General features: G+C 44.4%; 2 protein-coding genes and 1 long non-coding RNA gene across 7 annotated transcripts in view; 2 read left to right on the forward strand and 1 right to left on the reverse strand.

Annotated features, from left to right (window-relative positions):
- Positions 1-8,959: 8,959 nt before the first annotated feature.
- LOC129844762 (methyltransferase-like protein 22) lies at positions 8,960-36,239 on the forward strand. Its single transcript, XM_055912857.1, has 6 exons — positions 8,960-9,065; positions 9,779-9,832; positions 10,159-10,239; positions 11,709-11,811; positions 15,455-15,623; positions 34,285-36,239. Exons 1-6 carry the CDS (start codon positions 9,017-9,019, stop codon positions 34,315-34,317), a joined length of 489 nt encoding a protein of 162 aa, XP_055768832.1. The 5' UTR covers positions 8,960-9,016; the 3' UTR covers positions 34,318-36,239.
- Positions 12,221-14,180, reverse strand: LOC129844763 (uncharacterized). Of its 4 annotated transcripts, none has more exons than XR_008758000.1 (5): positions 14,096-14,180; positions 13,329-14,056; positions 13,108-13,263; positions 12,328-12,873; positions 12,226-12,249 (listed from the first exon to the last, which is right to left on the reverse strand). It is a non-coding gene; the product is annotated as an uncharacterized LOC129844763 (long non-coding RNA). The 4 variants fall into 4 exon arrangements; XR_008758001.1 differs by having other exon boundaries at positions 12,328-12,678; positions 12,718-12,873; positions 13,329-14,118; XR_008758002.1 differs by having other exon boundaries at positions 12,221-12,288; positions 12,393-12,873; positions 13,329-14,118.
- Positions 36,240-56,323: 20,084 nt separating the features above from the next.
- Positions 56,324-72,089, forward strand: part of LOC129844756 (4-aminobutyrate aminotransferase, mitochondrial-like) — a 65,003-nt gene continuing 49,237 nt past the window's right edge. The window contains exon 1 of one of the 2 annotated variants that reach the window (XM_055912848.1): positions 56,324-56,843. The gene's annotated coding sequence lies outside the window, so the exon portion shown is untranslated. Of the gene's footprint in view, positions 56,844-57,467; positions 57,492-72,089 lie in introns of those variants that run through there. The other variant, XM_055912849.1, reaches the window with a different exon arrangement.

The following is a 72,089-nucleotide window of genomic DNA, read 5'->3' on the forward strand; positions in this document are numbered from 1 at the left end:
TCTACGGCTGGCCATGCTTTCCACCTGGCTACCCCTACCCCGGACAACAGCACTGCCCTCCCCTCTGCTACTCGCCCAAGCCTTCCCCATTTCTCTTTCTCCCAAATACAGTCAGCTGATGTTCTTAATGAGCTGCAAAATCTGGACCCTTACAAATCAGCCGGGCTAGATAATCTGGACCCTTTCTTTCTAAAACTATCTGCTGAAATTGTTGCCACCCCTATTACTAGCCTCTTCAACCTCTCTTTCGTGTCGTCTGAGATCCCCAAAGATTGGAAAGCAGCTGCGGTTATCCCCCTCTTCAAAGGGGGGGGACACCCTTGACCCTAACTGCTACAGACCTATATCTATCCTACCCTGCCTTTCTAAGGTCTTCGAAAGCCAAGTCAACAAACAGATTACCGACCATTTCGAATCACACCACACCTTCTCCGCTATGCAATCTGGTTTCAGAGCTGGTCATGGGTGCACCTCAGCCACGCTCAAGGTCATAAACGATATCGTAACCGCCATCGATAGGAAACAATACTGTGCAGCCGTATTCATTGACCTGGCCAAGGCTTTTGACTCTGTCAATCACCACATCCTCATTGGCAGACTCGACAGCCTTGGTTTCTCTAATGATTGCCTCGCCTGGTTCACCAACTACTTCTCTGATAGAGTTCAGTGTGTCAAATCGGAGGGTCTGTTGTCCGGGCCTCTGGCAGTCTCTATGGGGGTGCCACAGGGTTCAATTCTTGGACCGACTCTCTTCTCTGTTTACATCAATGATGTCACTCTTGCTGCTGGTGATTCTCTGATCCACCTCTACGCAGACGACACTATTCTGTATACTTCTGGCCCTTCTTTTGACACTGTGTTAACAACCCTCCAGGCGAGCTTCAATGCCATACAACTCTCCTTCCGTGGCCTCCAACTGCTCTTAAATACAAGTAAAACCAAATGCATGCTCTTCAACCGATCGCTGCCTGCTCCTGCCCGCCTGTCCAACATCACTACTTTGGACGGCTCTGACTTAGAATATGTGGACAACTACAAATACCTAGGTGTCTGGTTAGACTGTAAACTCTCCTTCCAGACCCACATCAAACATCTCCAATCCAAAGTCAAATCTAGAATTGGCTTCCTATTCCGCAACAAAGCATCCTTTACTCATGCTGCCAAACATACCCTTGTAAAACTGACCATCCTACCAATCCTCGACTTCGGTGATGTCATTTACAAAATAGCCTCCAAAACCCTACTCAATAAATTGGATGCAGTCTATCACAGTGCCATCCGTTTTGTCACCAAAGCCCCATATACTACCCACCACTGCGACCTGTACACTCTCGTTGGCTGGCCCTCGCTTCATACTCGTCGCCAAACCCACTGGTTCCAGGTCATCTACAAGACCCTGCTAGGTAAAGTCCCCCCTTATCTCAGCTCGCTGGTCACCATAGCAGCACCTACCTGTAGCACGCGCTCCAGCAGGTATATCTCTCTAGTCACCCCCAAAACCAATTCTTCCTTTGGACGCCTCTCCTTCCAGTTCTCTGCTGCCAATGACTGGAACGAACTACAAAAATCTCTGAAACTGGAAACACCTATCTCCCTCACTAGCTTTAAGCACCAGCTGTCAGAGCAGCTCATAGATTACTGCACCTGTACATAACCCATCTACAATTTAGCCCAAACAACTACCTCTTTACCTACTGTATTTATTTATTAATTTATTTTGCTCCTTTGCACCCCATTATTTCTGTCTCTACTTTGCACTTTCTTCCAATGCAAACCAACCATTCCAGTGTTTTTTAGTTTTTATTTTACTTGCTGTGTTGTACTCACTTCGCCTCCATGGCCTTTTTATATTTTATTTATTTATACATATATCTGTTTGCCTTCACCTCCCTTATCTCACCTCACTTGCTCACATTGTATATAGACTTATTTTTTTTCACTGTATTATTGACTATATGTTTGTTTTTACTCCATGTGTAACTATGTGTTGTTGTATGTGTCGAACTGCTTTGCTTTATCTTGGCCAGGTCGCAATTGTAAATGAGAACGTGTTCTCAATTTGCCTACCTGGTTAAATAAAGGTTAAATAAAAATAAATAAATAAAAAATAACAGGCCCATTACACCTTCTCATAACAGGCCCATTACACCTTCTCATAACAGGCTAATATCACCTTCTCATAACAGGCTAATATCACCTTCTCATAACAGGCTAATATCACCTTCTCATAACAGGCCCATTACACCTTCTCATAACAGGCCCATTACACCTTCTCATAACAGGCTAATATCACCTTCTCATAACAGGCCCATTACACCTTCTCATAACAGGCCCATTACACCTTCTCATAACAGGCCCATTACACCTTCTCATAACAGGCTAATATCACCTTCTCATAACAGGCCCATTACACCTTCTCATAACAGGCCCATTACACCTTCTCATAACAGGCTAATATCACCTTCTCATAACAGGCTAATTACACCTTCTCATAACAGGCTAATTTCACCTTCTCATAACAGGCTAATATCACCTTCTCATAACAGGCTAATATCACCTTCTCATAACAGGCCCATTACACCTTCTCATAACAGGCCCATTACACCTTCTCATAACAGGCCCATTACACCTTCTCATAACAGGCCCATTACACCTTCTCATAACAGGCCCATTACACCTTCTCATAACAGGCCCATTACACCTTCTCATAACAGGCCCATTACACCTTCTCATAACAGGCCCATTACACCTTCTCATAACAGGCCCATTACACCTTCTCATAACAGGCTAATATCACCTTCTCATAACAGGCTAATTACACCTTCTCATAACAGGCTAATTACACCTTCTCATAACAGGCTAATTTCACCTTCTCATACAGGCTAATATCACCTTCTCATAACAGGCTAATATCACCTTCTCATAACAGGCCCATTACACCTTCTCATAACAGGCTAATTACACCTTCTCATAACAGGCCCATTACACCTTCTCATAACAGGCCCATTACACCTTCTCATAACAGGCTAATATCACCTTCTCATAACAGGCTAATATCACCTTCTCATAACAGGCTAATTACACCTTCTCATAATAAAGCTGCTGGGATTCCTCTCAATCATAGTAATGGCACACACACGTACTCACTCACTCATAGGTTGGCTAACTAAGGATGTTGGGCTCTGATAAACAGAGATGTAATGTTATCTAACTAAGGATGTTGGACTCTGATAAACACAGAGATGTAATGTTAGTTAGCTAAGGATGTTGGGCTCTGATAAACACAGAGATGTAATGTTATCTAACTAAGGATGTTGGGCTCTGATAAACACAGAGATGTAATGTTAGCTAGCTAGCTAAGGATGTTGGGCTCTGATAAACACAGAGATGTAATGTTAGCTAACTAAGGATGTTGGGCTCTGATAAACACAGAGATGTAATGTTAGTTAACTAAGGATGTTGGGCTCTGATAAACAGAGATGTAATGTTAGCTAACTAAGGATGTTGGGCTCTGATAAACACAGAGATGTAATGTTAGCTAGCTAAGGATGTTGGGCTCTGATAAACACAGAGATGTAATGTTGGCTAGCTAAGGATGTTGGGCTCTGATAAACACAGAGATGTAATGTTAGCTAGCTAAGGATGTTGGGCTTTGATAAACACAGAGATGTAATGTTAGCTAACTAAGGATGTTGGGCTCTGATAAACACTGTGATGTAATGTTAGCTAGCTAGCTAAGGATGTTGGACTCTGATAAACACAGAGATGTAATGTTAGCTAGCTAAGGATGTTGGGCTCTGATAAACAGAGATGTAATGTTAGCTAGCTAAGGATGTTGGGCTCTGATAAACACAGAGATGTAATGTTAGCTAACTAAGGATGTTGGGCTCTGATAAACACAGAGATGTAATGTTAGCTAGCTAAGGATGTTGGGCTCTGATAAACACAGAGATATAATGTTAGCTAGCTAGCTAAGGATGTTGGGCTCTGATAAACAGAGATGTAATGTTAGCTAGCTAAGGATGTTGGGCTCTGATAAACAGAGATGTAATGTTAGCTAGCGAAGGATGTTGGGCTCTGATAAACAGAGATGTAATGTTAGCTAGCTAAGGATGTTGGGCTCTGCACTGATAAACAGCATGTAGCTCGTCACTTATGTAGGATAGTGTGACAGCTTGCTGATGAATTTGTAGACATGTTCCCAGCAGTCAGTCCGTACTTCAGCCTGTTTCCAAAGCACCAATCACTACGTTGTAACGTTGGGTCAGGTAAAAGCGCAGCAGCAGACTAGTTAATGTTCTGACTCAAGGCAGAGCTGTTCGCTGCTGTCGCCTTTCTCTGCCGTTTCTCCAATTTAACGACGATGACGTGCGGAGTGCTTTATATCTGTGCTAAATAGTTTCCCCTACTAACGTGACAGCGTTGTTAGGTATTTGTTTAATTAGATTGTTTCCCGTCGTGATGATCTGGACCTGTTAGTGGTAGTTTTGTGACGGGTGCACATTTAATTTAGATTTTTAAACATCGTTTTTCTGTTAGGGATTTTTTTATTTTAAACGTTATAAGGTTTAAGTGTTCACACTCCTAGTTACAGGAGCCCTGACCCTACCAACAAACTGGCTCAGAATATACAGTCACATTAATCTTATCCAGGTAATATCACACATTATGTTTAAATGTATAGCTCCGACAATGAAAGGAACAGATGGATTAAATGTAGTGACTAGCAGCAATCACATTCAGAAAAGATTCATTCAAAGCTCTTAAAAGGATGGTTCAGTGGATTATGATGATTTAACATGCCTCTAAACCCACATCTGTAGATTATGGTGATTTAACATGCCTCTAAACCCACATCTGTAGATAATGGGGATTTAACATGCCTCTAAACCCACATCTGTAGATAATGGTGACCAGGATAGTAATTTAACATGCCTCTAAACCCACATCTGTAGATAATGGTGACCAGGATAATGATTTAACATGCCTCTAAACCCACATCTGTAGATAATGGTGACCAGGATAGTGATTTAACATGCCTCTAAACCCACATCTGTAGATAATGGTGATTTAACATGCCTCTAAACCCACATCTGTAGATAATGGTGACCAGGATAGTGATTTAACATGCCTCTAAACCCACATCTGTAGATAATGGTGATTTAACATGCCTCTAAACCCACATCTGTAGATAATGGTGATTTAACATGCCTCTAAACCCACATCTGTAGATAATGGTGACCAGGATAGTGATTTAACATGCCCCTAAACCCACATCTGTAGAATATGGTGATTTAACATGCCTCTAAACCCACATCTGTAGATAATGGTGATTTAACATGCCTCTAAACCCACATCTGTAGATAATGGTGATTTAACATGCCTCTAAACCCACATCTGTTGATAATGGTGATTTAACATGCCTCTAAACCCACATCTGTTGATAATGGTGACTTAACATGCCTCTAAACACACATCTGTAGATAATGGTGACCAGGATAGTGATTTAACATGCCTCTAAACCCACATCTGTAGATAATGGTGATTTAACATGCCTCTAAACCCACATCTGTAGATAATGGTGACCAGGATAGTGATTTAACATGCCTCTAAACACACATCTGTAGATAATGGTGATTTAACATGCCTCTAAACCCACATCTGTAGATAATGGTGACCAGGATAATGATTTAACATGCCTCTAAACCCACATCTGTAGATAATGGTGATTTAACATGCCTCTAAACACACATCTGTAGATAATGGTGATTTAACATGCCTCTAAACCCACATCTGTAGATAATGGTGATTTAACATGCCTCTAAACCCACATCTGTAGATAATGGTGATTTAACATGCCTCTAAACCCACATTTGTAGATAATGGTGACCAGGATAATGATTTAACATGCCTCTAAACCCACATCTGTAGATAATGGTGATTTAACATGCCTCTAAACACACATCTGTAGATAATGGTGACCAGGATAGTGATTTAACATGCCTCTAAACACACATCTGTAGATAATGGTGACCAGGATAATGATCTGACTGGAATGGTGCTGTATGTTTCTATCGGTCAACGCTGTATGATTTTATAAAGACCAACATGTTACACTATAGTAATGTTTTATAAAGACCACCAGAGACCATTTAAAACACTCACATAGGAGTGTTTAATCAACTATCGCTTCACTACACAGATTTCACAGTTACAACTGTGTTGAGAGGAGGCGCCACATACAGAACCGGTCTCCAACCCCTTGGCAGTTTCAAACCCCTTTATTCCTACCTCTTACTATTATATAGTGCAATCAAGACATTCAACTGAGGAAAAGCCACTCTCCCATCTGATTCGGGCTTGTTGCAGGTGTGTGGGAGTAATGTGTTGAAAGGGAAAAAGCATACTGCTCTTGCCAGTATCACGTCAGTTCTTTCAGCTTAATGAACTGAGTGCAGGTCGGTGTTTCTTCTGTAAAGGCCCAGTGCAGCCCACTTTGTGGTTTTCCTGGGTCTTGTACACAGTGCCTTTGGAAAGTACTCAGACCCCATCGACTTTTTACACATTTTGTTACGTTACAGCCTTTCTCTAAAATTTATTAAATACAAAATAATCCTCAGCAATCTAGATACAATACGTCCTGATGACAATGCGAAAACATGTTTGCACATTTATTTAAAAAAATAAACAGAAATACCTTATTTACAAAAGTTCTCAGACCCTTTGCTATGAGACTCGAAATTGAGTTTCGGTGCATCCTGTTTCCATTGATCATCCTTGAGATGTTTCTACAACTTGATTGGAGTACAGCTGTGGTAAATTAATTTGATTGGACATGATTTGGAAAGACACACACCAGTCTATATAAGGTCCTACAGTTGACAGTGCATGTCAGAGCAAAAACCAAGCCATGAGGTTGATGGAATTGTCGGCGGAGCTCCACGACAGGATTGTGTCGAGGCACAGATCCGGGGAAGGGTACAAAAACATTTCTGCGGTGTTAAAGGTCCCCAAGAACACAGTGGCTTCCATCATTCTTAAATGGAAGAAATTTGGAACCACCAAGACTTTTCCTAGAGCTGGACACCTTGCCAAACTGGTCAATCGGGGGAGAAGGGCCTTGGTCCAGGGAGGTGACCAACAACCCGAGGGTCACTCTGACAGAGCTCTAGAATTCCTCTGTGGAGATTTGAGAACTTTCCAGAAGGACAACTATTTCTGCAGCACACAATCAGGCCTTTATGGAGGATTGGCCAGACGGAAGCCACTCCTCAGTAAAAGGCACATGACAGCCCGCTTGGAGTTTGCCAAAAGGCACCTAAAGACTCTCAGACCATGAGAAACAAGATTCTCTGGTCTGATGAAACCAAGATTGAACTCTTTGGCCTTAACGCCAAGCATCACGTCTGGAGGAAACCTGGCACCATCCCTACATTGAAGCATGGTGGTGGCAGCATCATGCTGTGGGGATGTTTTTCACTGGTAGGGACTGGGAAACTAGTCAGGATTGAGGGAAAGATGAACGGCGCAAAGTACAGAGATCCTTGATGAAAACCTGCTCCAGAGCGCTCGGGACCTCAGACTGGGACGAAGGTTCATCTTCCAACAGGACAACGACCCTAAGCACACAGCCAAGACAACACAGGAGTGGCTTCGGGATAAGTTTCTGAATGTCCTTGAGTGGTCCGGCCAGAGCCCGGACTTGAACCCGATCGAACATCTCTGGAGAGACCTGAAAATAGCTGTGCAGCAACCCTCCCCATTCAACCTGACAGAGCTTGAGAGGATCTGCAGAGAAGAATGGGAGAAACTCCCCAAATACAGGTGTGCCAAGCTTGTAGCGTCATAACCAAGAAGACTCAAGGTTGTAATCGCTGCCAAAGGTGCTTCAACAAGTTACTGAGTAAAGGGTCTGAATACTTATGTAAATATGATATCTCTGTTTTTTTAAATGAGCAAAAATAAATAAATAACCTGTCATTATAGGGTATTGTGTGTAGATTGATGAGGGGGGGAAATTATTTAATACATTTTACAATAAAGCTGTAGCGTAACAAAATGTGGAAAAAGTCCAGGGGTCTGAATACTTTCCGAAGGCGCTGTATATTACAACACTATAAGGTTGGAATAATACTGTGAAATTGGGAAAATTATGATCATGTCCTTTTAGTATAAGAGCTGTTTGAAAAGACCGCCTGAAATGTCAGCCTGTTTTGGTGGGGTGGAGTTTTGTTCTGCCTGGTGTCATCACCTATTAGTTACTAGACCAATAAGAAAAAGTGTTCCAAACCTCTCTCCCAATAACAGCTAGTTAAAAAAAACAACAAAAAAAACGTTATCATTGAAACCAATCACAGTAAGGTACTTAAATGTTACCCAGAAATGATTTGATATTGAGATAAAAATGGCTGCATTTGACCTTTAAAGTGATAATTGTTGCACTTGTATTAAAGTGCTCTTCCGGAGAGGGAAAGAACATTTCAAAGGGCAAGATAATTCCAAGCTACTCTGCCTGTCTGTCTGTCTGTCTGTCTGTTTGTCTGTCTGCCTGCCTGTTTCTGCCTGCCTGCCTGTTTGTCTGTCTGCCTGCCTGCCTGCCTGTCTGTCTGCCTGTCTGTCTGTCTGTCTGTCTGCGTAGACCAGGAAGCATCATATTAAATAGACTGTTCTTCTGAATCTAGTCAGGGAATGAAAATGCCATTACTTCTAAGGTCAGAGTGAGTAATAGTACTACTGCCAATCATCTCTGATACAGAAACCATTCTACATGGTAGTCACCATGCTTCACTGAACCAAGCTCAGAGTCATTTTAATAATTGACGAGCTGGTAGCAAGCTGTTCTTAAATGAATGTATCTTATTTGTCATGTTTTGTTCTATTTCCAATGTTGTGTTTAAGAATGTTGGACGCCCAATGTCTCTGTAATGTTTCTAAGTTTAAAGGTACATAAATGCTGTGTCAAATCCCAATATCTGTGTAACGTTGTGTTGCAGACGTTGGGGAGGATCTACTGAGCATGTGTCAGAAGAACGTGATGTTAAACAGACACCTGATGGAACCTGCAGGTGAGCCAACATTCAACAGTTAGACAATGTGTAGTTAGAGAACATTTAGTTAGAGAACGTTACTTAAACAACGTTTAGCACAGGGCTGCAGGCAAACGTGTGACCAGCTGGCATTTTCAATCAGGTCGGGCAGCGCCTCACCACTTTTGATTTAGTTTAATTAAAAATATTTATGCAAAGCGTTAAGATGAAGTACAAAGTCATGTTTTTTTAGACTGATTTTGCCTCATGATTTGTCAACTGGGGAGTGCTGCGGGAGCATGGGAGTGGGGAGGTGACAGTATTATAGTGTTGTCTCTTTAACAGGTGGGGAGGTGACAGTATTATAGTGGTGTCTCTTTAACAGGTGGGGAGGTGACAGTATTATAGTGGTGTCTCTTTAACAGGTGGGGAGGTGACAGTATTATAGTGGTGTCTCTTTAACAGGTGGGGAAGTGACAGTATTATAGTGGTGTCTCTTTAACAGGTGGGGAGGTGACAGTATTATAGTGTTGTCTCTTTAACAGGTGGGGAGGTGACAGTATTATAGTGGTGTCTCTTTAACAGGTGGGGAGGTGACAGTATTATAGTGGTGTCTCTTTAACAGGTGGGGAGGTGACAGTATTATAGTGGTGTCTCTTTAACAGGTGGGGAGGTGACAGTATTATAGTGGTGTCTCTTTAACAGGTGGGGAGGTGACAGTATTGAATATTATAGTGTTGTCTCTTTAACAGGTGGGGAGGTGCGAGTTCGTCTACTGGACTGGCTCAGACACGATCTCTGCACAGGTGGGCAGGCTACACACACACACACACGCATAGAGAAACACACACACATTGAGAAACACACACACACACACATTGAGAAACACACACACACACACACACACACACACATAGAGAAACACACACACACACACACACATAGAGAAACACACACACACACACATAGAGAAACACACACACACATAGAGAAACACAGGTGATGTTACACCATGGCCACATAGAGAAACACAGGTGATGTTAAACCATGGTCACATAGAGAAACACAGGTGATGTTACACCATGGTCTCTGCTGATCTCTCCTCTCTCTCCATTCATCTCTTGTTTCTCAGACGCTGATGCAGAGTTTGGATGGACAGAGGATGAAGTGGCAGATCTCCATGACAACACAACAATTATCATTGCGGCTGACGGTAAGACATTTGTGATCAGGTGTTTATCCGGTGGGATCAGGTGTTTATCTGGTGGGATCAGGTGTTAACCGGTGGGATCAGGTTTTAACCGGTGGGATCAGGTTTTAACCGGTGGGATCAGGTGTTAACCGGTGGGATCAGGTGTTAACCGGTGGGATCAGGTGTTAACCGGTGGGATCAGGTGTTAACCGGTGGGATCAGGTGTTAACCGGTGGGATCAGGTGTTAACCGGTGGGATCAGGTGTTAACCGGTGGGATCAGGTGTTGTCCGGTGGGATCAGGTGTTGTCCGGTGGGATCGGGTGTTAACCGGTGGGATCGGGTGTTGTCCGGTGGGATCGGGTGTTGTCCGGTGGGATCGGGTGTTAACCGGTGGGATCAGGTGTTAACCGGTGGGATCAGGTGTTAACCGGTGGGATCAGGTGTTAACCGGTGGGATCAGGTGTTAACCGGTGGGATCAGGTGGGATCAGGTGTTAACCGGTGGGATCAGGTGTTAACCGGTGGGATCAGGTGTTAACCGGTGGGATCAGGTGTTAACCGGTGGGATCAGGTGTTAACCGGTGGGATCAGGTGTTAACCGGTGGGATCAGGTGTTAACCGGTGGGATCAGGTGTTAACCGGTGGGATCAGGTGGGATCAGGTGTGATCAGGTGTTAACCGGTGGGATCAGGTGTTAACCGGTGGGATCAGGTGTTAACCGGTGGGATCAGGTGTTAACCGGTGGGATCAGGTGTTAACCGGTGGGATCAGGTGTTAACCGGTGGGATCAGGTGTTAACCGGTGGGATCAGGTGTTAACCGGTGGGATCAGGTGGGATCAGGTGTTAACCGGTGGGATCAGGTGTTAACCGGTGGGATCAGGTGTTAACCGGTGGGATCAGGTGTTAACCGGTGGGATCAGGTGTTAACCGGTGGGATCAGGTGTTAACCGGTGGGATCAAGTGTTAACCGGTGGGATCAGGTGTTATCCGGTGGGATCAGGTGTTAACCGGTGGGATCAGGTGTTAACCGGTGGGATCAGGTGTTAACCGGTGGGATCAGGTGTTAACCGGTGGGATCAGGTGTTAACCGGTGGGATCAGGTGTTAACCGGTGGGATCAAGTGTTAACCGGTGGGATCAGGTGTTAACCGGTGGGATCAGGTGTTAACCGGTGGGATCCTGTGGGATCAAGTGTTAACCGGTGGGATCAGGTGTTAACCGGTGGGATCAGGTGTCCTGTGGGATAATAATAATATTAATGATCTCTGCTAATTCACTAGCACTCAGAGCAGACTACAGGTACAGAACACAGATAGTATGGTGCTGAATGATCTCTGTGGAATATTAATGATCTCTGCTAATTCACTAGTACTCAGAGCAGACTACAGGTACAGAACACAGATAGTATGGTGCTGAATGATCTCTGTGGAATATTAATGATCTCTGTGGAATATTAATGGTAATAAACTGTATTTTTCATTTGTTCCAGTGTGCTACGATGACGATCTGACAGACGCGCTGTTCCGAACTCTGTACAGAATCTGTAACAACCTCCGTCTCCCCTGTACTACATACCTGTCTATAGAGAAGAGGTAACATACCTGTACTACATACCTGTCTATAGAGAAGAGGTAACATACCTGTACTACATACCTGTCTATAGAGAAGAGGTAACATACCTGTACTACATACCTGTCTATTGAGAAGAGGTAACATACCTGTCTATAGAGAAGAGGTAACATACCTGTACTACATACCTGTCTATAGAGAAGAGGTAACATACCTGTACTACATACCTGTCTATAGAGAAGAGGTAACATACCTGCACTACATACCTGTCTATAGAGAAGAGGTAACATACCTGTCTATAGAGAAGAGGTAACATACCTGTACTACATACCTGTCTATAGAGAAGAGGTAACATACCTGCACTACATACCTGTCTATAGAGAAGAGGTAACATACCTGTCTATAGAGAAGAGGTAACATACCTGTCTATAGAGAAGAGGTAACATACCTGTACTACATACCTGTCTATAGAGAAGAGGTAACATACCTGTACTACATACCTGTCTATAGAGAAGCGGTAACATACCTGTATTACATACCTGTCTATAGAGAAGAGGTAACATACCTGTACTACATACCTGTCTATAGAGAAGAGGTAACATACCTGTCTATAGAGAAGAGGTAACATACCTGTCTATAGAGAAGAGGTAACATACCTGTACTACATACCTGTCTATAGAGAAGAGGTAACATACCTGTACTACATACCTGTCTATAGAGAAGAGGTAACATACCTGTACTACATACCTGTCTATAGAGAAGAGGTAACATACCTGTACTACATACCTGTCTATAGAGAAGAGGTAACATACCTGTACTACATACCTGTCTATAGAGAAGAGGTAACATACCTGTACTACATACCTGTCTATAGAGAAGAGGTAACATACCTGTCTATAGAGAAGAGGTAACATACCTGTACTACATACCTGTCTATAGAGAAGAGGTAACATACCTGTCTATAGAGAAGAGGTAACATACCTGTACTACATACCTGTCTATAGAGAAGAGGTAACATACCTGTACTACATACCTGTCTATAGAGAAGAGGTAACATACCTGTCTATAGAGAAGAGGTAACATACCTGTACTACATACCTGTCTATAGAGAAGAGGTAACATACCTGTACTACATACCTGTCTATAGAGAAGAGGTAACATACCTGTACTACATACCTGTCTATAGAGAAGAGGTAACATACCTGTACTACATACCTGTCTATAGAGAAGAGGTAACATACCTGTACTACATACCTGTCTATAGAGAAGAGGTAACATACCTGTACTACATACCTGTCTATAGAGAAGCGGTAACATACCTGTCTATAGAGAAGAGGTAACATACCTGTCTATAGAGAAGAGGTAACATACCTGTACTACATACCTGTCTATAGAGAAGAGGTAACATACCTGTACTACATACCTGTCTATAGAGAAGAGGTAACATACCTGTCTATAGAGAAGAGGTAACATACCTGTCTATAGAGAAGAGGTAACATACCTGTACTACATACCTGTCTATAGAGAAGAGGCAACATACCTGTACTACATACCTGTCTATAGAGAAGAGGTAACATACCTGTACTACATACCTGTCTATAGAGAAGAGGTAACATACCTGCACTACATACCTGTCTATAGAGAAGAGGTAACATACCTGTACTACATACCTGTCTATAGAGAAGAGGTAACATACCTGTACTACATACCTGTCTATAGAGAAGAGGTAACATACCTGTCTATAGAGAAGAGGTAACATACCTGTCTATAGAGAAGAGGTAACATACCTGTACTACATACCTGTCTATAGAGAAGAGGTAACATACCTGTACTACATACCTGTCTATAGAGAAGAGGTAACATACCTGTACTACATACCTGTCTATAGAGAAGAGGTAACATACCTGTACTACATACCTGTCTATAGAGAAGAGGTAACATACCTGTACTACATACCTGTCTATAGAGAAGAGGTAACATACCTGTACTACATACCTGTCTATAGAGAAGAGGTAACATACCTGTCTATAGAGAAGAGGTAACATACCTGTACTACATACCTGTCTATAGAGAAGAGGTAACATACCTGTACTACATACCTGTCTATAGAGAAGAGGTAACATACCTGTCTATAGAGAAGAGGTAACATACCTGTACTACATACCTGTCTATAGAGAAGAGGTAACATACCTGTACTACATACCTGTCTATAGAGAAGAGGTAACATACCTGTACTACATACCTGTCTATAGAGAAGAGGTAACATACCTGTCTATAGAGAAGAGGTAACATACCTGTACTACATACCTGTCTATAGAGAAGAGGTAACATACCTGTCTATAGAGAAGAGGTAACATACCTGTACTACATACCTGTCTATAGAGAAGAGGTAACATACCTGTCTATAGAGAAGAGGTAACATACCTGTACTACATACCTGTCTATAGAGAAGAGGTAACATACCTGTCTATAGAGAAGAGGTAACATACCTGTACTACATACCTGTCTATAGAGAAGAGGTAACATACAGTGCCTTTAGTAAGAATTCAGATCCCTTGACTTTTTCCACATTTTGTTACATTACAGCCTTATTCTAAAATTGATTTCATAAAATGTTTTCCTCATCAATCTACACACAGTTACCAATAATGACAAAGCAAAAACTGGTTAGGCGATTACAGCCTTGAGTCTTCTTGGGTAGGACGCTACAAGCTTGGCACACCTGTATTTGGGGAGTTTCTCCCATTCTTCTCTGCAGATCCTCTCAAGCTCTGTCAGGTTGGATGGGGAGGGTTGCTGTACAGCTATTTTCAGGTCTCTCCAGAGATGTTCGATCGGGTTCAAGTCTGGGCTCTGGCTGGGTCATTCAAGGACATTCAGAGACTTGTCTATAGACCGTGCTTAGGGTCGTTGTCCTGTTGGACCTTGGCCCCAGTCTGAGGTCCCGAACGCTCCGGAGCAGGTTTTCATCAAGGATCTCTGTACTTTGCTCCGTTCATCTTTCCCTCGATCCTGACTAGTCTCCCAATCCCTCCTGCTAAAAAACATCTGCACATCAGGATACTGCCACCACCATGCTTCACCGTAGGGATGTTGCCAGGTTTCCTCCAGACGTGATGCTTGGCATTCAGGCCAAAGAGTTCAATCTTGGCTTCTTCAGACCAGAGAATCTTGTTTCTCATGGTCTGAGAGTCTTTAGGTGCCTCTTGGAAAACTCCAAGCTGGCTGTAATGTGCCTTTTACTGAGGAGTGGCTTCTGTCTGGCTGCCACCCTATCATAAAGGCCTGATTGGTGGAGTGCTGCAGAGATGGTTGTCCTTCTGGAAGTTTCTCCCATCTCCACAGAGGAACTCCGGAGCTCTGTTAGAGTGACCCTCGGGTTCTTGTATATATAGATTTATGCTAAATGTAAAAAATGAATCCAGCTCATGTGCCACATCTTGTATTTACAGTCTTTGTGTGTAATTGTGTGTGTGTGTGTGTGTGTGTGTGTGTGTGTGTGTGTGTGTGTGTGTGTGTGTGTGTGTGTGTGTGTGTGTGTGTGTGTGTGTGTGTGTGTGTGTGTGTGTGTGTGTGTGTGTGTGTGTGTGTGTGTGTGTGTGTGTGTGTGTGTGTGTGTGTGTGTGTGTGTGTGTGTGTGTGTGTGTCTGTGTGTGTGTTCCCCAGGCTGAACTTCACTCTGAGACACATGGACATATCATGCGAGGCCTACAACCATTTCCGCCACTGTCTGTGTGAGATGCAGGAGCTAAGGGACGGACGGACATGCTTCACAGTGGAGCAGGTCGCACCCTCTTTCCCACAGTGCCTGCTGTATGAGCGCATAGAGCAACTGGTGAGAGACACACACACAGTTTCACATACACACTTTACTGAACCTAGAAAACCCTACCCAACAGTATGTTTCTGGTACTATATCCTAAACCCAACAGTATGTTTCTAGTACTATATCCTAAACCCAACAGAATGTTTCTAGTACTATATCCTAAACCCAACAGAATGTTTCTAGTACTATATCCTAAACCCAACAGAATGTTTCTAGTACTATATCCTAAACCCAACAGAATGTTTCTAGTACTATATCCTAAACCCAACAGAATGTTTCTAGTACTATATCCTAAACCCAACAGAATGTTTCTAGTACTATATCCTAAACCCAGCAGTATGTTTCTGGTACTATATCCTAAACCCAACAGAATGTTTCTAGTACTATATCCTAAACCCAACAGAATGTTTCTAGTACTATATCCTAAACCCAACAGAATGTTTCTAGTACTATATCCTAAACCCAACAGAATGTTTCTAGTACTATATCCTAAACCCAACAGAATGTTTCTAGTACTATATCCTAAACCCAACAGTATGTTTCTGGTACTATATCCTAAACCCAACAGAATGTTTCTAGTACTATATCCTAAACCCAACAGAATGTTTCTAGTACTATATCCTAAACCCAACAGTATGTTTCTAGTACTATATCCTAAACCCAACAGAATGTTTCTAGTACTATATCCTAAACCCAACAGTATGTTTCTAGTACTATATCCTAAACCCAACAGTATGTTTCTAGTACTATATCCTAAACCCAACAGAATGTTTCTAGTACTATATCCTAAACCCAACAGAATGTTTCTAGTACTATATCCTAAACCCAACAGAATGTTTCTAGTACTATATCCTAAACCCAACAGAATGTTTCTAGTACTATATCCTAAACCCAACAGAATGTTTCTAGTACTATATCCTAAACCCAGCAGTATGTTTCTGGTACTATATCCTAAACCCAACAGAATGTTTCTAGTACTATATCCTAAACCCAACAGAATGTTTCTAGTACTATATCCTAAACCCAACAGAATGTTTCTAGTACTATATCCTAAACCCAACAGAATGTTTCTAATACTATATCCTAAACCCAACAGAATGTTTCTAGTACTATATCCTAAACCCAACAGAATGTTTCTAGTACTATATCCTAAACCCAACACAATGTTTCTAGTACTATATCCTAAACCCAACAGTATGTTTCTGGTACTATATCCTAAACCCAACAGAATGTTTCTAGTACTATATCCTAAACCCAACAGAATGTTTCTAGTACTATATCCTAAACCCAACAGTATGTTTCTAGTACTATATCCTAAACCCAACAGAATGTTTCTAGTACTATATCCTAAACCCAACAGTATGTTTCTAGTACTATATCCTAAACCCAACAGTATGTTTCTAGTACTATATCCTAAACCCAACAGAATGTTTCTAGTACTATATCCTAAACCCAACAGAATGTTTCTAGTACTATATCCTAAACCCAACAGAATGTTTCTGGTACTATATCCTAAACCCAACAGAATGTTTCTAGTACTATATCCTAAACCCAACAGTATGTTTCTAGTACTATATCCTAAACCCAACAGTATGTTTCTAGTACTATATCCTAAACCCAACAGTATGTTTCTAGTACTATATCCTAAACCCAACAGTATGTTTCTAGTACTATATCCTAAACCCAACAGAATGTTTCTAGTACTATATCCTAAACCTAACAGTATGTTTCTAGTACTATATCCTAAACCCAACAGAATGTTTCTAGTACTATATCCTAAACCCAACAGAATGTTTCTGGTACAGAGCTAAACCCAACAGAATGTTTCTGGTACTATATCCTAAACCCAACAGTATGTTTCTAGTACTATATCCTAAACCCAACAGAATGTTTCTAGTACTATATCCTAAACCCAACAGTATGTTTCTAGTACTATATCCTAAACCCAACAGAATGTTTCTAGTACTATATCCTAAACCCAACAGAATGTTTCTGGTACAGAGCTAAACCCAACAGAATGTTTCTGGTACTATATCCTAAACCCAACAGAATGTTTCTAGTACTATATCCTAAACCCAACAGAATGTTTCTAGTACTATATCCTAAACCCAACAGAATGTTTCTAGTACTATATCCTAAACACAACAGAATGTTTCTAGTACTATATCCTAAACCCAACAGAATGTTTCTAGTACTATATCCTAAACCCAACAGAATGTTTCTAGTACTATATCCTAAACCCAACAGAATGTTTCTAGTACTATATCCTAAACCCAACAGAATGTTTCTAGTACTATATCCTAAACCCAACAGAATGTTTCTAGTACTATATCCTAAACCCAACAGAATGTTTCTAGTACTATATCCTAAACCCAACAGAATGTTTCTAGTACTATATCCTAAACCCAACAGAATGTTTCTAGTACTATATCCTAAACCCAACAGAATGTTTCTAGTACTATATCCTAAACCCAACAGAATGTTTCTAGTACTATATCCTAAACCCAACAGAATGTTTCTAGTACTATATCCTAAACCCAACAGAATGTTTCTAGTACTATATCCTAAACCCAACAGAATGTTTCTGGTACTATATCCTAAACCCAACAGAATGTTTCTAGTACTATATCCTAAACCCAACAGAATGTTTCTAGTACTATATCCTAAACCCAACAGAATGTTTCTAGTACTATATCCTAAACCCAACAGAATGTTTCTGGTACTATATCCTAAACCCAACAGAATGTTTCTAGTACTATATCCTAAACCCAACAGAATGTTTCTGGTACAGAGCTAAACCCAACAGAATGTTTCTAGTACTATATCCTAAACCCAACAGTATGTTTCTAGTACTATATCCTAAACCCAACAGAATGTTTCTAGTACTATATCCTAAACCCAACAGAATGTTTCTAGTACTATATCCTAAACCCAACAGAATGTTTCTAGTACTATATCCTAAACCCAACAGAATGTTTCTAGTACTATATCCTAAACCCAACAGAATGTTTCTGGTACAGAGCTAAACCCAACAGAATGTTTCTAGTACTATATCCTAAACCCAACAGTATGTTTCTAGTACTATATCCTAAACCCAACAGAATGTTTCTAGTACTATATCCTAAACCCAACATAATGTTTCTGGTACTATATCCTAAACCCAACAGAATGTTTCTGGTACTATATCCTAAACCCAACAGAATGTTTCTAGTACTATATCCTAAACCCAACAGAATGTTTCTAGTACTTTATCCTAAATCCAACAGAATGTTTCTAGTACTATATCCTATACCCAACAGAATGTTTCTAGTACTATATCCTATACCCAACAGAATGTTTCTAGTACTATATCCTAAACCCAACAGAATGTTTCTAGTACTATATCCTAAACCCAACAGAATGTTTCTGGTACTATATCCTAAACCCAACAGAATGTTTCTAGTACTATATCCTAAACCCAACCGAATGTTTCTGGTACTATATCCTAAACCCAACAGAATGTTTCTAGTACTATATCCTAAACCCAACAGAATGTTTCTGGTACTATATCCTAAACCCAACAGAATGTTTCTAGTACTATATCCTAAACCCAACAGAATGTTTCTAGTACTATATCCTAAACCCAACAGAATGTTTCTAGTACTTTATCCTAAACCCAACAGAATGTTTCTAGTACTATATCCTAAACCCAACAGAATGTTTCTAGTACTATATCCTAAACCCAACAGAATGTTTCTAGTACTATATCCTAAACCCAACAGAATGTTTCTAGTACTATATCCTGAACCCAACAGAATGTTTCTAGTACTATATCCTAAACCCAACAGAATGTTTCTAGTACTATATCCTAAACCCAACAGAATGTTTCTAGTACTATATCCTAAACCCAACAGAATGTTTCTAGTACTATATCCTAAACCCAACAGTATGTTTCTAGTACTATATCCTAAACCCAACAGAATGTTTCTAGTACTTTATCGTAAACCCAACAGAATGTTTCTAGTACTATATCCTAAACCCAACAGAATGTTTCTAGTACTATATCCTAAACCCAACAGTATGTTTCTAGTACTATATCCTAAACCCAACAGTATGTTTCTAGTACTATATCCTAAACCCAACAGAATGTTTCTAGTACTATATCCTAAACCCAACAGAATGTTTCTAGTACTATATCCTAAACCCAACAGAATGTTTCTAGTACTATATCCTAAACCCAACAGTATGTTTCTAGTACTATATCCTATACCCAACAGAATGTTTCTAGTACTATATCCTAAACCCAACAGAATGTTTCTGGTACTATATCCTAAACCCAACAGAATGTTTCTGGTACTATATCCTAAACCCAACAGAATGTTTCTAGTACTATATCCTAAACCCAACAGAATGTTTCTAGTACTATATCCTAAACCCAACAGAATGTTTCTAGTACTATATCCTAAACCCAACAGTATGTTTCTAGTACTATATCCTAAACCCAACAGAATGTTTCTAGTACTATATCCTAAACCCAACAGACTGTTTCTAGTACTATATCCTAAACCCAACAGAATGTTTCTAGTACTATATCCTAAACCCAACAGTATGTTTCTGGTACTATATCCTAAACCCAACATAATGTTTCTAGTACTATATCCTAAACCCAACAGAATGTTTCTAGTACTATATCCTAAACCCAACAGAATGTTTCTAGTACTATATCCTAAACCCAACAGAATGTTTCTAGTACTATATCCTAAACCCAACAGAATGTTTCTAGTACTATATCCTAAACCCAACAGAATGTTTCTAGTACTATATCCTAAACCCAACAGTATGTTTCTAGTACTATATCCTAAACCCAACAGAATGTTTCTAGTACTTTATCCTAAACCCAACAGAATGTTTCTAGTACTATATCCTAAACCCAACAGAATGTTTCTAGTACTATATCCTAAACCCAACAGAATGTTTCTAGTACTATATCCTAAACCCAACAGAATGTTTCTAGTACTATATCCTAAACCCAACAGAATGTTTCTAGTACTATATCCTAAACCCAACAGAATGTTTCTAGTACTATATCCTAAACCCAACAGTATGTTTCTAGTACTATATCCTAAACCCAACAGAATGTTTCTAGTACTATATCCTAAACCCAACAGAATGTTTCTAGTACTATATCCTAAACCCAACAGAATGTTTCTAGTACTATATCCTAAACCCAACAGTATGTTTCTAGTACTATATCCTAAACCCAACAGAATGTTTCTAGTACTATATCCTAAACCCAACAGTATGTTTCTAGTACTATATCCTAAACCCAACAGAATGTTTCTAGTACTATATCCTAAACCCAACAGTATGTTTCTGGTACTATATCCTAAACCCAACAGAATGTTTCTAGTACTATATCCTAAACCCAACAGAATGTTTCTAGTACTATATCCTAAACCCAACAGAATGTTTCTAGTACTATATCCTAAACCCAACAGAATGTTTCTAGTACTATATCCTAAACCCAACAGAATGTTTCTAGTACTATATCCTAAACCCAACAGAATGTTTCTAGTACTATATCCTAAACCCAACAGAATGTTTCTAGTACTATATCCTAAACCCAACAGAATGTTTCTAGTACTATATCCTAAACCCAACAGAATGTTTCTAGTACTATATCCTAAACCCAACAGAATGTTTCTAGTACTATATCCTAAACCCAACAGAATGTTTCTAGTACTATATCCTAAACCCAACAGAATGTTTCTAGTACTATATCCTAAACCCAACAGAATGTTTCTAGTACTATATCCTAAACCCAACAGAATGTTTCTAGTACTATATCCTGAACCCAACAGAATGTTTCTAGTACTATATCCTAAACCCAACAGAATGTTTCTAGTACTATATCCTAAACCCAACAGAATGTTTCTAGTACTATATCCTAAACCCAACAGAATGTTTCTAGTACTATATCCTAAACCCAACAGTATGTTTCTAGTACTATATCCTAAACCCAACAGAATGTTTCTAGTACTTTATCGTAAACCCAACAGAATGTTTCTAGTACTATATCCTAAACCCAACAGAATGTTTCTAGTACTATATCCTAAACCCAACAGTATGTTTCTAGTACTATATCCTAAACCCAACAGTATGTTTCTAGTACTATATCCTAAACCCAACAGAATGTTTCTAGTACTATATCCTAAACCCAACAGAATGTTTCTAGTACTATATCCTAAACCCAACAGAATGTTTCTAGTACTATATCCTAAACCCAACAGTATGTTTCTAGTACTATATCCTATACCCAACAGAATGTTTCTAGTACTATATCCTAAACCCAACAGAATGTTTCTAGTACTATATCCTAAACCCAACAGAATGTTTCTGGTACTATATCCTAAACCCAACAGAATGTTTCTGGTACTATATCCTAAACCCAACAGAATGTTTCTAGTACTATATCCTAAACCCAACAGAATGTTTCTAGTACTATATCCTAAACCCAACAGAATGTTTCTAGTACTATATCCTAAACCCAACAGTATGTTTCTAGTACTATATCCTAAACCCAACAGAATGTTTCTAGTACTATATCCTAAACCCAACAGACTGTTTCTAGTACTATATCCTAAACCCAACAGAATGTTTCTAGTACTATATCCTAAACCCAACAGTATGTTTCTGGTACTATATCCTAAACCCAACATAATGTTTCTAGTACTATATCCTAAACCCAACAGAATGTTTCTAGTACTATATCCTAAACCCAACAGAATGTTTCTAGTACTATATCCTAAACCCAACAGAATGTTTCTAGTACTATATCCTAAACCCAACAGAATGTTTCTAGTACTATATCCTAAACCCAACAGAATGTTTCTAGTACTATATCCTAAACCCAACAGAATGTTTCTAGTACTATATCCTAAACCCAACAGAATGTTTCTAGTACTATATCCTAAACCCAACAGAATGTTTCTAGTACTATATCCTAAACCCAACAGAATGTTTCTAGTACTATATCCTAAACCCAACAGAATGTTTCTAGTACTATATCCTAAACCCAACAGAATGTTTCTAGTACTATATCCTAAACCCAACAGAATGTTTCTAGTACTATATCCTAAACCCAACAGAATGTTTCTAGTACTATATCCTAAACCCAACAGAATGTTTCTAGTACTATATCCTGAACCCAACAGAATGTTTCTAGTACTATATCCTAAACCCAACAGAATGTTTCTAGTACTATATCCTAAACCCAACAGAATGTTTCTAGTACTATATCCTAAACCCAACAGAATGTTTCTAGTACTATATCCTAAACCCAACAGTATGTTTCTAGTACTATATCCTAAACCCAACAGAATGTTTCTAGTACTTTATCGTAAACCCAACAGAATGTTTCTAGTACTATATCCTAAACCCAACAGAATGTTTCTAGTACTATATCCTAAACCCAACAGTATGTTTCTAGTACTATATCCTAAACCCAACAGTATGTTTCTAGTACTATATCCTAAACCCAACAGAATGTTTCTAGTACTATATCCTAAACCCAACAGAATGTTTCTAGTACTATATCCTAAACCCAACAGAATGTTTCTAGTACTATATCCTAAACCCAACAGTATGTTTCTAGTACTATATCCTATACCCAACAGAATGTTTCTAGTACTATATCCTAAACCCAACAGAATGTTTCTGGTACTATATCCTAAACCCAACAGAATGTTTCTGGTACTATATCCTAAACCCAACAGAATGTTTCTAGTACTATATCCTAAACCCAACAGAATGTTTCTAGTACTATATCCTAAACCCAACAGAATGTTTCTAGTACTATATCCTAAACCCAACAGTATGTTTCTAGTACTATATCCTAAACCCAACAGAATGTTTCTAGTACTATATCCTAAACCCAACAGACTGTTTCTAGTACTATATCCTAAACCCAACAGAATGTTTCTAGTACTATATCCTAAACCCAACAGTATGTTTCTGGTACTATATCCTAAACCCAACATAATGTTTCTAGTACTATATCCTAAACCCAACAGAATGTTTCTAGTACTATATCCTAAACCCAACAGAATGTTTCTAGTACTATATCCTAAACCCAACAGAATGTTTCTAGTACTATATCCTAAACCCAACAGAATGTTTCTAGTACTATATCCTAAACCCAACAGAATGTTTCTAGTACTATATCCTAAACCCAACAGTATGTTTCTAGTACTATATCCTAAACCCAACAGAATGTTTCTAGTACTTTATCCTAAACCCAACAGAATGTTTCTAGTACTATATCCTAAACCCAACAGAATGTTTCTAGTACTATATCCTAAACCCAACAGAATGTTTCTAGTACTATATCCTAAACCCAACAGAATGTTTCTAGTACTATATCCTAAACCCAACAGAATGTTTCTAGTACTATATCCTAAACCCAACAGAATGTTTCTAGTACTATATCCTAAACCCAACAGTATGTTTCTAGTACTATATCCTAAACCCAACAGAATGTTTCTAGTACTATATCCTAAACCCAACAGAATGTTTCTAGTACTATATCCTAAACCCAACAGAATGTTTCTAGTACTATATCCTAAACCCAACAGTATGTTTCTAGTACTATATCCTAAACCCAACAGAATGTTTCTAGTACTATATCCTAAACCCAACAGTATGTTTCTAGTACTATATCCTAAACCCAACAGAATGTTTCTAGTACTATATCCTAAACCCAACAGTATGTTTCTGGTACTATATCCTAAACCCAACAGAATGTTTCTAGTACTATATCCTAAACCCAACAGAATGTTTCTAGTACTATATCCTAAACCCAACAGAATGTTTCTAGTACTATATCCTAAACCCAACAGAATGTTTCTAGTACTATATCCTAAACCCAACAGAATGTTTCTAGTACTATATCCTAAACCCAACAGAATGTTTCTAGTACTATATCCTAAACCCAACAGAATGTTTCTAGTACTATATCCTAAACCCAACAGAATGTTTCTAGTACTATATCCTAAACCCAACAGAATGTTTCTAGTACTATATCCTAAACCCAACAGAATGTTTCTAGTACTATATCCTAAACCCAACAGAATGTTTCTAGTACTATATCCTAAACCCAACAGAATGTTTCTAGTACTTTATCCTAAACCCAACAGAATGTTTCTAGTACTATATCCTAAACCCAAAAGAATGTTTCTAGTACTATATCCTAAACCCAACAGAATGTTTCTAGTACTATATCCTAAACCCAACAGAATGTTTCTAGTACTATATCCTAAACCCAAAAGAATGTTTCTAGTACTATATCCTAAACCCAACATAATGTTTCTAGTACTATATCCTAAACCCAACAGAATGTTTCTAGTACTATATCCTAAACCCAACAGAATGTTTCTAGTACTATATCCTAAACCCAACAGAATGTTTCTAGTACTATATCCTAAACCCAACAGAATGTTTCTAGTACTATATCCTAAACCCAACAGAATGTTTCTAGTACTATATCCTAAACCCAACAGAATGTTTCTGGTACTATATCCTAAACCCAACAGAATGTTTCTGGTACTATATCCTAAACCCAACAGAATGTTTCTAGTACTATATCCTAAACCCAACAGAATGTTTCTAGTACTATATCCTAAACCCAACAGAATGTTTCTAGTACTATATCCTAAACCCAACAGAATGTTTCTAGTACTATATCCTAAACCCAACATAATGTTTCTAGTACTATATCCTAAACCCAACATAATGTTTCTAGTACTATATCCTAAACCCAACAGAATGTTTCTAGTACTATATCCTAAACCCAACAGAATGTTTCTAGTACTATATCCTAAACCCAACAGAATGTTTCTAGTACTATATCCTAAACCCAACATAATGTTTCTAGTACTATATCCTAAACCCAACAGAATGTTTCTAGTACTATATCCTAAACCCAACAGAATGTTTCTAGTACTATATCCTAAACCCAACAGAATGTTTCTAGTACTATATCCTAAACCCAACAGTATGTTTCTAGTACTTTATCCTAAACCCAACAGAATGTTTCTAGTACTATATCCTAAACCCAACAGTGTGTTTCTAGTACTATATCCTAAACCCAACAGAGTGTTTCTAGTACTTTATCCTAAACCCAACAGAATGTTTCTAGTACTATATCCTAAACCCAACAGTGTGTTTCTAGTACTATATCCTAAACCCAACAGAGTGTTTCTAGTACTTTATCCTAAACCCAACAGAATGTTTCTAGTACTATATCCTAAACCCAACAGAATGTTTCTAGTACTATATCCTAAACCCAACAGAATGTTTCTAGTACTATATCCTAAACCCAACAGTATGTTTCTAGTACTTTATCCTAAACCCAACAGAATGTTTCTAGTACTATATCCTAAACCCAACAGTATGTTTCTAGTACTATATCCTAAACCCAACAGAATGTTTCTAGTACTTTATCCTGAACCCAACAGTATGTTTCTAGTACTATATCCTATACCCAACAGAATGTTTCTAGTACTATATCCTAAACCCAACAGAATGTTTCTAGTACTATATCCTAAACCCAACAGAATGTTTCTAGTACTATATCCTAAACCCAACACAATGTTTCTAGTACTATATCCTAAACCCAACAGTATGTTTCTAGTACTATATCCTAAACCCAACAGAATGTTTCTAGTACTATATCCTAAACCCAACAGAATGTTTCTAGTACTATATCCTAAACCCAACAGAATGTTTCTAGTACTATATCCTAAACCCAACAGAATGTTTCTGTTACGGCTGTCGCTCTCCTCATCCTCGGAAGAGGTGAGGAGAGAAGGATCTTCAGACCAAAACGCAGCTTCAGGGAAATAAGCCATCTTTTTATTTATAACCGAAAAACTGATGATGATGGCAACACGAAAACAAACACTTTAACAAACTTACAAAATAACAAAACGACGTAGAACGAAACCTGAACATAAACTCACATCACTAAACGTAAACTCACGGACAGGAACGTTACATCAAAACACACGAACAGCCAAACAGTCCCGTATGTGAAAATACATCGACAACGACGAAGACATCACAGGAGACAATCACCCACAAACAAACAGTGAGAACGCCCTACCTAAATATGACTCTTAATTAGAGGAAAACGCAAACCACCTGCCTCTAATCAAGAGCCATACCAGGTAACCCAAAACCAACATAGAAACAGATAACATAGACTGCCCACCCAAAACACATGCCCTGACCATAAACACATAAAAAACAACATAAAACAGGTCAGGACTGTTACAGAACCCCCCCCTCAAGGTGCGAACGCCGGGCGCACCAGCACAAAGTCCAGGGGAGGGTCTGGGTGGGCAGTTGACCACGGTGGTGGTTCCGGCTCAGGACGCTGTCCCCACACCACCATAGTCACTCCCCTCTTCTGTCTACCCCTTCTAATGACCACCCTAACACTACCTTCCCCTAAATCAACGGCCAGCACCGGGACAAGGGGCAGCACCGGGACAAGGGGTAGCACCGGGACAAGGGGCAGCACCGGAACAAGGGGCAGCACCAGGATAAGGACCAGCACCGGAATAAGGGGCAGCACCGGGACAAGGGGCAGCACCGGGACAAGGGGCAGCACCGGGACAAGGGGCAGCACCGGGACAAGGGGCAGCACCGGGACAAGGGGCAGCACCGGGACAAGGGGCAGCACCGGGACAAGGGGCAGCATCGGGACAAGGGGCAGCACCGGGACAAAGGGCAGCACCGGGACAAGGGGCAGATCCCGGCTGAAGGACTCTGGCAGGTCCTGGCTGAGGGACTCTGGCAGGTCCTGTTTGGACGGCTCTGGCAGGTCCTGGCTGGACGGCTCTGGCAGGTCCTGGCTGGACGGCTCTGGCAGGTCCTGGCTGGACGGCTCTGGCAGGTCCTGGCTGGACGGCTCTAGCAGGTCATAGCAGGACGGCTCTGGCAGGTCCTGGCTGGACGGCTCTGGCAGGTCCTGTCTGGACGGCTCTGGCAGGTCCTGGCTGGACGGCTCTGGCAGGTCCTGGCTGGACGGCTCTGGCAGGTCCTGGCTGGACGGCTCTGGCTGGTCATGGCAGGACGGCTCTGGCTGGTCATGGCAGGACGGCTCTGGCTGGTCATGGCTCGCTGGCGGCTCTGGCAGATCCTGTCTGGTTGGCGGCTCTGGCAGATCCTGTCTGGTTGGCGGCTCTGGCAGATCCTGTCTGGTTGGCGGCTCTGGCAGATCCTGTCTGGTTGGCGGCTCTGGCAGATCCTGTCTGGCGGGCGGCTCTAGCGGCTCCTGTCTGGCGGGCGGCTCTAGCGGCTCCTGTCTGGCGGACGGCTCTGTAGGCTCATGGCAGATGGGCGGCTTTGCAGGCTCATGGCAGACGGATGGCTCAGACGGCGCTGGGGAGACGGATGGCTCAGATGGCGCTGGGGAGACGGATGGCTCAGATGGTGCTGGGGAGACGGATGGCTCAGATGGCGCTGGGGAGACGGATGGCTCAGATGGCGCTGGGGAGACGGATGGCTCTGTAGGGAGGAGAAAGAGAGACAGCCTGGTGCGTGGTCTAGGCACTGGCTGCGCTGGAGAGGAGGAAACAGCAGGAGAGAGAACCCGGAGAGACAGCCTGGTACGGGGGGCTGCCACCGGAGGACTGGTACATGGAGGTGGCACCGGGTCTACCGGACCGTGAAGGAGGACACGTGCTCTTGAGCACCGAGCCTCCCCAACCCTACCAGGTTGAATGATCCCCGTAGCCCTGCCAGTGCAGCGAGGTGGAATAGCCCGCACTGGCCTATGCAGGCGAACCGGGGACACCACCTGTAAGGCTGGTGCCATGTACGCCGGCCCGAGGAGACGTACTGGAGGCCAGATACGTTGGGCCGGCTTCATGACATCCGGCTCGATGCCCAACCTAGCCCTCCCAGTGCGGCAAGGTGGAATAGCCCGCACTGGGCTAAGCACGCGTACTGGGGACACCGTGCGCTTTACCGCATAACACGGTGTCTTACCAGTACGACGCCTTCTACCTCCACGGTAAGCACGGGGAGTTGGCTCGGGTATCCTACCCGGCTTTGCCACACTCCTCGTGTGCACCCCCCAAGAAATTTTTTGGTCTGACTCACGGGCTCCCAACCGCGTCGTCGCGCTGCCTCCTCATACCAGCGCCTCTCAGCCTTCGCTGCTTCCAACTCCTCCTTTGGACGGCGATATTCCCCTGGTTGAGCCCAAGGTCCTCTACCGTCCAGGATCTCCTCCCAAGTCCAGGAGTCCTTGTTGCTCCGTAGAGCATTCCCATACCGCTTGGTCTTAGCGTGGTGGGTGATTCTGTTAAGGCTGTCGCTCTCCTCATCCTCGGAAGAGGTGAGGAGAGAAGGATCTTCAGACCAAAACGCAGCTTCAGGGAAATAAGCCATCTTTTTATTTATAACCGAAAAACTGATGATGATGGCAACACGAAAACAAACACTTTAACAAACTTACAAAATAACAAAACGACGTAGAACGAAACCTGAACATAAACTCACATCACTAAACGTAAACTCACGGACAGGAACGTTACATCAAAACACACGAACAGCCAAACAGTCCCGTATGTGAAAATACATCGACAACGACGAAGACATCACAGGAGACAATCACCCACAAACAAACAGTGAGAACGCCCTACCTAAATATGACTCTTAATTAGAGGAAAACGCAAACCACCTGCCTCTAATCAAGAGCCATACCAGGTAACCCAAAACAAACATAGAAACAGATAACATAGACTGCCCACCCAAAACACATGCCCTGACCATAAACACATAAAAAACAACATAAAACAGGTCAGGACTGTTACAGACCCCCCCCCTCAAGGTGCGAACGCCGGGCGCACCAGCACAAAGTCCAGGGGAGGGTCTGGGTGGGCAGTTGACCACGGTGGTGGTTCCGGCTCAGGACGCTGTCCCCACACCACCATAGTCACTCCCCTCTTCTGTCTACCCCTTCTAATGACCACCCTAACACTACCTTCCCCTAAATCAACGGCCAGCACCGGGACAAGGGGCAGCACCGGGACAAGGGGTAGCACCGGGACAAGGGGCAGCACCGGAACAAGGGGCAGCACCAGGATAAGGACCAGCACCGGAATAAGGGGCAGCACCGGGACAAGGGGCAGCACCGGGACAAGGGGCAGCACCGGGACAAGGGGCAGCACCGGGACAAGGGGCAGCACCGGGACAAGGGGCAGCACCGGGACAAAGGGCAGCACCGGGACAAGGGGCAGATCCCGGCTGAAGGACTCTGGCAGGTCCTGGCTGAGGGACTCTGGCAGGTCCTGTTTGGACGGCTCTGGCAGGTCCTGGCTGGACGGCTCTGGCAGGTCCTGGCTGGACGGCTCTGGCAGGTCCTGGCTGGACGGCTCTGGCAGGTCCTGGCTGGACGGCTCTGGCAGGTCCTGGCTGGACGGCTCTGGCAGGTCCTGGCTGGACGGCTCTAGCAGGTCATAGCAGGACGGCTCTGGCAGGTCCTGGCTGGACGGCTCTGGCAGGTCCTGTCTGGACGGCTCTGGCAGGTCCTGGCTGGACGGCTCTGGCAGGTCCTGGCTGGACGGCTCTGGCAGGTCCTGGCTGGACGGCTCTGGCTGGTCATGGCAGGACGGCTCTGGCTGGTCATGGCAGGACGGCTCTGGCTGGTCATGGCTCGCTGGCGGCTCTGGCAGATCCTGTCTGGTTGGCGGCTCTGGCAGATCCTGTCTGGTTGGCGGCTCTGGCAGATCCTGTCTGGTTGGCGGCTCTGGCAGATCCTGTCTGGTTTGCGGCTCTGGCAGATCCTGTCTGGCGGGCGGCTCTAGCGGCTCCTGTCTGGCGGGCGGCTCTAGCGGCTCCTGTCTGGCGGACGGCTCTGTAGGCTCATGGCAGATGGGCGGCTTTGCAGGCTCATGACAGACGGGCGGCTTTGCAGGCTCATGGCAGACGGATGGCTCAGACGGCGCTGGGGAGACGGATGGCTCAGATGGCGCTGGGGAGACGGATGGCTCAGATGGCGCTGGGGAGACGGATGGCTCAGATGGCGCTGGGGAGACGGATGGCTCAGATGGCGCTGGGGAGACGGATGGCTCTGTAGGGAGGAGAAAGAGAGACAGCCTGGTGCGTGGTCTAGGCACTGGCTGCGCTGGAGAGGAGGAAACAGCAGGAGAGAGAACCCGGAGAGACAGCCTGGTACGGGGGGCTGCCACCGGAGGACTGGTACATGGAGGTGGCACCGGGTCTACCGGACCGTGAAGGAGGACACGTGCTCTTGAGCACCGAGCCTCCCCAACCCTACCAGGTTGAATGATCCCCGTAGCCCTGCCAGTGCAGCGAGGTGGAATAGCCCGCACTGGCCTATGCAGGCGAACCGGGGACACCACCTGTAAGGCTGGTGCCATGTACGCCGGCCCGAGGAGACGTACTGGAGGCCAGATACGTTGGGCCGGCTTCATGACATCCGGCTCGATGCCCAACCTAGCCCTCCCAGTGCGGCAAGGTGGAATAGCCCGCACTGGGCTAAGCACGCGTACTGGGGACACCGTGCGCTTTACCGCATAACACGGTGTCTTACCAGTACGACGCCTTCTACCTCCACGGTAAGCACGGGGAGTTGGCTCGGGTATCCTACCCGGCTTTGCCACACTCCTCGTGTGCACCCCCCAAGAAATTTTTTGGTCTGACTCACGGGCTCCCAACCGCGTCGTCGCGCTGCCTCCTCATACCAGCGCCTCTCAGCCTTCGCTGCTTCCAACTCCTCCTTTGGACGGCGATATTCCCCTGGTTGAGCCCAAGGTCCTCTACCGTCCAGGATCTCCTCCCAAGTCCAGGAGTCCTTGTTGCTCCGTAGAGCATTCCCATACCGCTTGGTCTTAGCGTGGTGGGTGATTCTGTTAAGGCTGTCGCTCTCCTCATCCTCGGAAGAGGTGAGGAGAGAAGGATCTTCAGACCAAAACGCAGCTTCAGGGAAATAAGCCATCTTTTTATTTATAACCGAAAAACTGATGATGATGGCAACACGAAAACAAACACTTTAACAAACTTACAAAATAACAAAACGACGTAGAACGAAACCTGAACATAAACTCACATCACTAAACGTAAACTCACGGACAGGAACGTTACATCAAAACACACGAACAGCCAAACAGTCCCGTATGTGAAAATACATCGACAACGACGAAGACATCACAGGAGACAATCACCCACAAACAAACAGTGAGAACGCCCTACCTAAATATGACTCTTAATTAGAGGAAAACGCAAACCACCTGCCTCTAATCAAGAGCCATACCAGGTAACCCAAAACCAACATAGAAACAGATAACATAGACTGCCCACCCAAAACACATGCCCTGACCATAAACACATAAAAAACAACATAAAACAGGTCAGGACTGTTACAGTTTCTAGTACTATATCCTAAACCCAACAGAATGTTTCTGGTACTATATCCTAAACCCAACAGAATGTTTCTAGTACTATATCCTAAACCCAACAGAATGTTTCTAGTACTATATCCTAAACCCAACAGAATGTTTCTAGTACTATATCCTAAACCCAACAGAATGTTTCTAGTACTATATCCTAAACCCAACAGAATGTTTCTAGTACTATATCCTAAACCCAACAGAATGTTTCTAGTACTATATCCTAAACCCAACAGAATGTTTCTAGTACTATATCCTAAACCCAACAGAATGTTTCTAGTACTATATCCTAAACCCAACAGAATGTTTCTAGTACTATATCCTATACCCAACAGAATGTTTCTAGTACTATATCCTAAACCCAACAGAATGTTTCTAGTACTATATCCTAAACCCAACAGAATGTTTCTAGTACTATATCCTAAACCCAACAGAATGTTTCTAGTACTATATCCTAAACCCAACAGAATGTTTCTAGTACTATATCCTAAACCCAACAGAATGTTTCTAGTACTATATCCTAAACCCAACAGAATGTTTCTAGTACTATATCCTAAACCCAACAGAATGTTTCTAGTACTATATCCTATACCCAACAGAATGTTTCTAGTACTATATCCTAAACCCAACAGAATGTTTCTAGTACTATATCCTAAACCCAACAGAATGTTTCTAGTACTATATCCTAAACCCAACAGAATGTTTCTAGTACTATATCCTAAACCCAACAGAATGTTTCTAGTACTATATCCTAAACCCAACAGAATGTTTCTAGTACTATATCCTAAACCCAACAGAATGTTTCTAGTACTATATCCTATACCCAACAGAATGTTTCTAGTACTATATCCTAAACCCAACAGAATGTTTCTAGTACTATATCCTAAACCCAACAGAATGTTTCTAGTACTATATCCTAAACCCAACAGAATGTTTCTAGTACTATATCCTAAACCCAACAGAATGTTTCTGGTACTATATCCTAAACCCAACAGAATGTTTCTAGTACTATATCCTAAACCCAACAGAATGTTTCTAGTACTATATCCTAAACCCAACAGAATGTTTCTGGTACTATATCCTAAACCCAACAGAATGTTTCTAGTACTATATCCTAAACCCAACAGAATGTTTCTAGTACTATATCCTAAACCCAACAGAATGTTTCTAGTACTATATCCTAAACCCAACAGAATGTTTCTAGTACTATATCCTAAACCCAACAGAATGTTTCTAGTACTATATCCTAAACCCAACAGAATGTTTCTAGTACTATATCCTTATATTTCCACTACACTGTGAGACCGAGGGCTCTATTTAACAAAGCTAACACAATGGTAACTCTACAAAGCTAACACAATGGTAAATCTACAGAGCTAACACAATGGTAAATATACTCAGCTAACACAATGGTAAATATACTCAGCTAACACAATGGTAAATATACTCAGCTAACACAATTGTAAATATACTCAGCTAACACAATGGTAAATATACTCAGCTAACACAATTGTAAATATACTCAGCTAACACAATTGTAAATATACTCAGCTAACACACTGGTAAATCTACTCAGCTAACACACTGGTAAATATACTCAGCTAACACACTGGTAAATCTACTCAGCTAACACAATGGTAAATCTACTCAGCTAACACAATGGTAAATCTACAGAGCTAACACACTGGTAAATCTACAGAGCTAACACACTGGTAAATCTACTCAGCTAACACACTGGTAAATCTACTCAGCTAACACACTGGTAAATATACTCAGCTAACACACTGGTAAATATACTCAGCTAACACAATGGTAAATCTACTCAGCTAACACAATGGTAAATCTACTCAGCTAACACAATGGTAAATCTACTCAGCTAACACAATGGTAAATCTACTCAGCTAACACAATGGTAAATCTTCAAAGCTTAACACAATGGTACATCTTAGCGCTGGGGAAGCACTATAGGTCCAGGGTGGAAATATTTTGGCTATTTTCACAGCCGGAATTATGAGCGCAAGAGCAGGCGGTGGCGCGAAAGGCCTGGGTTTTAATGAATAAGTTGAGTGTTGAGGCATGACCCCCTCACTGGCCAATCAGAACATGCTCCATGGCGAAATTTGTGGTTGCTTCAAGTTGGGTATGTACAGTCTTTTATATATTGCGTTGTCATCAACTCCAATTCTGATGTCAGACTTTCTCTTTTTCAGGAGTTGTGGAAAGTGACAGCGGTGCCTGTCTGACCCTCTGAGGAGCTGACCTGCTCCTAGACCTGCTCCTAGACCTGCTCCTAGACCTGCTCCTAGACCTGCTCCTAGACCTGCTCCGAGACCTGCTCCTAGACCTGCTCCCTGACCTGATACATGGAGTTTTCTGATCTTTGACCTAGTGTTTTCTGAACCTCTTGTGGTCCGTGTTGAGAAGAAGGTATTGATAAAACATATAGATTATTTAGTGAATTAATAGCAGTCATTTCAATCAGGGCAGCTGGACAGCGGTGAACAAAGGCACTAGGAATGATCTCTGTAAATGAACACACTTGTTAAATAAGATGTTTTTAATCTCAGACCAGGGGGTTGTGATATAGATATTCAGTATAATCTCATTTACTTGCTGTTAGATTGAAGTGAACCGATGAAATGGGACAGCCCCACAGCCTCTGAATGTTTTGTTCCTTTGTAAATGATGAGTGATCCGGTAAACACTGACCTAGGATGCATCCCAAATCGTATCCTATCCTCAATATAGTGCACTACTGTAGACCAGAGCCCTATGGAGGGTAGTGCACCACTTTAGACCAGAGCCCTATGGAGGGTAGTGCACCACTTTAGACCAGAGCCCTATGGAGGGTAGTGCACTACTTTAGACCAGAGCCCTATGGAGGGTAGTGCACTACTTTAGACCAGAGCCCTATGGAGGGTAGTGCACTACTTTAGACCAGAGCCCTATGGAGGGTAGTGCACTACTTTAGACCAGAGTCCTATGGAGGGTAGTGCACTACTTTAGACCAGAGCCCTATGGACCCTGGTCTAGAGCCCTATGGACCCTGGACTAGAGTCCTATGGACCCTGGTCTAGAGCCCTATGGACCCTGGACTAGAGTCCTATGGACCCTGGTCTAGAGTCCTATGGACCCTGGACTAGAGCCCTATGGACCCTGGTCTAGAGCCCTGTGGACCCTGGACTAGAGTCCTATGGACCCTGGACTAGAACCCTATGGACCCTGGTCTAGAGCCCTGTGGACCCTGGACTAGAGCCCTATGGACCCTGGACTAGAGCCCTATGGACCCTGGTCTAGAGCCCTATGGACCCTGGTCTAGAGCCCTATGGTCTAGAGCCCCATGGACCCTGGTCTAGAGCCCTATGGACCCTGGTCTAGAGCCCTATGGTCCCTGGTCTAGAGCCCTGTGGACCCTGGACTAGAGTCCTATGGACCCTGGTCTAGAGCCCTATGGTCCCTGGTCTAGAGCCCCATGGACCCTGGTCTAGAGCCCTATGGTCCCTGGTCTAGAGCCCTATGGACCCTGGTCTAGAACCCTATGGACCCTGGTCTAGAACCCTATGGACCCTGGACTAGAACCCTATGGACCCTGGACTAGAGCCCTATGGACCCTGGTCTAGAACCCTATGGACTCTGGTCTAGAGCCATATGGACCCTGGTCTAGAACCCTATGGACCCTGGACTAGAACCCTATGGACCCTGGACTAGAGCCCTATGGACCCTGGTCTAGAACCCTATGGACCCTGGACTAGAGCCCTATGGACCCTGGTCTAGAGCCCTGTGGACCCTGGTCTAGAACCCTATGGACCCTGGACTAGAGCCCTATGGACCCTGGTCTAGAGCCCTGTGGACCCTGGTCTAGAACCCTATGGACCCTGGACCAGAGTCCTATGGGACACTACCTTTAATGTCTGTTTATAACTTATAAGACATTATTAAATAGCTTGTTAATAATTTAGTAAATAAACTGTTTATCAATCAGTATTTATAAGTTCATATATTTATTAAAATAAACTACCTAATAATGTTTATAAGAGCTTAATAAGCAGACATATAGTGGTAATAATGTGTGGATATTGATACAAAACCATGGCACTGTTCCTTTCACAATTATACACTCATCTTTTTATTAAAATTACTAAATAAAATACAAGTTTTTGATTTATTTCAACAAAAATGTCTTTATTTGTGAACTTTGATTCATACTGTCTTAAAGGGGCAATCTGGGATTGAAACAACAACCAAGCTGCCACCCTGCCACTTTTTTATGCAAACAGCTGAGGAATGGAACCGCTCTGAAATTCATAGAAGGAGCTACGGCTGCAACGACTGACCATCTATGAGATCAGAATGATCGTTTTAACCGTGTTTTGAGGCTATGCAGTGTTTGTTTACAATGACGTTCTTTACACACAGTGGAGTATAACAAGCTTATGTTTTGGGTTCTGATCCAGTAAGACGGTTTAATTAAGCTCACGAGTCATGTATAAGTGTTATCCATCAATATATACAGTGAGCTCCAACAGTATTGAGACAGTGACACTGTTGTTTAGGCTCTGTACTCCAGCACTTTTGGATTTGAAATGGTACAATGACTATGAGGAAGTACAGACTGTCAGCTTTAATTTGAGGGTATTTTGATCCGTATCAGGTGAACCATTTAGATATTACAGCTCTTGTTGTAAATAGTCCCCCCCCCCCCCCCCCCCCCCACATTTTAAGGGACCAAAAAGTATTGGAATAAATCCACAGGTGTATTTAAAGAGTGAAGTATTTGGGCCCATATTCATACCACCAGTGACTACATCACGCTTGTAAATCCCTAAATACCAACAGAATGTTTCTGAACACTTCTACATTAATGTGGATGTTACCATGGTTACAGATCATCCTGGATGAACCATGAATAATGATGAGTGAGAAAGTTGGAGACATACATATCATACCCCCCAGCTCTGTGTGATCTGTACAGAGATGAAACAGTGCCATGCCCAGAGTGACCAGCAGGGGGAGCTCTGAGTTCTGTACAGAGATGAGCCAGTGCCATGCCCCAGAGTGACCAGCAGGGGGAGCTCTGTTCCTCTTTTATAAGTTATAGTTGATGTAGGCAGGCTGTCTATTCCTCTGAGGGTGTATTTATTATGGATCCCCATTAGTTCCTGCCAAGGCAGCAGTTACTCTTCCTGGGGTTTATTATGGATCCCCAGTAGTTCCTGCCAAGGCAGCAGCTACTCTTCCTGGGGTTTATTATGGATCCCCATTAGTTCCTGCCAAGGCAGCAGCTACTCTTCCTGGGGTTTATAATAGATACCAATTAATACCTGCCAAAGCAGCAGCTACTCTTCCAGAGGTTTATTATGGAACCCCATTAGTTCCTGCCAAGGCAGCAGCTACTCTTCCTGGGATTTATTATGGATCCCCATTACTTCCTGCCAAGGCAGCAGCTACTCTTCCTGGAGTTTATTATGGATCCCCATTAGTTCCTGCCAAGGCAGCAGCTACTCTTCCTTGGGTTTATTATGGATCCCCATTACTTCCTGCCAAGGCAGCAGCTACTCTTCCTGGGGTTTATTATGGATCCCCATTACTTCCTGCCAAGGCAGCAGCTACTCTTCCTGGAGTTTATTATGGATCCCCATTAGTTCCTGCCAAGGCAGCAGCTACTCTTCCTGGGGTTTATTATGGATCCCCATTAGTTCCTGCCAAGGCAGCAGCTACTCTTCCTGGGGTTTATTATGGATCCCCATTAGTTCCTGCCAAGGCAGCAGCTACTGTTCCTGGGGTTTATTATGGATCCCCATTAGTTCCTGCCAAGGCAGCAGCTACTCTTCCTGGGTTTTATTATGGATCCCCATTAGTTCCTGCCAAGGCAGCAGCTACTCTTCCTGGGGTTTATTATGGATCCCCATTAGGTCCTGCCAAGGCAGCAGCTACTCTTCCTGGGGTTTATTATGGATCCCCATTAGTTCCTGCCAAGGCAGCAGCTACACTTCCTGGGGTTTATTATGGACCCCCATTAGTTCCTGCCAAGGCAGCAGCTACTCTTCCTGGGGTTTATTATGGATCCTCATTAGTTCCTGCCAAGGCAGCAGCTACTCTTCCTGGGGTTTATTATGGATCCCCAGTAGTTCCTGCCAAGGCAGCAGCTACTCTTCCTGGGGTTTATTATGGATCCCCATTAGTTCCTGCCAAGGCAGCAGCTACTCTTCCTGGGGTTTATTATGGATCCCCATTAGTTCCTGCCAAGGCAGCAGCTACTCTTCCTGGGGTTTATTATGGATCCCCATTAGGTCCTGCCAAGGCAGCAGCTACTCTTCCTGGGGTTTATTATGGATCCCCATTAGTTCCTGCCAAGGCAGCAGCTACTCTTCCTGGGGTTTATTTTGGATCCCCATTAGTTCCTGCCAAGGCAGCAGCTACTCTTCCTGGGGTTTATTATGGATCCCCATTAGTTCCTGCCAAGGCAGCAGCTACTCTTCCTGGGGTTTATTATGGATCCTCATTAGTTCCTGCCAAGGCAGCAGCTACTCTTCCTGGGGTTTATTATGGATCCCCAGTAGTTCCTGCCAAGGCAGCAGCTACTCTTCCTGGGGTTTATTATGGATCCCCATTAGTTCCTGCCAAGGCAGCAGCTACTCTTCCTGGGGTTTATTATGGATCCCCATTAGTTCCTGCCAAGGCAGCAGCTACTCTTCCTGGGGTTTATTATGGATCCCCATTACTTCCTGCCAAGGCAGCAGCTACTCTTCCTGGAGTTTATTATGGATCCCCATTAGTTCCTGCCAAGGCAGCAGCTACTCTTCCTTGGGTTTATTATGGATCCCCATTACTTCCTGCCAAGGCAGCAGCTACTCTTCCTGGGGTTTATTATGGATCCCCATTACTTCCTGCCAAGGCAGCAGCTACTCTTCCTGGGGTTTATTATGGATCCCCATTAGTTCCTGCCAAGGCCGCAGCTACTCTTCCTGGGGTTTATTATGGATCCCCATTAGTTCCTGCCAAGGCAGCAGCTACTCTTCCTGGGGTTTATTATGGATCCCCATTAGTTCCTGCCAAGGCAGCAGCTACTCTTCCCGGGGTTTATTATGGATCCCCATTAGTTCCTGCCAAGGCAGCAGCTACTCTTCCTGGGGTTTATTATGGATCCCCATTAGTTCCTGCCAAGGCAGCAGCTACTCTTCCTGGGGTTTATTATGGATCCCCATTAGGTCCTGCCAAGGCAGCAGCTACTCTTCCTGGGGTTTATTATGGATCCCCATTAGTTCCTGCCAAGGCAGCAGCTACTCTTCCTGGGGTTTATTATGGACCCTCATTAGTTCCTGCCAAGGCAGCAGCTACTCTTCCTGGGGTTTATTATGGATCCTCATTAGTTCCTGCCAAGGCAGCAGCTACTCTTCCTGGGGTTTATTATGGATCCCCAGTAGTTTCTGCCAAGGCAGCAGCTACTCTTCCTGGGGTTTATTATGGATCCCCATTAGTTCCTGCCAAGGCAGCAGCTACTCTTCCTGGGGTTTATTATGGATCCCCATTAGTTCCTGCCAAGGCAGCAGCTACTCTTCCTGGGGTTTATTATGGATCCCCATTAGGTCCTGCCAAGGCAGCAGCTACTCTTCCTGGGGTTTATTATGGATCCCCATTAGTTCCTGCCAAGGCAGCAGCTACTCTTCCTGGGGTTTATTTTGGATCCCCATTAGTTCCTGCCAAGGCAGCAGCAACTCTTCCTGGGGTTTATTATGGATCCTCATTAGTTCCTGCCAAGGCAGCAGCTACTCTTCCTGGGGTTTATTATGGATCCCCAGTAGTTCCTGCCAAGGCAGCAGCTACTCTTCCTGGGGTTTATTATGGATCCCCATTAGTTCCTGCCAAGGCAGCAGCTACTCTTCCTTGGGTTTATTATGGATCCCCATTACTTCCTGCCAAGGCAGCAGCTACTCTTCCTGGTCCGGCAAAATTAAGCCAGTTATACAATTTTAAAAACAATACAATACCTTCATTACAGAATTCAAATGTGTGCCCTCAGGCCCCTACTCCACTACCACATATCTGCAACCCAAAACCCATGTGTACGTGTGTGTATAGTGTGTATGTTATCATGTGTTTGTGTTACCTCACAGACCCCGCTGTTCCATAAGGTGTATTGCTACTGTTATTTTTCACTGTCTTTTTACTGTTGTTTTATTTCTTTACTTAACTATTGTTCACCTAATACCTTTTTTGCACTGTTGGTTAGAGGCTGTAAGTAAGCATTTCACTGTAAGGTGCATGTGACAAGTAAACTTTGATTTGATTTTATCTGCTTTTTAAATCTGATTCTACTGCTGCATCAGTTACCTGATGTGGAATAGAGTTCCATGTAGTCATGGCTCTATGTAGTACTGTGCACCTCCCATAGTCTGTTCTGGACTTGGGGACTGTGAAGAGACCTCTTGTGGCATGTCTTGTGGGGTATGCGTGGGCGTCCGAGCTGTGTGCTAGTAGTTTAAACAGACAGCTCGGGACCTTCAGCTTGTCAACACCTCTTACAAAAAAAAACAAGTAATGAGGAAGTCAATCTCTCTCACACTTTGAGCCATGAGAGATTGACATGCATGTCATTAATGTCAGGCTGTCACTCTGTGTACCCTCCTGTGTTGCTTTCCTTCATTGTGCTCGTTGGCTTTGATGAGGGTGAGTTGATGTGTTAGGAACAGTGGGTTTGTGTTATGCAGTAGAGAACAGTGGGTTTGTGTTATGCAGTAGAGAACAGTGGGTTTGTGTTATGCAGTAGGGCTGTAGAGAACAGTGGGTTTGTGTTATGCAGTAGAGAACAGTGGGTTTGTGTTATACAGTAGGGCTGTAGAGAACAGTGGGTTTGTGTTATGCAGTAGGGCTGTAGAGAACAGTGGGTTTGTGTTATGCAGTAGGGCAGTAGAGAACAGTGGGTTTGTGTTATGCAGTAGGGCTGTAGAGAACAGTGGGTTTGTGTTATGCAGTAGGGCTGTAGAGAACAGTGGGTTTGTGTTATGCAGTAGGGCTGTAGAGAACAGTGGGTTTGTGTTATGCAGTAGAGAACAGTGGGTTTGTGTTATGCAGTAGAGAACAGTGGGTTTGTGTTATGCAGTAGAGCTGTAGAGAACAGTGGGTTTGTGTTATGCAGTAGGACTGTAGAGAACAGTGGGTTTGTGTTATGCAGTAGGGCTGTAGAGAACAGTGGGTTTGTGTTATGCAGTAGGGCTGTAGAGAACAGTGGGTTTGTGTTATGCAGTAGAGAACAGTGGGTTTGTGTTATGCAGTAGGGCTGTAGAGAACAGTGGGTTTGTGTTATGCAGTAGGACTGTAGAGAACAGTGGGTTTGTGTTATGCAGTAGAGAACAGTGGGTTTGTGTTATGCAGTAGGGCTGTAGAGAACAGTGGGTTTGTGTTATGCAGTAGAGAACAGTGGGTTTGTGTTATGCAGTAGGGCTGTAGAGAACAGTGGGTTTGTGTTATGCAGTAGAGAACAGTGGGTTTGTGTTATGCAGTAGAGAACAGTGGGTTTGTGTTATGCAGTAGGGCTGTAGAGAACAGTGGGTTTGTGTTATGCAGTAGGGCTGTAGAGAACAGTGGGTTTGTGTTATGCAGTAGGGCTGTAGAGAACAGTGGGTTTGTGTTATGCAGTAGGGCTGTAGAGAACAGTGGGTTTGTGTTATGCAGTAGGGCTGTAGAGAACAGTGGGTTTGTGTTATGCAGTAGGACTGTAGAGAACAGTGGGTTTGTGTTAAGCAGTAGAGAACAGTGGGTTTGTGTTATGCAGTAGGGCTGTAGAGAACAGTGGGTTTGTGTTATGCAGTAGGGCTGTAGAGAACAGTGGGTTTGTGTTATGCAGTAGGGCTGTAGAGAACAGTGGGTTTGTGTTATGCAGTAGGGCTGTAGAGAACAGTGGGTTTGTGTTATGCAGTAGGGCTGTAGAGAACAGTGGGTTTGTGTTATGCAGTAGGACTGTAGAGAACAGTGGGTTTGTGTTATGCAGTAGGGCTGTAGAGAACAGTGGGTTTGTGTTATGCAGTAGAGAACAGTGGGTTTGTGTTATGCAGTAGGGCTGTAGAGAACAGTGGGTTTGTGTTATGCAGTAGAGCTGTAGAGAACAGTGGGTTTGTGTTATGCAGTAGAGCTGTAGAGAACAGTGGGTTTGTGTTATGCAGTAGAGCTGTAGAGAACAGTGGGTTTGTGTTATGCAGTGGGTTCTGTAGAGAACAGTGGGTTTGTGTTATGCAGTAGGACTGTAGAGAACAGTGGGTTTGTGTTATGCAGTAGGGCTGTAGAGAACAGTGGGTTTGTGTTATGAAGTAGAGAACAGTGGGTTTGTGTTATGCAGTAGAGAACAGTGGGTTTGTGTTATACAGTAGGGCTGTAGAGAACAGTGGGTTTGTGTTATGCAGTAGGGCTGTAGAGAACAGTGGGTTTGTGTTATGCAGTAGGGCTGTAGAGAACAGTGGGTTTGTGTTATGCAGTAGGGCAGTAGAGAACAGTGGGTTTGTGTTATGCAGTAGGGCTGTAGAGAACAGTGGGTTTGTGTTATGCAGTAGGACTGTAGAGAACAGTGGGTTTGTGTTATGCAGTTGGACTGTAGAGAACAGTGGGTTTGTGTTATGCAGTAGGACTGTAGAGAACAGTGGGTTTGTGTTATGCAGTAGAGAACAGTGGGTTTGTGTTATGCAGTAGAGCTGTAGAGAACAGTGGGTTTGTGTTATGCAGTAGAGAACAGTGGGTTTGTGTTATGCAGTAGAGCTGTAGAGAACAGTGGGTTTGTGTTATGCAGTAGAGAACAGTGGGTTTGTGTTATGCAGTAGAGAACAGTGGGTTTGTGTTATGCAGTAGAGAACAGTGGGTTTGTGTTATGCAGTAGAGCTGTAGAGAACCGTTGGTTTGTGTTATGCAGTAGGACTGTAGAGAACAGTGGGTTTGTGTTATGCAGTAGGGCTGTAGAGAACAGTGGGTTTGTGTTATGCAGTAGGACTGTAGAGAACAGTGGGTTTGTGTTATGCAGTAGGGCTGTAGAGAACAGTGGGTTTGTGTTATGCAGTAGGGCTGTAGAGAACAGTGGGTTTGTGTTATGCAGTAGGACTGTAGAGAACAGTGGGTTTGTGTTATGCAGTAGAGAACAGTGGGTTTGTGTTATGCAGTAGAGAACAGTGGGTTTGTGTTATGCAGTAGGGCTGTAGAGAACAGTGGGTTTGTGTTATGCAGTAGGGCAGTAGAGAACAGTGGGTTTGTGTTATGCAGTAGGGCTGTAGAGAACAGTGGGTTTGTGTTATGCAGTAGGGCTGTAGAGAACAGTGGGTTTGTGTTATGCAGTAGAGAACAGTGGGTTTGTGTTATGCAGTAGGACTGTAGAGAACAGTGGGTTTATGTTATGCAGTAGGACTGTAGAGAACAGTGGGTTTGTGTTATGCAGTAGGGCAGTAGAGAACAGTGGGTTTGTGTTATGCAGTAGGGCTGTAGAGAACAGTGGGTTTGTGTTATGCAGTAGGACTGTAGAGAACAGTGGGTTTGTGTTATGCAGTAGAGAACAGTGGGTTTGTGTTATGCAGTAGAGAACAGTGGGTTTGTGTTATGCAGTAGAGAACAGTGGGTTTGTGTTATGCAGTAGGACTGTAGAGAACAGTGGGTTTGTGTTATGCAGTAGGGCTGTAGAGAACAGTGGGTTTGTGTTATGCAGTAGAGAACAGTGGGTTTGTGTTATGCAGTAGGACTGTAGAGAACAGTGGGTTTGTGTTATGCAGTAGGGCAGTAGAGAACAGTGGGTTTGTGTTATGCAGTAGAGAACAGTGGGTTTGTGTTATGCAGTAGAGAACAGTGGGTTTGTGTTATGCAGTAGAGAACAGTGGGTTTGTGTTATGCAGTAGGACTGTAGAGAACAGTGGGTTTGTGTTATGCAGTAGAAAACAGTGGGTTTGTGTTATGCAGTAGGACTGTAGAGAACAGTGGGTTTGTGTTATGCAGTAGGGCAGTAGAGAACAGTGGGTTTGTGTTATGCAGTAGAGAACAGTGGGTTTGTGTTATGCAGTAGGGCAGTAGAGAACAGTGGGTTTGTGTTATGCAGTAGAGAACAGTGGGTTTGTGTTATGCAGTAGAGAACAGTGGGTTTGTGTTATGCAGTAGGACTGTAGAGAACAGTGGGTTTGTGTTATGCAGTAGGGCAGTAGAGAACAGTGGGTTTGTGTTATGCAGTAGAGAACAGTGGGTTTGTGTTATGCAGTAGAGAACAGTGGGTTTGTGTTATGCAGTAGGACTGTAGAGAACAGTGGGTTTGTGTTATGCAGTAGGGCTGTAGAGAACAGTGGGTTTGTGTTATGCAGTAGAGCTGTAGAGAACAGTGGGTTTGTGTTATGCAGTAGGGCTGTAGAGAACAGTGGGTTTGTGTTATGCAGTAGGGCTGTAGAGAACAGTGAGTTTGTGTTATGCAGTAGAGCTGTAGAGAACAGTGGGTTTGTGTTATGCAGTAGGGCTGTAGAGAACAGTGGGTTTGTGTTATGCAGTAGAGCTGTAGAGAACAGTGGGTTTGTGTTATGCAGTAGGGCTGTAGAGAACAGTGGGTTTGTGTTATGCAGTAGGGCTGTAGAGAACAGTGGGTTTGTGTTATGCAGTAGGGCAGTAGAGAACAGTGGGTTTGTGTTATGCAGTAGGACTGTAGAGAACAGTGGGTTTGTGTTGTGCAGTAGGGCTGTAGAGAACAGTGGGTTTGTGTTATGCAGTAGAGAACAGTGGGTTTGTGTTATGCAGTAGGGCTGTAGAGAACAGTGGGTTTGTGTTATGCAGTAGAGAACAGTGGGTTTGTGTTATGCAGTAGAGCTGTAGAGAACAGTGGGTTTGTGTTATGCAGTAGGGCTGTAGAGAACAGTGGGTTTGTGTTATGCAGTAGAGAACAGTGGGTTTGTGTTATGCAGTAGAGAACAGTGGGTTTGTGTTATACAGTAGGGCTGTAGAGAACAGTGGGTTTGTGTTATGCAGTAGGGCTGTAGAGAACAGTGGGTTTGTGTTATGCAGTAGGGCTGTAGAGAACAGTGGGTTTGTGTTATGCAGTAGAGCTGTAGAGAACAGTGGGTTTGTGTTATGCAGTAGAGAACAGTGGGTTTGTGTTATGCAGTAGGGCTGTAGAGAACAGTGGGTTTGTGTTATGCAGTAGAGAACAGTGGGTTTGTGTTATGCAGTAGGACTGTAGAGAACAGTGGGTTTGTGTTATGCAGTAGGGCAGTAGAGAACAGTGGGTTTGTGTTATGCAGTAGAGCTGTAGAGAACAGTGGGTTTGTGTTATGCAGTAGAGAACAGTGGGTTTGTGTTATGCAGTAGAGAACAGTGGGTTTGTGTTATGCAGTAGGGCTGTAGAGAACAGTGGGTTGTGTTATGCAGTAGGGCTGTAGAGAACAGTGGGTTTGTGTTATGCAGTAGAGCTGTAGAGAACAGTGGGTTTGTGTTATGCAGTAGAGAACAGTGGGTTTGTGTTATGCAGTAGAGCTGTAGAGAACAGTGGGTTTGTGTTATGCAGTAGGGCTGTAGAGAACAGGTGGTTTGTGTTATGCAGTAGGGCTGTAGAGAACAGTGGGTTTGTGTTATGCAGTAGGGCTGTAGAGAACAGTGGGTTTGTGTTATGCAGTAGGACTGTAGAGAACAGTGGGTTTGTGTTATGCAGTGGGTTCTGTAGAGAACAGTGGGTTTGTGTTATGCAGTAGAGCTGTAGAGAACAGTGGGTTTGTGTTATGCAGTAGAGAACAGTGGGTTTGTGTTATGCAGTAGAGCTGTAGAGAACAGTGGGTTTGTGTTATGCAGTAGGGCTGTAGAGAACAGTGGGTTTGTGTTATGCAGTAGAGAACAGTGGGTTTGTGTTATGCAGTAGGGCAGTAGAGAACAGTGGGTTTGTGTTATGCAGTAGGGCTGTAGAGAACAGTGGGTTTGTGTTATGCAGTAGGGCAGTAGAGAACAGTGGGTTTGTGTTATGCAGTAGAGAACAGTGGGTTTGTGTTATGCAGTAGAGAACAGTGGGTTTGTGTTATGCAGTAGAGAACAGTGGGTTTGTGTTATGCAGTAGAGCTGTAGAGAACAGTGGGTTTGTGTTATGCAGTAGGGCTGTAGAGAACAGTGGGTTTGTGTTATGCAGTAGGGCTGTAGAGAACAGTGGGTTTGTGTTATGCAGTAGGGCTGTTGAGAACAGTGGGTTTGTGTTATGCAGTAGGGCTGTAGAGAACAGTGGGTTTGTGTTATGCAGTAGAGAACAGTGGGTTTGTGTTATGCAGTAGGACTGTAGAGAACAGTGGGTTTGTGTTATGCAGTAGGGCTGTAGAGAACAGTGGGTTTGTGTTATGCAGTAGGACTGTAGAGAACAGTGGGTTTGTGTTATGCAGTAGGGCTGTAGAGAACAGTGGGTTTGTGTTATGCAGTAGGGCTGTAGAGAACAGTGGGTTTGTGTTATGCAGTAGGACTGTAGAGAACAGTGGGTTTGTGTTATGCAGTAGAGAACAGTGGGTTTGTGTTATGCAGTAGAGAACAGTGGGTTTGTGTTATGCAGTAGGGCTGTAGAGAACAGTGGGTTTGTGTTATGCAGTAGGGCAGTAGAGAACAGTGGGTTTGTGTTATGCAGTAGGGCTGTAGAGAACAGTGGGTTTGTGTTATGCAGTAGGGCTGTAGAGAACAGTGGGTTTGTGTTATGCAGTAGAGAACAGTGGGTTTGTGTTATGCAGTAGGACTGTAGAGAACAGTGGGTTTGTGTTATGCAGTAGGACTGTAGAGAACAGTGGGTTTGTGTTATGCAGTAGGGCAGTAGAGAACAGTGGGTTTGTGTTATGCAGTAGGGCTGTAGAGAACAGTGGGTTTGTGTTATGCAGTAGGACTGTAGAGAACAGTGGGTTTGTGTTATGCAGTAGAGAACAGTGGGTTTGTGTTATGCAGTAGAGAACAGTGGGTTTGTGTTATGCAGTAGAGAACAGTGGGTTTGTGTTATGCAGTAGGACTGTAGAGAACAGTGGGTTTGTGTTATGCAGTAGGGCTGTAGAGAACAGTGGGTTTGTGTTATGCAGTAGAGAACAGTGGGTTTGTGTTATGCAGTAGAGAACAGTGGGTTTGTGTTATGCAGTAGGACTGTAGAGAACAGTGGGTTTGTGTTATGCAGTAGGGCAGTAGAGAACAGTGGGTTTGTGTTATGCAGTAGAGAACAGTGGGTTTGTGTTATGCAGTAGAGAACAGTGGGTTTGTGTTATGCAGTAGAGAACAGTGGGTTTGTGTTATGCAGTAGGACTGTAGAGAACAGTGGGTTTGTGTTATGCAGTAGAAAACAGTGGGTTTGTGTTATGCAGTAGGACTGTAGAGAACAGTGGGTTTGTGTTATGCAGTAGGGCAGTAGAGAACAGTGGGTTTGTGTTATGCAGTAGAGAACAGTGGGTTTGTGTTATGCAGTAGGGCAGTAGAGAACAGTGGGTTTGTGTTATGCAGTAGAGAACAGTGGGTTTGTGTTATGCAGTAGAGAACAGTGGGTTTGTGTTATGCAGTAGGACTGTAGAGAACAGTGGGTTTGTGTTATGCAGTAGGGCAGTAGAGAACAGTGGGTTTGTGTTATGCAGTAGAGAACAGTGGGTTTGTGTTATGCAGTAGAGAACAGTGGGTTTGTGTTATGCAGTAGGACTGTAGAGAACAGTGGGTTTGTGTTATGCAGTAGGGCTGTAGAGAACAGTGGGTTTGTGTTATGCAGTAGAGCTGTAGAGAACAGTGGGTTTGTGTTATGCAGTAGGGCTGTAGAGAACAGTGGGTTTGTGTTATGCAGTAGGGCTGTAGAGAACAGTGAGTTTGTGTTATGCAGTAGAGCTGTAGAGAACAGTGGGTTTGTGTTATGCAGTAGGGCTGTAGAGAACAGTGGGTTTGTGTTATGCAGTAGAGCTGTAGAGAACAGTGGGTTTGTGTTATGCAGTAGGGCTGTAGAGAACAGTGGGTTTGTGTTATGCAGTAGGGCTGTAGAGAACAGTGGGTTTGTGTTATGCAGTAGGGCAGTAGAGAACAGTGGGTTTGTGTTATGCAGTAGGACTGTAGAGAACAGTGGGTTTGTGTTGTGCAGTAGGGCTGTAGAGAACAGTGGGTTTGTGTTATGCAGTAGAGCTGTAGAGAACAGTGGGTTTGTGTTATGCAGTAGAGAACAGTGGGTTTGTGTTATGCAGTAGGGCTGTAGAGAACAGTGGGTTTGTGTTATGCAGTAGAGAACAGTGGGTTTGTGTTATGCAGTAGAGCTGTAGAGAACAGTGGGTTTGTGTTATGCAGTAGGGCTGTAGAGAACAGTGGGTTTGTGTTATGCAGTAGAGAACAGTGGGTTTGTGTTATGCAGTAGAGAACAGTGGGTTTGTGTTATACAGTAGGGCTGTAGAGAACAGTGGGTTTGTGTTATGCAGTAGGGCTGTAGAGAACAGTGGGTTTGTGTTATGCAGTAGGGCTGTAGAGAACAGTGGGTTTGTGTTATGCAGTAGAGCTGTAGAGAACAGTGGGTTTGTGTTATGCAGTAGAGAACAGTGGGTTTGTGTTATGCAGTAGGGCTGTAGAGAACAGTGGGTTTGTGTTATGCAGTAGAGAACAGTGGGTTTGTGTTATGCAGTAGGACTGTAGAGAACAGTGGGTTTGTGTTATGCAGTAGGGCAGTAGAGAACAGTGGGTTTGTGTTATGCAGTAGGGCTGTAGAGAACAGTGGGTTTGTGTTATGCAGTAGGGCTGTAGAGAACAGTGGGTTTGTGTTATGCAGTAGAGAACAGTGGGTTTGTGTTATGCAGTAGAGAACAGTGGGTTTGTGTTATGCAGTAGGGCTGTAGAGAACAGTGGGTTGTGTTATGCAGTAGGGCTGTAGAGAACAGTGGGTTTGTGTTATGCAGTAGAGCTGTAGAGAACAGTGGGTTTGTGTTATGCAGTAGAGAACAGTGGGTTTGTGTTATGCAGTAGAGCTGTAGAGAACAGTGGGTTTGTGTTATGCAGTAGGGCTGTAGAGAACAGGTGGTTTGTGTTATGCAGTAGGGCTGTAGAGAACAGTGGGTTTGTGTTATGCAGTAGGGCTGTAGAGAACAGTGGGTTTGTGTTATGCAGTAGGACTGTAGAGAACAGTGGGTTTGTGTTATGCAGTGGGTTCTGTAGAGAACAGTGGGTTTGTGTTATGCAGTAGAGCTGTAGAGAACAGTGGGTTTGTGTTATGCAGTAGAGAACAGTGGGTTTGTGTTATGCAGTAGAGCTGTAGAGAACAGTGGGTTTGTGTTATGCAGTAGGGCTGTAGAGAACAGTGGGTTTGTGTTATGCAGTAGAGAACAGTGGGTTTGTGTTATGCAGTAGGGCAGTAGAGAACAGTGGGTTTGTGTTATGCAGTAGGGCTGTAGAGAACAGTGGGTTTGTGTTATGCAGTAGGGCAGTAGAGAACAGTGGGTTTGTGTTATGCAGTAGAGAACAGTGGGTTTGTGTTATGCAGTAGAGAACAGTGGGTTTGTGTTATGCAGTAGAGAACAGTGGGTTTGTGTTATGCAGTAGAGCTGTAGAGAACAGTGGGTTTGTGTTATGCAGTAGGGCTGTAGAGAACAGTGGGTTTGTGTTATGCAGTAGGGCTGTAGAGAACAGTGGGTTTGTGTTATGCAGTAGGGCTGTAGAGAACAGTGGGTTTGTGTTATGCAGTAGGGCTGTAGAGAACAGTGGGTTTGTGTTATGCAGTAGGGCTGTAGAGAACAGTGGGTTTGTATTATGCAGTAGGGCTGTAGAGAACAGTGGGTTTGTGTTATGCAGTAGGGCTGTAGAGAACAGTGGGTTTGTGTTATGCAGTAGGGCTGTAGAGAACAGTGGGTTTGTGTTATGCAGTGGGTTCTGTAGAGAACAGTGGGTTTATGTTATGCAGTAGAGAACAGTGGGTTTGTGTTATGCAGTAGAGCTGTAGAGAACAGTGGGTTTGTGTTATGCAGTAGAGAACAGTGGGTTTGTGTTATGCAGTAGAGCTGTAGAGAACAGTGGGTTTGTGTTATGCAGTAGGGCTGTAGAGAACAGTGGGTTTGTGTTATGCAGTAGAGCTGTAGAGAACAGTGGGTTTGTGTTATGCAGTAGGGCTGTAGAGAACAGTGGGTTTGTGTTATGCAGTAGGGCTGTAGAGAACAGTGGGTTCTGTAGAGAACAGTGGGTTTGTGTTATGCAGTAGAGAACAGTGGGTTTGTGTTATGCAGTAGAGAACAGTGGGTTTGTGTTATGCAGTAGAGCTGTAGAGAACAGTGGGTTTGTGTTATGCAGTAGAGCTGTAGAGAACAGTGGGTTTGTATTATGCAGTAGGGCTGTAGAGAACAGTGGGTTTGTGTTATGCAGTAGGGCTGTAGAGAACAGTGGGTTTGTGTTATGCAGTAGGGCTGTAGAGAACAGTGGGTTTGTGTTATGCAGTGGGTTCTGTAGAGAACAGTGGGTTTATGTTATGCAGTAGAGAACAGTGGGTTTGTGTTATGCAGTAGGGCTGTAGAGAACAGTGGGTTTGTGTTATGCAGTAGGGCAGTAGAGAACAGTGGGTTTGTGTTATGCAGTAGAGAACAGTGGGTTTGTGTTATGCAGTAGAGAACAGTGGGTTTGTGTTATGCAGTAGAGAACAGTGGGTTTGTGTTATGCAGTAGAGCTGTAGAGAACAGTGGGTTTGTGTTATGCAGTAGGGCTGTAGAGAACAGTGGGTTTGTGTTATGCAGTAGGGCTGTAGAGAACAGTGGGTTTGTGTTATGCAGTAGGGCTGTAGAGAACAGTGGGTTTGTGTTATGCAGTAGGGCTGTAGAGAACAGTGGGTTTGTGTTATGCAGTAGGGCTGTAGAGAACAGTGGGTTTGTATTATGCAGTAGGGCTGTAGAGAACAGTGGGTTTGTGTTATGCAGTAGGGCTGTAGAGAACAGTGGGTTTGTGTTATGCAGTAGGGCTGTAGAGAACAGTGGGTTTGTGTTATGCAGTGGGTTCTGTAGAGAACAGTGGGTTTATGTTATGCAGTAGAGAACAGTGGGTTTGTGTTATGCAGTAGAGCTGTAGAGAACAGTGGGTTTGTGTTATGCAGTAGAGAACAGTGGGTTTGTGTTATGCAGTAGAGCTGTAGAGAACAGTGGGTTTGTGTTATGCAGTAGGGCTGTAGAGAACAGTGGGTTTGTGTTATGCAGTAGAGCTGTAGAGAACAGTGGGTTTGTGTTATGCAGTAGGGCTGTAGAGAACAGTGGGTTTGTGTTATGCAGTAGGGCTGTAGAGAACAGTGGGTTCTGTAGAGAACAGTGGGTTTGTGTTATGCAGTAGAGAACAGTGGGTTTGTGTTATGCAGTAGAGAACAGTGGGTTTGTGTTATGCAGTAGAGCTGTAGAGAACAGTGGGTTTGTGTTATGCAGTAGAGCTGTAGAGAACAGTGGGTTTGTGTTATGCAGTAGGACTGTAGAGAACAGTGGGTTTGTGTTATGCAGTAGGACTGTAGAGAACAGTGGGTTTGTGTTATGCAGTAGAGCTGTAGAGAACAGTGGGTTTGTGTTATGCAGTAGGACTGTAGAGAACAGTGGGTTTGTGTTATGCAGTAGAGAACAGTGGGTTTGTGTTATGCAGTAGGGCTGTAGAGAACAGTGGGTTTGTGTTATGCAGTAGGGCTGTAGAGAACAGTGGGTTTGTGTTATGCAGTGGGTTCTGTAGAGAACAGTGGGTTTGTGTTATGCAGTAGGGCTGTAGAGAACAGTGGGTTTGTGTTATGCAGTGGGTTCTGTAGAGAACAGTGGGTTTGTGTTATGCAGTAGGGCTGTAGAGAACAGTGGGTTTGTGTTATGCAGTGGGTTCTGTAGAGAACAGTGGGTTTGTGTTATGCAGTAGAGCTGTAGAGAACAGTATCCTCAAAGTGTCTCAGAGTAAGATTGCTGATCTAGGATAAGTTTGACCTTTTTAAATGATAATGAATAAGATGATATGGACAGATCCTAGATCATTACTTCTACTCTGAGACGGCCCTGATCCTATAGAGCTCAGGGAGTGGAGAGTAGTCAAATAGTGTTGTCCTCTACCATCAGAACAATGTCAGTCAGGTGTTGTCCTCTACCATCAGAACCATGTCAGTCAGGTGTTGTCCTCTACCATCAGAACAATGTCAGGCAGGTGTTGTCCTCTACAGTCAGAGCAGCCTATCAGGTGTTGTCCTCTACAGTCAGAGCAGCCTATCAGGTGTTGTCCTCTACAGTCAGAACAATGTCAGGCAGGTGTTGTCCTGTACAGTCAGAGCAGCCTATCAGGTGTTGTCCTCTACAGTCAGAGCAGCCTATCAGGTGTTGTCCTCTACAGTCAGAACAGCCTATCAGGTGTTGTCCTCTACAGTCAGAGCAGCCTATCAGGTGTTGTCCTCTACAGTCAGAGCAGCCTATCAGGTGTTGTCCTCTACAGTCAGAACAATGTCAGGCAGGTGTTGTCCTCTACAGTCAGAGCAGCCTATCAGGTGTTGTCCTCTACAGTCAGAACAATGTCAGGCAGGTGTTGTCCTCTACAGTCAGAGCAGCCTATCAGGTGTTGTCCTCTACAGTCAGAGCAGCCTATCAGGTGTTGTCCTCTACAGTCAGAGCAGCCTATCAGGTGTTGTCCTCTACAGTCAGAACAATGTCAGGCAGGTGTTGTCCTCTACAGTCAGAGCAGCCTATCAGGTGTTGTCCTCTACAGTCAGAGCAGCCTATCAGGTGTTGTCCTCTACAGTCAGAACAATGTCAGGCAGGTGTTGTCCTCTACAGTCAGAACAGCCTATCAGGTGTTGTCCTCTACAGTCAGAGCAGCCTATCAGGTGTTGTTCTCTACAGTCAGAACAATGTCAGGCAGGTGTTGTCCTCTACAGTCAGAGCAGCCTATCAGGTGTTGTCCTCTACAGTCAGAGCAGCCTATCAGGTGTTGTCCTCTACAGTCAGAGCAGCCTATCAGGTGTTGTCCTCTACAGTCAGAGCAGCCTATCAGGTGTTGTCCTCTACAGTCAGAACAGCCTATCAGGTGTTGTCCTCTACAGTCAGAGCAGCCTATCAGGTGTTGTCCTCTACAGTCAGAGCAGCCTATCAGGTGTTGTCCTCTACAGTCAGAGCAGCCTATCAGGTGTTGTCCTGTACAGTCAGAGCAGCCTATCAGGTGTTGTCCTCTACAGTCAGAGCAGCCTATCAGGTGTTGTCCTCTACAGTCAGAGCAGCCTATCAGGTGTTGTCCTCTACAGTCAGAGCAGCCTATCAGGTGTTGTCCTCTACAGTCAGAGCAGCCTATCAGGTGTTGTCCTGTACAGTCAGAGCAGCCTATCAGGTGTTGTCCTCTACAGTCAGAGCAGCCTATCAGGTGTTGTCCTCTACAGTCAGAGCAGCCTATCAGGTGTTGTCCTCTGCAGTAAGAGCAGCCTATCAGGTGTTGTCCTCTACAGTCAGAGCAGCCTATCGGGTGTTGTCCTCTACAGTCAGAGCAGCCTATCAGGTGTTGTCCTCTACAGTCAGAGCAGCCTATCAGGTGTTGTCCTCTACAGTCAGAGCAGCCTATCAGGTGTTGTCCTGTACAGTCAGAGCAGCCTATCACGTGATGACATTTGACTGATTTTAGGTCTTAGATAACATGTCAAATGGAAATTAAATGGTTGGTTGTTTGTAGTGGTGTGAAGTACTTAAGTACAACTACTTGAAAGTAATACTTAAGTAGTTTTGGGGTATCTGTACTTTACTATTTATATTTTGGACAACTTTTACTTTTATTTCACTACATTCCTAAAGATTTTTTAAAAACGTTTTACTCCATATATTTTCCCTGACATCCAATAGTACTCCTTACATTTGAATGGTTAACAGGATGGGAAAATGGTCTAATTCACACACTTATCAAAAGAACATCCCTGGACATCCCTACTGCCTCTGATCTGGCGGACTCACTAAACAGAGAACATCCCTGGACATCCCTACTGCCTCTGATCTGGCAGACTCACTAAACAGAGAACATCCCTGGTCATCCCTACTGCCTCTGATCTGGTGGACTCACTAAACAGAGAACATCCCTGGTCATCCCTACTGCCTCTGATCTGGCGGACTCACTAAACAGAGAACATCCCTGGTCATCCCTACTGCCTCTGATCTGGCGGACTCACTAAACAGAGAACATCCCTGGTCATCCCTACTGCCTCTGATCTGGCGGACTCACTAAACAGAGAACATCCCTGGTCATCCCTACTGCCTCTGATCTGGCGGACTCACTGAACACATGCTTTGTTTGTAAATGAGTGTTGGAGTGATGTAATGTGACCCTGGCTTTCCGTCAATTTAAAAAACAAGAAAATGGTGCCGTCTGGTTTGTTTAATATCAGGAATTTGAAAAGATTTATACATTTACTTTTGATACTTAAGTAAATTTAAAACCAAATACTTTTAGACTTTTACTCAAGTATTATTTTACTGGGTTACTTTTACTTGAGTCATTTTCTATTAAGTTATCTTCACTTTAACTCAAGTATGATAACTGGGTACTTTTTCCACCACTGGTTGTTTGAGCGTGTTGTTGTGACCAGATATGTTTTGATTGTCTGTGCATGTGTGTTGCTGACAATGTGCCTCCACCAACAGTTACATAGAAATGTCCCGTTTCATGTTATGTTCCGATAGATCAGAATTGTATTTGTACTTATTTAACCTTTATTTAACTAGGCAGTTAAGAACAAATTCTTATTTACAATGACGGCCCACCAAAAGGCCTTCTGCGGGGACGGGCTGGGATTAAAAATAAATGTAATTAAATATAAGACAAAACACACATCACGACAAGAGAGACAACACAACACTACATAAAGAGAGACCTAAGACGACAACATAGCATGGCAGCAACACATGACAATACAGCATGGTAGAAACACATGACAATACAACATGGCAGCAACACATGACAATACAGCATGGTAGCAACACATGACAATACAACATGGCAGCAACACATGACAATACAGCATGGTAGCAACACATGACAATACAGCATGGTAGCAACACATGACAATACAGCATGGCAGCAACACATGACAACACAGCATGGTAGCAACACATGACAACAACATGGCAGCAACACAAAACAGGGTAATAACATTATTGGGCACAGACAACAATACAAAGGCCAAGAAGGGAGAGACAACAATACAAAGGTCAAGAAGGTAGAGACAACAATACAAAGGCCAAGAAGGTAAAGACAACAATACAAAGGTCAAGAAGGTAGAGACAACAATACAAAGGGCAAGAAGGTAGAGACAATAATACAAAGGTCAAGAAGGTAGAGACAACAATACAAAGGCCAAGAAGGTAGAGACGACAATACAAAGGTCAAGAAGGTAGAGACAACAATACAAAGGCCAAGAAGGTAGAGACAACAATACAAAGGACAAGAAGGTAGAGACAACAATACAAAGGTCAAGAAGGTAGAGACAACAATACAAAGGGCAAGAAGGTAGAGACAACAATACAAAGGTCAAGAAGGTAGAGACAACAATACAAAGGCCAAGAAGGTAGAGACAACAACACAAAGGTCAAGAAGGTAGAGACAACAATACAAAGGGCAAGAAGGTAGAGACAACAATACAAAGGCCAAGAAGGTAGAGACAACAATACAAAGGCCAAGAAGGTAGAGACAACAATACAAAGGGCTAGAAGGTAGAGACAACAATACAAAGGCCAAGAAGGTAGAGACAACAATACAAAGGCCAAGAAGATAGAGACAACAATACAAAGGGCTAGAAGGTAGAGACAACAATACAAAGGCCAAGAAGGTAGAGACAACAATACAAAGGCCAAGAAGGTAGAGACAACAATACAAAGGCCAAGAAGGTAGAGACAACAACACAAAGGGCAAGAAGGTAGAGACAACAATACAAAGGGCAAGAAGGTAGAGACAACAATACAAAGGGCAAGAAGGTAGAGACAATACATCACACAAAGCAGCCACAACTGTCAGTAAGAGTGTCCATGAATGAGTCTTTGAATAAAGAGATTGAGATAAAACTTGTCAGGTTGAGTGTTTGTTGCAACTCGTTCCAGTCGCTAGCTGCAGAGAACTGAAAAGAGGAGCGACCCAGGGATGTGTGTTCTTTAGGGACCTTTAACAGAACGTGACTGGCAGAACGGATGTTGTATGTGGAGGATGAGGGCTGCAGTAGATATCGGGAGAGTGAAGCATAGGGTGTCATCTGAAAAGCTGTCAATAGGCTACTGTAGCCAGTAACTTGTTAGGTAAATGTTGATACGCGTCGTGAATGATTGACTAGGAGCAAAGGTATGTCAATCACATAGGTCTACATTTTATCCATGCCTATCAGTCATTTAAACTAGGTTGTTATACGGCATGGCATGCTCTCTGAGACTCTGACATAACAAGACAACATCAGTTTATGAGTCCAATATAACGTTTCCTAGTTTTATCATTGAGTGGTTCATGTTTAGCCAGTCCGCTACATTGACACTGTTCTGTGAAACTGATACTTCGTGAACGTAGATGACATGATTCGCTTTGATGAATCGTCTGGAGTTCCGCTGAACTGGGAAGCCACGTCGCTCATTGGTCAGTATTAGTTCCTTTTGACTGCTTCGGCTTCTGCTATTGGCTGAGCCGCAGTCAGCCTGCCCGTGGACCCGCCTCCTCCCAGCAAAACGGACAGATTCTGATTGATAATTTAAAGGCAGTCGTTCTGTTCATCCTTCCAGTACGCGTCTCCACCGTTTTTACATAAAGTGTTTCAGCCAGCCAGTCTTACCGCACGACCCAAGCGGACACCAAGCTCCCAGCGGTACCGGGTGAAGCCTCGGTGAGTTCCCCTATGCACTGTCATCTGTCTGTGTCTCTCTCTCTCTCACACACACACACACACACACACACACACACACACAAACCACCAAATAACTCTGCACACACCAGGACGCACAGACAGGTGACATGTCGAACCCACCGCGCTACTGCGCTAGCTGTTGTATGGCTCATAAAACCGCTTTTCACTCGTCTTTGCAAGACACATCTGCACTTAGTTAGCAATGACTCCGGACGCTTTCTGTCTTGACGTGCGCGCTTTTGCCTATATCCTAGTTACCAATACAATAGAGTAGAGTAGGTAGGCTTTCTAGCTAGTGAATAGGTCAACTGCGCTGCCAGATAGACTACTAGTCTTATAACGTCACTACACTGTAGCGCTGCAGTCCTATGTAGCCTGGAGAAAAGATGGTCATTTCGCATTGTGTCGCTTTTACTCTGCGCTCTGGTAGTCTGCTGCAGACAGGCAGACTCGATTCTTTTTGCCTCTTCTCTGCGGAAGGGCTCCAGACGGATCCGGTCGGAACCGGTTCATGAGGCACTACAGTTGTTGTGCAACAGCGCAGTGCTCTTCTGATAGCGCCCAGTGGCAAGGCAGTTTATTCTGGTTCTAAAAGCGTCGAGGATTGATTTGCATAACAAAAGCCCGGTAACACTTTTACTTTAAGGTTATCTATTATCTCTTAGTCCAGAGTTTTGCAGGTATAGTCCCATTATAATGAATAACAAGAACTACTTGTATAGGATCTCTGTGTAATGCATCATAATGTGGTTACAATGCGTCGTAAGGATGTCAATAGGACAAGTAGTGCTTTAGACAGGGAACAGGTGTCACTAGGGATGTTTTTTGAGCCTGTCAGGTTACTGTAGGTCACAGTCTAGAACATGTGGGTGGGAATGTTGTTGTGGGATCACTGGAAGGCTTCAGTACAGCCAGTACAGATCCACTTCAACTTCTGACAGCATGAATGTGCTATTCCCTATTTAGTGCACTACTTTAGCCTCATAGGCCCTGGTCAAAAGTAGTGCACTATATAGGGAATAGGGTGCCATTTGGGATGCTGCCCATATCTCTTACACATTGACCAGCATTCTCCAAGTCCCTACAGAGACAGACGGGGACAGACTGGGATGACGTGTGGGAAGGCTCGGATAGAGGAAACTGAACATCCCAGGGCTGGATGAACTGAGTTGAACCTGTAGTGCAGTGCTGTTGATCTAGCACCTTTTACAGAGTCATGTAACGTCTCATTTTGATGTTACACAATGATCACAGCACCGTAGACACCACTCTGAGAGCTCTGTCTTTATGGGGGGAAAAGGTATACCGTAAACAGGCTTCAGGTTCAATGAAATATATATCAGATTGACACACAGAGCTCCTTTTTCTTCATGTTCCAGCATAGTCACCAGTTGAAGTATCCTGGGGTAAGGGATGATAGTTACCAGTTGAAGTATCCTGGGGTAAGGGATGATAGTCACCAGTTGAAGTATCCTGGGGTAAGGGATGATAGTTACCAGTTGAAGTATCCTGGGGTAAGGGATGATAGTTACCAGTTGAAGTATCCTGGGGTAAGGGATGATAGTCACCAGTTGAAGTATCCTGGGGTAAGGGATGATAGTTACCAGTTGAAGTATCCTGGGTTAAGGGATGATAGTCACCAGTTGAAGTATCCTGGGGTAAGGGATGATAGTTACCAGTTGAAGTATCCTGGGTTAAGGGATGATAGTTACCAGTTGAAGTATCCTGGGTTAAGGGATGATAGTTACCAGTTGAAGTATCCTGGGGTAAGGGATGATAGTCACCAGTTGAAGTATCCTGGGGTAAGGGATGATAGTCACCAGTTGTAGTATCCTGGGGTTAGGGATGATAGTTACCAGTTGTAGTATCCTGGGGTAAGGGATGATAGTCACCAGTTGTAGTATCCTGGGGTAAGGGATGATAGTTACCAGTTGAAGTATCCTGGGTTAAGGGATGATAGTTACCAGTTGAAGTATCCTGGGGTAAGGGATGATAGTCACCAGTTGAAGTATCCTGGGGTAAGGAATGATAGTCACCAGTTGTAGTATCCTGGGTTAAGGGATGATAGTTACCAGTTGAAGTATCCTGGGGTAAGGGATGATAGTTACCAGTTGAAGTATCCTGGGGTAAGGGATGATAGTTACCAGTTGAAGTATCCTGAGGTAAGGAATGATAGTTACCAGTTGTAGTATCCTGGGGTAAGGGATGATAGTTATCAGTTGTAGTATCCTGGGGTAAGGGATGATAGTTACCAGTTGAAGTATCCTGGGGTAAGGGATGATAGTCACCAGTTGTAGTATCCTGGGGTTAGGGATGATAGTTACCAGTTGTAGTATCCTGGGGTAAGGGATGATAGTCACCAGTTGTAGTATCCTGGGGTAAGGGATGATAGTTACCAGTTGAAGTATCCTGGGGTAAGGGATGATAGTTACCAGTTGAAGTATCCTGGGGTAAGGGATGATAGTCACCAGTTGTAGTATCCTGGGGTTAGGGATGATAGTTACCAGTTGTAGTATCCTGGGGTAAGGGATGATAGTCACCAGTTGTAGTATCCTGGGGTAAGGGATGATAGTTACCAGTTGAAGTATCCTGGGGTAAGGGATGATAGTTACCAGTTGAAGTATCCTGGGGTAAGGGATGATAGTTACCAGTTGAAGTATCCTGGGGTAAGGGATGATAGTTACCAGTTGAAGTATCCTGGGGTAAGGGATGATAGTTACCAGTTGAAGTATCCTGGGTTAAGGGATGATAGTCACCAGTTGTAGTATCCTGGGGTAAGGGATGATAGTTACCAGTTGAAGTATCCTGGGGTAAGGGATGATAGTTACCAGTTGTAGTATCCCGGGTTAAGGGATGATAGTTACCAGTTGTAGTATCCTGGGTTAAGGGATGATAGTTACCAGTTGTAGTATCCTGGGGTAAGGGATGATAGTTACCAGTTGAAGTATCCCGGGTTAAGGGATGATAGTTACCAGTTGTAGTATCCTGGGTTAAGGGATGATAGTTACCAGTTGTAGTATCCTGGGGTAAGGGATGATAGTTACCAGTTGAAGTATCCTGGGGTAAGGGATGATAGTCACCAGTTGAAGTATCCTGGGGTAAGGGATGATAGTCACCAGTTGAAGTATCCTGGGGCAAGGGATGATAGTCACCAGTTGTAGTATCCTGGGGTAAGGGATGATAGTCACCAGTTGAAGTATCCTGGGGTAAGGGATGATAGTCACCAGTTGTAGTATCCTGGGTTAAGGGATGTTTTCTGGATTTTAGCTGTGTTTTTCTCAGAGCTTTGATGTTACCTCTTCCTGTTTCTGGGGCTCTGTAGCTGCTTGCCGTACTGCTGCAGGTTATGAAGACTTATCTCTGTGTGTGTGTGTGTGTGTGTGTGTGTGTGTGTGTGTGTGTGTGTTTGTCAAACACAAACTCTGTTCAGTGTTACAGGTTATGAAGATCTCTCTCTCTCTCTCTGTGTTGTCAAACCTCTCTGTTCAGTGTTACTATCTGCAGTGTTCCATAATAATAACCCCCACCCCACTGTAGCAGTGATTACACAACACTAGAGCTACTGTGTCAGTGACCTCTCCCAGGACCGTTCCTATAGATACAGTGACCTGTCCCAGTACCGTTCCCTTAGCTACAGTGTCCCCTCCCAGGACCGTTCCTATAGATACAGTGACCTCTCCCAGGACCGTTCCCTTAGATACAGTGACCTCTCCCAGGACCGTTCCTATAGATACAGTATCCTCTCCCAGGACCGTTCCCTTAGATACAGTGACCTCTCCCGGGATCGTTCCTATAGATACAGTGAACTCTCCCAGGACCGTTCCCATAGATACAGTGACCTCTCCCAGGACCGTTCCCATAGATACAGTGTCCTCTCCCAGGACCGTTCCTATAGTTACAGTGTCCTCTCCCAGGACCGTTCCCATAGATACAGTGACCTCTCCCAGGACCGTTCCCATAGCTACAGTGACCTCTCCCAGGACCGTTCCCATAGCTACAGTGACCTCTCCCAGGACCGTTCCCATAGCTACAGTGTCCTCTCCCAGGACCGTTCCCATAGCTACAGTGTCCTCTCCCAGGACCGTTCCCATAGCTACAGTGTCCTCTCCCAGGACCGTTCCCATAGCTACAGTGTCCTCTCCCAGGACCGTTCCTATATTCAGGTTGTTGTTGTTGTTGTCCAATGAATCACATTTTATTTTATAAAGCCCTTTATCACAAAGTGCTTAACAGGTGGTTGTTGTGTTAATCACCGCCACAGGGGATTGGGTGGAGTGGGGGGGTCCTGTGGCGTTTAGCTAGTTGAGAGAATTGGAGAGAACTAACCTTAACGGCAGCTTTTCTCATCGCCGCTGGTGTTTTACAAGGAAAAGCCTCAACCCAGAAACATCTGTGTGTGGCCTCATTTGCATCCTTTTGCATTCCAACTCTTGCACAAGGTCAGTCTGAGTTACAGCAGTAGACTTGATTGTGTTTTGGATCATTGACTTGCTGCATCAACCAGCTTCAGCTCAAAGACAGCTGGCCTGACATTCTCCTGTAGAATTCTCTGACACGGAGCAGAATTCTCTGACACGGAGCAGAATTCTCTGACACGGAGCAGAATTCTCTGACACGGAGCAGAATTCTCTGACACGGAGCAGAATTCTCTGACACGGAGCAGAATTCATGGTTCCTTCCTATTAAGGCAAGTGGTCCAGGTCCTGAGGCAGCAAAGCTTCTCCAAACCATCACACTACCAGCACCATGCTGGACCGTTGGTGTGAGGTTCTTACTGTGGAATGCGGTGTTTGGGACCCATGTCGTCTAAAAAGTTTGCCCCAAAAAAACACCTGGATGAACATCAAGACTCGTGGAAGAATGTTCTATGGACAGATGGGTCAACAGTATAACGTTTTGGAGGGCTGTAATTCATATCAAAGGTCTAATAGTACTGGAGAGCTCTTTGTACTCTCACACACTATAGCTGGATCGCCCCGTCCTGCCCCTAGGGGACGGCCCTGCAGCGCCCCAACACACCTCACTCAGCTTTGGGATCTTAGTGAAACATTCATTGTTGGTTTCAGGTGTGTTAGGCCAGAGTGACAGCAGTACAGCAGACGCCCAGGGCCAGGACTGAGCAGCCCAGCAGATAGAAATAGCCGAAATAGATATCTCCGCTGACGTGGGCATGTTTTCAATATAGACACCTTTTGTTGTATAGTATTCCACAGTATACCCTTAATCACAGTATACCCTTAATCACAGTATACCCTTCATCACAGTATACCCTTAATCACAGTATACCCTTCATCACAGTATACCCTTAATCACAGTATACCCTTAATCACAGTATACCCTTATTCATCACAGTATACCCTTATTCATCACAGTATACCCTTATTCATCACAGTATACCCTTATTCATCACAGTATACCCTTATTCATCACAGTATACCCTTATTCATCACAGTATACCCTTATTCATCACAGTATACCCTTATTCATCACAGTATACCCTTATTCATCACAGTATACCCTTATTCATCACAGTATACCCTTATTCATCACAGTATACCCTTATTCATCACAGTATACCCTTATTCATCACAGTATACCCTTATTCATCACAGTATACCCTTATTCATCACAGTATACCCTTATTCATCACAGTATACCCTTATTCATCACAGTATACCCTTATTCATCACAGTATACCCTTAATCAAATCTAGTGATATATAACTTGACATTCCCACAATCCATTGTGACATTGTGGGAGGAGAAATAACCTTCCATTTAATGGCAAGGCTTTTCTTCTGCTCGGTGACACAGTTTCTTCTGATAAATCTCCAGGATCAACATTTCTAAACAGACAGAAACAGGGAGATGGGAGATGAAACAACATACTTTTGGCCAGAATTCAGACAGCCTTCACAAGACAATAACATATGCATTCTGGATTACAGTGCGATGATAATATTCTGGATTACAGTGCGATGATAATATTCTGGATTACAGTGCGGTGATAATATTCTGGATTACAGTGCGATGATAATATTCTGGATTACAGTGTGATGATAATATTCTGGATTACAGTGTGATGATAATATTCTGGATTACAGTGCGGTGATAATATTCTGGATTACAGTGCGGTGATAATATTCTGGATTACAGTGTGATGATAATATTCTGGATTACAGTGCGTTGATAATATTCTGGATTACAGTGCGGTGATAATATTCTGGATTACAGTGTGATGATAATATTCTGGATTACAGTGCGGTGATAATATTCTGGATTACAGTGCGGTGATAATATTCTGGATTACAGTGCGTTGATAATATTCTGGATTACAGTGAGGTGATAATATTCTGGATTACAGTGTGATGATAATATTCTGGATTACAGTGCGTTGATAATATTCTGGATTACAGTGCGTTGATAATATTCTGGATTACAGTGCGGTGATAATATTCTGGATTACAGTGCGGTGATAATATTCTGGATTACAGTGCGGTGATAATATTCTGGATTACAGTGTGATGATAATATTCTGGATTACAGTGCGGTGATAATATTCTGGATTACAGTGCGGTGATAATATTCTGGATTACAGTGCGGTGATAATATTCTGGATTACAGTGCGGTGATAATATTCTGGATTACAGTGTGTTAGTTAGAGTGTAGGAACTACAGTAGAGGAGTCTTGTCTCTGGCCTCTCAGAGTAGCCGACGTAACAGGAAGTACAGTAGAGGAATCTTGTCTCTGGCCTCTCAGAGTATCTCAGGCTTTCCATCCACCCTGCAGTCTCCCTCTGTCCTGTTCTGCCTCAGTAGATCTGAATGCACATCTGATGTATCGATCCTGTAGCGTCTCTACAGGGGCCATGACAAAGATGATGGAACTATATTTAACTGTCACTTTTAGCATTAGCGCTATGCAGCCTGAAGGTCAGAGGTTAAATGATCATAACTATGTAGTCGGTCAGTATCATTCTGAATTAAACATTGAGGGGGGGGGGGGGGGTTCCCAGGGGGGGGTTCCCAGTCAGAGATGAACACTAGTTTAGGACTAAGAAGCATTCTTTTTTTTTTTCTTTTTTTTTCTTTTTTTTTGGGGGGGGGTGGATCAGCTTAATATTGCGGAAAGAATGTTGTTTCCAATGTAATTGTCTGCATCATTTCCAATCCCCCATATTTTTGGGGGTAAATATATATATCCATACACGCATGCATACATATACACATATATACATACACATACCTACATAGACATACATACTTTTTTTAAAGAGTATACCTTTATTATTATTCCCCGCAAACCCTACCACCGATCCCCCAATTGGAGTAAACTGATAAACATTTCTGTTTTTACCTTCAATTTATACATCTAAGAAGCATTCTTGATGGAGATTGTAAATTGAACTAGGCTTAATCTGTGTCCTGAAAACAGGAAGTATTCCGCTTGTCTGTACACGGGGTGTGGTTGTAGTGTTTCCATCTGTAGTTAGTTCCCAGAGGGATTTCTCTCTGTCCTGGTTTCATGGAGAACAGTGGGGCCAGACATGGGTTAGTATGTACACACACACACACAGTGGATGTCACTGTCTCATAGGGTCATGCTGTAGGGAGAGTGGCTAGACTGATAGGACTGGTGACGTGTGTCGTCTCATTGTTGTCAGATGTGAGCCAGTCACATGACTCTCTGACAGCGGTCCATACATTGTTGTCAGATGTGAGCCAGTCACATGACTCTCTGACAGCGGTCCACACATTGCTGTCAGATGTGAGCCAGTCACATGACTCTCTGACAGCGGTCCACACATTGCTGTCAGATGTGAGCCAGTCACATGACTCTCTGACAGCGGTCCACACATTGTTGTCAGATGTGAGCCAGTCACATGACTCTCTGACAGCGGTCCACACATTGTTGTCAGATGTGAGCCAGTCACATGACTCTCTGACAGCGGTCCGTACATTTCAACCTATATCTGTCTGTTGTTGCATCATCACTGAGCGCCTGTAATCTACACTCGCCCCGTCATTCCTAGAATGTATTTTTATACACCTGATAGGTGCAGAGAAATGTGTTGTTTTACAGGGTCAGCCATAGTAGTACGGTACTCCTGGAGGAAATTGGGGTGAAGTGCCTTGCTCAAGGGCACGTCGGCAGATTTTTCACCTTGTCTGCTGGGGGTATTGGAACCAGTGATCTTTCAGTTACTGGCCAAACGCTCTAACAGCTAGGATATCTGCCACGCTAGAGAGATTTAGAGAGGTGTGGGGGGGGGGGGGGGGGGTAGAGTGAGAGAGGTAGGTGGGTAGAGGGAGAGAGGTAGGTGGGTAGAGGGAGAGAGGTAGGTGGGTAGAGGGAGAGAGGTAGGGGGGTAGAGGGAGAGAGGTAGGGGGGTAGAGTGAGAGAGGTAGGGGGGTAGAGTGAGAGAGGTAGGGGGGTAGAGGGAGAGAGGTAGGGGGGTAGAGGGAGAGAGGTAGGGGGGTAGAGGGAGAGAGGTAGGGGGGTAGAGGGAGAGAGGTAGGGGGGTAGAGGGAGAGAGGTAGGGGGGTAGAGGGAGAGAGGGAGAGAGGTAGGGGGGTAGAGGGAGAGAGGGAGAGAGGTAGGGGGGTAGAGGTAGGGGGGTAGAGGGAGAGAGGTAGGGGGGTAGAGGTAGGGGGGTAGAGAGAGAGAGGACTACCTGCTGCCCCTAGAAGCAACACCCAGGTTACGTCCTCGTGTTATAACGCGACACCCAGGTTACGTCCTCGTGTTATAACGCGACACCCAGGTTACGTCCTCGTGTTATAACGCGACACCCAGGTTACGTCCTCGTGTTATAACGCGACACCCAGGTTACGTCCTCGTGTTATAACGCGACACCCAGGTTACGTCCTCGTGTTATAACGCGACACCCAGGTTACGTCCTCGTGTTATAACGCGACACCCAGGTTACGTCCTCGTGTTATAATGCGACACCCAGGTTACGGCCTCGTGTTATAACGCGACACCCAGGTTACGGCCTCGTGTTATAACGCGACACCCAGGTTACGTCCTCGTGTTATAACGCGACACCCAGGTTACGTCCTCGTGTTATAACGCGACACCCAGGTTACGTCCTCGTGTTATAACGCGACACCCAGGTTACGTCCTCGTGTTATAACGCGACACCCAGGTTACGTCCTCGTGTTATAACGCGACACCCAGGTTACGTCCTCGTGTTATAACGCGACACCCAGGTTACGTCCTCGTGTTATAACGCGACACCCAGGTTACGTCCTCGTGTTATAACGCGACACCCAGGTTACGTCCTCGTGTTATAACGCGACACCCAGGTTACGTCCTCGTGTTATAACCCGACACCCAGGTTACGTCCTCGTGTTATAACCCGACACCCAGGTTACGTCCTCGTGTTATAACGCGGCACCCAGGTTACGTCCTCGTGTTATAACGCGACACCCAGGTTACGTCCTCGTGTTATAACGCCACACCCAGGTTACGTCCTCGTGTTATAACGCGACACCCAGGTTACGTCCTCGTGTTATAACGCGACACCCAGGTTACGCCGTCGTGTTATAACCCGACACCCAGGTTACGTCCTCGTGTTATAATACGACACCCAGGTTACGTCCTCGTGTTATAACACGACACCCAGGTTACGTCCTCGTGTTATAACACGACAGATAGAGGACACAGGTGTACAAGCCAGATTCATTCATGAATGTCTTTCTGCTTTTGTGTGTCATTCATTCTCCATTCTCGCTAAACACTGGATTCTCTGACTGAGTGAGAACCGAACCAAAGTGTGTGTGTGTGTGTCAGCCCTCTGCTCAGTGACAGACCCCTGATGAATAATGATCAGTTCAGTTTTATAACGGAGAGAGGAAAGACCTGGAGACTGGATTCTCTGTTAACATGGAGCGGTGAGAGACGAAAGACCTGGAGACTGGCTTCTCTGTTAACATGGAGAGGTGAGAGAGGAAAGACCTGGAGACTGGCTTCTCTGTTAACATGGAGAGGGGAGAGAGGAAAGACCTGGAGACTGGCTTCTCTGTTAACATGGAGAGGGGAGAGAGGAAAGACCTGGAGACTGGCTTCTCTGTTAACATGGAGAGGTGAGAGAGGAAAGACCTGGAGACTGGCTTCTCTGTTAACATGGAGCGGTGAGAGAGGAAAGACCTGGAGACTGGCTTCTCTGTTAACATGGAGAGGTGAGAGAGGAAAGACCTGGAGACTGGCTTCTCTGTTAACATGGAGAGGTGAGAGAGGAAAGACCTGGAGACTGGCTTCTCTGTTAACATGGAGAGGTGAGAGAGGAAAGACCTGGAGACTGGCTTCTCTGTTAACATGGAGCGGTGAGAGAGGAAAGACCTGGAGACTGGCTTCTCTGTTAACATGGAGAGGTGAGAGAGGAAAGACCTGGAGACTGGCTTCTCTGTTAACATGGAGAGGTGAGAGAGGAAAGACCTGGAGACTGGCTTCTCTGTTAACATGGAGAGGTGAGAGAGGAAAGACCTGGAGACTGGCTTCTCTGTTAACATGGAGAGGTGAGAGAGGAAAGACCTGGAGACTGGCTTCTCTGTTAACATGGAGAGGTGAGAGAGGAAAGACCTGGAGACTGGCTTCTCTGTTAACATGGAGAGGTGAGAGAGGAAAGATATACACTGGTCAAAAAAATAAAGGGAACACTTAAACAACACAATGTAACTCCAAGTCAATCACACTTCTGTGAAATCAAACTGTCCACTTAGGAAGCAACACTGATTAACAATAAATTTCACATGCTGTTGTGCAAATGGAATAGACAAAAGGTGGAAATTATAGGCAATTAGCAAGACACCACCCAATAAAGGACTGGTTCTGCAGGTGGTGACCACAGACCACTTCTCAGTTCCTATGCTTCCTGGCTGATGTTTTGGTCATTTTTGAATGCTGGCGGTGCTTTCACTCTAGTGGTAGCATGAGACGGAGTCTACAACCCACACAAGTGGCTCAGGTAGTGCAGCTCATCCAGGATGGCACATCAATGCGAGCTGTGGCAAGAAGGTTTGCTGTGTCTGTCAGCGTAGTGTCCAGAGCATAGAGGCGCTACCAGGAGACAGGCCAGTACATCAGGAGACGTGGAGGAGGCCGTAGGAGGGCAACAACCCAGCAGCAGGACCGCTACCTCCGCCTTTGTGCAAGGAGGGGCACTGCCAGAGCCCTGCAAATGCCCTCCAGCAGGCCACTAAAGGGAACACTTGTTGTTTAAGTGTTCCCTTTTATTTTTTTGAGCAGTGTAGTTGACGTAGTCTCTCTGTCTGCCTCTCTCCATGCCTCACTATAGTTGACGTAGTCTCTGTCTGCCTCTCTCCATGCCTCACTATAGTTGACGTAGTCTCTCTGTCTGCCTCTCTCCATGCCTCACTATAGTTGACGTAGTCTCTGTCTGCCTCTCTCCATGCCTCACTACAGTTGACGTAGTCTCTCTGTCTGCCTCTCTCCATGCCTCACTATAGTTGACGTAGTCTCTGTCTGCCTCTCTCCATCCCTCACTATAGTTGACGTAGTCTCTGTCTGCCTCTCTCCATCCCTCACTACAGTTGACGTAGTCTCTCTGTCTGCCTCTCTCCATCCCTCACTACAGTTGACGTAGTCTCTCTGTCTGCCTCTCTCCATGCCTCACTATAGTTGACGTAGTCTCTGTCTGCCTCTCTCCATCCCTCACTATAGTTGACGTAGTCTCTCTGTCTGCCTCTCTCCATGCCTCACTATAGTTGACGTAGTCTCTGTCTGCCTCTCTCCATGCCTCACTATAGTTGACGTAGTCTCTGTCTGCCTCTCTCCATCCCTCACTATAGTTGACGTAGTCTCTGTCTGCCTCTCTCCATGCCTCACTATAGTTGACGTAGTCTCTGTCTGCCTCTCTCCATCCCTCACTACAGTTGACGTAGTCTCTCTGTCTGCCTCTCTCCATGCCTCACTATAGTTGACGTAGTCTCTGTCTGCCTCTCTCCATGCCTCACTATAGTTGACGTAGTCTCTGTCTGCCTCTCTCCATGCCTCACTATAGTTGACGTAGTCTCTGTCTGCCTCTCTCCATGCCTCACTACAGTTGACGTAGTCTCTGTCTGCCTCTCTCCATGCCTCACTATAGTTGACGTAGTCTCTGTCTGCCTCTCTCCATCCCTCACTACAGTTGACGTAGTCTCTCTGTCTGCCTCTCTCCATGCCTCACTACAGTTGACGTAGTCTCTGTCTGCCTCTCTCCATGCCTCACTACAGTTGACGTAGTCTCTGTCTGCCTCTCTCCATCCCTCACTATAGTTGACGTAGTCTCTGTCTGCCTCTCTCCATCCCTCACTATAGTTGACGTAGTCTCTGTCTGCCTCTCTCCATGCCTCACTATAGTTGACGTAGTCTCTGTCTGCCTCTCTCCATCCCTCACTACAGTTGACGTAGTCTCTGTCTGCCTCTCTCCATGCCTCACTACAGTTGACGTAGTCTCTCTGTCTGCCTCTCTCCATCCCTCACTACAGTTGACGTAGTCTCTGTCTGCCTCTCTCCATGCCTCACTACAGTTGACGTAGTCTCTCTGTCTGCCTCTCTCCATGCCTCACTACAGTTGACGTAGTCTCTGTCTGCCTCTCTCCATGCCTCACTATAGTTGACGTAGTCTCTGTCTGCCTCTCTCCATCCCTCACTACAGTTGACGTAGTCTCTGTCTGCCTCTCTCCATGCCTCACTACAGTTGACGTAGTCTCTGTCTGCCTCTCTCCATCCCTCACTACAGTTGACGTAGTCTCTGTCTGCCTCTCTCCATGCCTCACTATAGTTGACGTAGTCTCTCTGTCTGCCTCTCTCCATGCCTCACTATAGTTGACGTAGTCTCTCTGTCTGCCTCTCTCCATGCCTCACTACAGTTGACGTAGTCTCTCTGTCTGCCTCTCTCCATGCCTCACTACAGTTGACGTAGTCTCTGTCTGCCTCTCTCCATGCCTCACTACAGTTGACGTAGTCTCTGTCTGCCTCTCTCCATCCCTCACTATAGTTGACGTAGTCTCTCTGTCTGCCTCTCTCCATGCCTCACTACAGTTGACGTAGTCTCTCTGTCTGCCTCTCTCCATGCCTCACTATAGTTGACGTAGTCTCTCTGTCTGCCTCTCTCCATGCCTCACTATAGTTGACGTAGTCTCTCTGTCTGCCTCTCTCCATGCCTCACTACAGTTGACGTAGTCTCTCTGTCTGCCTCTCTCCATGCCTCACTATAGTTGACGTAGTCTCTCTGTCTGCCTCTCTCCATGCCTCACTATAGTTGACGTAGTCTCTCTGTCTGCCTCTCTCCATGCCTCACTACAGTTGACGTAGTCTCTCTGTCTGCCTCTCTCCATGCCTCACTATAGTTGACGTAGTCTCTGTCTGCCTCTCTCCATGCCTCACTACAGTTGACGTAGTCTCTGTCTGCCTCTCTCCATGCCTCACTATAGTTGACGTAGTCTCTCTGTCTGCCTCTCTCCATGCCTCACTATAGTTGACGTAGTCTCTGTCTGCCTCTCTCCATGCCTCACTACAGTTGACGTAGTCTCTGTCTGCCTCTCTCCATGCCTCACTACAGTTGACGTAGTCTCTGTCTGCCTCTCTCCATGCCTCACTATAGTTGACGTAGTCTCTCTGTCTGCCTCTCTCCATGCCTCACTACAGTTGACGTAGTCTCTGTCTGCCTCTCTCCATGCCTCACTACAGTTGACGTAGTCTCTGTCTGCCTCTCTCCATGCCTCACTACAGTTGACGTAGTCTCTGTCTGCCTCTCTCCATGCCTCACTATAGTTGACGTAGTCTCTCTGTCTGCCTCTCTCCATGCCTCACTATAGTTGACGTAGTCTCTGTCTGCCTCTCTCCATGCCTCACTATAGTTGACGTAGTCTCTGTCTGCCTCTCTCCATGCCTCACTATAGTTGACGTAGTCTCTGTCTGCCTCTCTCCATGCCTCACTATAGTTGACGTAGTCTCTCTGTCTGCCTCTCTCCATGCCTCACTATAGTTGACGTAGTCTCTGTCTGCCTCTCTCCATGCCTCACTACAGTTGACGTAGTCTCTGTCTGCCTCTCTCCATGCCTCACTATAGTTGACGTAGTCTCTGTCTGCCTCTCTCCATGCCTCACTACAGTTGACGTAGTCTCTGTCTGCCTCTCTCCATGCCTCACTATAGTTGACGTAGTCTCTGTCTGCCTCTCTCCATGCCTCACTACAGTTGACGTAGTCTCTGTCTGCCTCTCTCCATGCCTCACTACAGTTGACGTAGTCTCTGTCTGCCTCTCTCCATGCCTCACTATAGTTGACGTAGTCTCTGTCTGCCTCTCTCCATCCCTCACTACAGTTGACGTAGTCTCTGTCTGCCTCTCTCCATCCCTCACTATAGTTGACGTAGTCTCTGTCTGCCTCTCTCCATGCCTCACTATAGTTGACGTAGTCTCTGTCTGCCTCTCTCCATCCCTCACTATAGTTGACGTAGTCTCTGTCTGCCTCTCTCCATGCCTCACTACAGTTGACGTAGTCTCTGTCTGCCTCTCTCCATGCCTCACTATAGTTGACGTAGTCTCTGTCTGCCTCTCTCCATCCCTCACTACAGTTGACGTAGTCTCTGTCTGCCTCTCTCCATCCCTCACTATAGTTGACGTAGTCTCTGTCTGCCTCTCTCCATGCCTCACTATAGTTGACGTAGTCTCTGTCTGCCTCTCTCCATGCCTCACTACAGTTGACGTAGTCTCTCTGTCTGCCTCTCTCCATGCCTCACTATAGTTGACGTAGTCTCTGTCTGCCTCTCTCCATGCCTCACTACAGTTGACGTAGTCTCTGTCTGCCTCTCTCCATGCCTCACTATAGTTGACGTAGTCTCTGTCTGCCTCTCTCCATGCCTCACTACAGTTGACGTAGTCTCTCTGTCTGCCTCTCTCCATGCCTCACTATAGTTGACGTAGTCTCTGTCTGCCTCTCTCCATGCCTCACTACAGTTGACGTAGTCTCTGTCTGCCTCTCTCCATCCCTCACTATAGTTGACGTAGTCTCTGTCTGCCTCTCTCCATGCCTCACTATAGTTGACGTAGTCTCTGTCTGCCTCTCTCCATGCCTCACTACAGTTGACGTAGTCTCTCTGTCTGCCTCTCTCCATGCCTCACTATAGTTGACGTAGTCTCTGTCTGCCTCTCTCCATCCCTCACTATAGTTGACGTAGTCTCTGTCTGCCTCTCTCCATGCCTCACTATAGTTGACGTA

This window comes from Salvelinus fontinalis, unplaced genomic scaffold, assembly GCF_029448725.1.
Source record: "Salvelinus fontinalis isolate EN_2023a unplaced genomic scaffold, ASM2944872v1 scaffold_0223, whole genome shotgun sequence".
Classification (NCBI taxonomy): domain Eukaryota; kingdom Metazoa; phylum Chordata; class Actinopteri; order Salmoniformes; family Salmonidae; genus Salvelinus; species Salvelinus fontinalis.

Excerpts from the sequence above, each read along its gene's own strand:
- LOC129844762 (XM_055912857.1), top strand. The coding sequence starts at position 9,017 with ATGTGTCAGAAGAACGTGATGTTAAACAGACACCTGATGGAACCTGCA. Across the intron at positions 9,066-9,778 it reads ACACCTGATGGAACCTGCAG|GTGGGGAGGTGCGAGTTCGT; the intron begins GTGAGCCAACAT and ends TCTCTTTAACAG. Across the intron at positions 15,624-34,284 it reads ATGAGCGCATAGAGCAACTG|GAGTTGTGGAAAGTGACAGC; the intron begins GTGAGAGACACA and ends TCTCTTTTTCAG.